This window comes from Amborella trichopoda, chromosome 4, assembly GCF_054954075.1.
Source record: "Amborella trichopoda isolate Santa Cruz 75 chromosome 4, AtrichopodaSantaCruz75HAP2 v2.0, whole genome shotgun sequence".
Lineage (NCBI taxonomy): Eukaryota > Viridiplantae > Streptophyta > Magnoliopsida > Amborellales > Amborellaceae > Amborella > Amborella trichopoda.
The window spans coordinates 48,760,709-48,832,797 of record NC_142339.1 but is presented as its reverse complement, the minus strand read 5'-3'; the positions used below and the strand labels follow the sequence as shown (position 1 = coordinate 48,832,797).

At 34.0% G+C, this 72,089-nt stretch overlaps 1 protein-coding gene across 3 annotated transcripts; it reads left to right on the top strand.

Moving 5' to 3' along the window:
• The first annotated feature begins 16,658 nt into the window (after nt 1-16,658).
• Nucleotides 16,659-51,438, top strand: FKBP12 (FK506-binding protein 12). 3 transcript variants are annotated; one of them, XM_011623864.3, is made up of 5 exons: nt 16,659-17,230; nt 24,005-24,038; nt 24,183-24,244; nt 50,461-50,513; nt 51,122-51,438. In XM_011623864.3, exons 1-5 carry the CDS (start codon nt 17,143-17,145, stop codon nt 51,221-51,223), a joined length of 339 nt encoding a protein of 112 aa, XP_011622166.1. In that variant the 5' UTR covers nt 16,659-17,142; the 3' UTR covers nt 51,224-51,438. The 3 variants fall into 3 exon arrangements, with proteins under 3 accessions (XP_011622166.1, XP_020520976.1, XP_020520977.1); XM_020665317.2 differs by lacking the exon at nt 51,122-51,438 and adding an exon at nt 50,995-51,069; XM_020665318.2 differs by lacking the exon at nt 50,461-50,513 and having other exon boundaries at nt 16,659-17,235.
• Nucleotides 51,439-72,089: the final 20,651 nt, after the last annotated feature.

Genomic DNA, 72,089 nt, shown 5'->3' with positions numbered 1-72,089 from the left:
AAAATCCAAATCCCACCAGAGTTTCTAACAGAATCAATACCACAAAAACAGATATTCCCTGAGCCCCAAACTTCCCTTGACATAGAAAGAGTAGGACAAGGAAATTTGGTCTATTGTAAAACCAAAATTACAGGTTTGTACTTAGAAACAAAAAACTGAACATCTTTCTTATGCCTGGGATCATCCAGGCCCCTAACATTCCATGAAAGAAAATTCATTAAAATTAAGGAGTAGAAGATGAAGAACCTGGTCTGGAAGGACCGACCCCATCACAAGCATCCGGCGGCACCATGGACTCCCATTCATCATCATCAGTCGAAGAGAAAGAGGATGAAGTACTGAGATAAACCAGCTCAAGCTCATGAAAAGTAATTGCAGCATTCATAAAACCACCTTTAGGAATGCCCCGAGCCTCCAATCTAGTCAAAGAACGAACACCTCTCCGATAGGTTTTCTTCCCCTTAGCCTTGGTTACGGTCTTTCCCCTTGGGGTACAATTCACCACGTCTTTAACATGGGTTATTTCCATAAAGTTGAGTGGGTCCTTGTGCTTCACTGTCTCTTTAGCTTTCTTCGATTACGGATCTCAGACATCACCAATGCCAGGGGAACATTTTCCATGCCCATAACGATCAACAACTTTTGGATCAAGGGAGCATCATTCGAAATATCTTCAGGTGGCAAAGTCGGCCCATCATTTGGTGAAGGAAGAACTACCAAAGGTGAAGGCTCAATAACCGTACCCATTGCCAACTCAGAGATCGTGTTAGACACGACATCCATCAAAGCATTAACCACAAGAACCTCCATAGGGGTAGGTAAAGTAGGAACCTCCTCTGACTCTAACAAAGGGGGACGCTCATATGGGTCTGCCATTACAATCGACAAGGGATCAATAAACAGTGGATCGAAGCAGTTGCGACTTTTCTTAGAGTAGCCCTTAACCGCAGCAGATCGATAAGGCAGAACGTGCATCTTACACTTGAGAATAGCACATACAAATACTACACACCACGCTCGACCGAGGGCTTTCCAGTGAAAGAAGAGAATAACTAGAGCAGTAAGAAGAGAATAACTAGAGCAGTAACCAAGGCTGGCTTCTTAGGAAGGAAAAATGTACTTTCTTGTTTGGTCAAATAAGGAATAAAAACTTCCTTAAGCACAACAAACTTGGTGCAATTAGCCACCTGTACAATGGCATGTTTCCCAAAGGAAAACGTGCATGGCACAGAATCAGCAATAGGTGACACCAAAGCTGTAGTTACAATCTCATGAGAATGTTTTGATAGACCCTCAGCTCCCTTTGATTGTGCAAGCGAGATATTGTCAAGTATCCAGTCTTTACGCATGATTTTTGGCAGGATATCTACATTTACCGAAGACTCAGCTAGGAGTACCCTCTTCAAACCTACCAAATCTCCTCGCGTAGGTGTCAAGGGGTTACAGAAATAAAAACCTTGCGTATATTCCGAAAAATGCCCCACTGCCACCCAACATTTTGAAGATTTGGGGGTTACCTTTTTTTAAATTTTAAACTCCCCAGGATTACTTCGGGATCCAGCTAAGCGGTTACCCTTGACTTGTTGTATTACCGGCTTCAGTATTCTCCAACGATTACAATTTTCTGCCACGACAAGTTTCAGAAACTCCACCAGGAATATCAGCCCTCAAGGTCGATTGTTTGGGATCACACCCTGCTCGAATAACAAAGGAATCATCCCCAATGTTAAGACAAATATTGTCAGGGATACTAACACTGTTCACTATGGAAACTTTGGCACGAACCCCACCACATAAAGGATTCAAGAAAGAGTCCCAATCCATATCTTTGTAGCAACCCACAACATTAGCAATCCTTTTAATGATTTCTAAGCTCCACGCATTCAGAGGAATGCCACTAAGAGAAATCCAGATATTCTTTTTATGTATAAAAGAGCTATGATCACTCATCTTCCATAAATCTAAAGATAATAAACATCCTGGGATTCGACATAATCGAAATTTGAGAGCTCTGACAACCTCCTTCTCCGATTTTAGTTTAAAAGCTACCTTGTTGATTCCTATCACTTTGAGATCAGGACAATAGGAATGGTTCCAACACCTTCAAGCCAAATCAGCTAAGCCGAAGAAATCAACAATGGGGGGAGGGGAAAATGAGCCAGTGACGAAAAGTCCCTGCTTAATTTAAGCTTTTCCCATTCGGTTTTTTCCGCACACACCATTGGAAAAGAAGACAAACCATTTAACCTCGGAATACCACCACTGACAATCATCACAAACACTACCTTCTATCACCATCCTACTTCACACGAGAGCACACAGGAGCACTCACCATCTTCCCCTAGCATGCACAAGGACACATCCCTCTTTTCTAAGGTTGCAACCTTAAAATATATAATTACAAATGCACCTTAAAATATAGAATTATAGATGCACCTAAAAAATCCATCAGGAAAGGATCTTTTAATGTTGAAAAAACCTCTAATTGACCATCTCGACATCGATATGTATGAATATGAAGAAAAAAAAGATTCTGAGTGCCAAAAATAACGCATCTTGCAACACATTATCTAGACCATTTATTTTCAAGATTTCCATATGTTTATAGATCTATTTAATTTTAACCATTTTTGGAGTTTAAAATTTTATAATTAGGGATAAAAATAGATTTAATTTTTTACACTAAAATTATATGTTATGATAAAATTTGGAGGTGCGCCTTAATCGGATTGTTTAAAGTTGCAAACTTATAGAAACCACACCCATTATTAAAAGATCATAACTAATATTTTATGGGTTGTTTTTTCATTTTTATTTCACTCAAGCACCTCTTTAAAAAAAACTTAAAATATTTTTCGAATTGCCCTTATTGATAATTGGAAGCCTCAACAACCAAAGGGCATTAAGTAACATGGTCCCCAATGACAAAAATGTAATTGTTGTTTAGGGGTCGTTTAGATACTTGGAAATATATTGTCTGTGAAATATATTACTAACGTAATACATTACTACGTAATACATTACGTAGTAATACATTACATACAAATGAATTGTTACTGTTTGGGTAATATTTAGATGCAACCTGAAAAATACATTGTTACTGTTTGGCTATATATGGAAGAAATATGGGAAATGCATTACCAACATTTTACCAGCACTAGCCTATAAAGTATTATTTCTTTCTTTTTTGTCACAATTCCACTGAAATGTGGAATTAAAATCATCATCACACAATTTCAAAAAGATTTTTTAATAATAACATCATCTCCATTCTAGAGAGAGAGAGAGAGAGAGATATAGAGAGAGAGAGGGAAATAAAAGTATTAATAATCACCATTCCAAAGATAGAGAGGTGCAAAGTTTAATCATCACCATTTTAAAGAGAGAATGAAAATGTGAAATAAAATTGTCATTATTCCAACAAGATTTATTAATGTTATCATTGATATAGAACTGATAGAGAAGTTTATCATCATCCACCAAAAGAGAGAGAGATAATGTATGCGTGTGTATTAGAGAGTAAGTAGAGCAATTCGATAACAAAAATTCCCAAGTCCAAAAATCATCTCGGTCAAATAAAAAGATAAGAGGAACCCCAAATAAAAAAAAATATGGATTTCACTCCACTTTACATATCAGCACTTTCTTGAAAATACTTCGAGTTAATCCGAAACACTTGGTCTTCTTCAGTCATTTCTAAGAATCCCTCACTAATATTTACGTTTGGCATCATTTCATTATATGCTCGCATGAAGACGGGTCGAGTAAGACTATGTACCTGTTTAAGAGCTCTGTAGACCGCTCGTATATGTGGGTTTGCTGCTAGTTTCCTCAACTCTATAATTGCAGCACCAATTTCTTCCACAGCTATACCTATTGACTCCACAATATCAACCATAGTTTTTTTTTGCTTCCTCGATTGCATAACTGATGTTGATTTCTCAAATGGATTGGTAGTCATTCCATTCATCCTTGATTGGACCAGTCTCTTTAGAAAGTCCTCATCATCACATATTTGCTAAATACCATCATCATCATCATCTAAGCCTAAACTCATCTCTTGAACATCCTCAACATCATCATCAATGTCCCTCTCTAGTTGTGCTGCCGTTCTAGCATCAACACCATCGGCAAAATCATTGCCGACAATTATGCTCTGCTCTTTCCAGTATTCAAAGGACTTCCCTTTGAAGTTCTTTGCAAGCGGATTAGACTGCAAGATTAAAATAATTGCATTGACTTAAATAACTAATTTATATTTTTTTAAAATAATAAAAAATTAGATAGATGAGAAACATACACATACCATTACATAGTCATCCCATAAAGATTCATGGATAATTGCCATATGTGATTTTTCATTCTATCTTGAGCCACTTTGATCCTTTATTTGTTTGACAGTCTTGTAGTTCTTTGACCACGTTCTAAGTTTATTCTTAAAAGCATCCATTCTCAAATTCATTCCAAGATTGACATTGAACTTATGCTCAATTGCACTCCATTGCTCATTTTTAAAAGCTGATCCGGGCTTCTTAATGAGCAAGCATGGCTCAACAAGTAGCTCCAACAAAATTGTCTTCATTTTTTAATTCCATGTAAGTTTCCTCCCTGTCTTGGGATTTGACTGAGTCATTGGAATTTCATTCGCCATGTCTAACATGAATTATCAAAATCACCATTACATCAACTATTAAAAAAAAAATTACATGGAATACATTCATCTAATACAACAATGTAAAATACTAGAAATTTTCATAGATTTACAAGGGTCATAATGTCTAACAAAAAAGCATAAAGCAACAGCAGGTTTACATCCCATAAAAGTTTTTTTCATGAGTTCATCTCAATTACAAAAATAAAAATTATAAGCTTCAATTAAGATGACTCCTATAATCTGCCCACATCCGCATCGCAAGGTCATCTATGAACTCAGACCACTCATCTCTTTCTCTTTGACTTCTGCTAAACACTTCCGACTTTGAGACTTCCACTAACGATGGCTGGTTTTGATCAGTTATTATATCTTCATAATCAGGAAGGTCACATTCTTCACTTATAATGAAATTGTGTAAAATACAACATACAACAACTATCTTGACTTGTGTTTTGATTAGATAGGTAGTAGCTACTTTCAAGATAGGGAAACATGCATTCAAAACTTCAAAAGTACGTTCAATGGCATTTCTGAGCGAGGAATGTCGTTTATTAAACAACTCCTTGTAGTTCTATGGTCTTTTTCTATCACGACTGTAGTCATTCAAATCGTAACGAGTCCTACGATACGGGGCGAGAAATCCTTGGATATTAGGGTACCGAATATCTACAAGGTAATATTTTGCTACAAAATGAATATTTTATTGAGACTAAAATCAATTAGTAGTATATTGTTATATGAATAAATATAGTATCAAAGATAGAGTCAAAATACTATTGGGAACTGCAAGAGGATCATCACATGAGAGTGATGATCGCAAAACATGAGAATCAGCAGCAGAGCCCTCCCATTCAGCAATAATGTTTTGTAATTGAAGGTTAAATGAGCAAACACCCATCACATTTTGTGATATAAAACCCTTTCTATTACAATTTTTTTTTAGATACTAGTCCAAACAGTTGTCGGGATATAAGTGCCTTCAATGGCTCGAACACAATCTTATTACTAAGAAGCGATTAAAATATTGCTGAATACCACATTAATCAAGTAAAAAACAATAAGTATGACCAATGTGCATTACCTTAAAATGAGGAAACAACGTCCCCTTCTTACGAGAGATTTCTAGCGGTACGTTCGACTCTGGTGGTTTGAAGAATTCTTTGTGAAGTCCTATGACTGCATTCAACACTCGGCTAAAGTGTCGACTGACAGTTTCTCCTGAGTGACGAGACTCATGGCCAATATTTCGATTCTTCAGGTTGTGGCTTAGAATGTACATGAACATCACAAGTTGTTCATCAAATGAAACCCCATTGTATCAATGATATTTTCTCTCTCTAAAAGAATATTCCTCAAGATAAAGTAAGCTCTTTTACTCATTTTAATATGGTTTCGATCGTCCACCTCAATAGAGTTAATTATTATTTTATGGTACTTTGTACCAATTGAATTACTCTTTGGTGTAGATGGTATATGCACATAGATCGCTAGAATAATACTTAATATAGCTAGAGTACTACCAGCTGCAACAAGTGATCCGACTATTTTCATCTTTACTTCATGCTTGAGGTTTGAATGTTACTCACTATGGTAAAAGATTGATCACTATAAGGCCTAAAGAAAATCCCAATAGCAATCACAAAACAGATACATATATACAAACTGGAACGGTGAAAGCTAATAACAGCCTAGTCAGACTTGTCAAGAATTAATTTTTAAAGATTTTATAATCTCTTTTCTTTATATTTTAAAGCTAGTCCAACAGATTTATAACAAACAAGACCCCTCCTCAGTTCAATCTCCAATAGGTATTATCGCACTAGAGCAAATTGCCATTCTTGCAATACAATAATGCATGATCGTATTACTTCAATAGAGGAGGCCATGTTGGACGGAAAGGAACTTCAAGAAATTAGTGTATTCTTATTACAAACTAAACGTTCAACACATCAATAAAAAAAAAAAAATTTCTAAATAAATAAATATGTTAGTGTTCAACATATAAACGTAAAATGCTATTTCAAAAAACACATATACGATTTTGTTGGTTGATGAGTATTCAGAAGCAGAACCGTAGCAATCATCTCTTTACCACATAGATGATTTCCCGTGAAGAAACTATTTGAATGCTGTAAATTAAGTTTAGACCCGTCGATGATTTGCCCAAAACATCGAGTCACTGAGTCACACACACATAAACATGTGGTAATGTATGATTAAGGTTTGTCATAGCCAAATCGAATTTCAAAATTAGCAATTATGTTCATGTTTCATTATAAGCTCTATTATTGTGTGTCATTTCTCAAAACCACTCTAAGTAAAATAACCAACATCCAGAAACTAAAAGACATCTAACCAACACTTATTTAGACAGAAAACAAAGATACCCATCCAGACTGTGAAACATCAATTTTGCCAAAAAAAAAAAATCCCATCATTGCACTCATGGTATTTATTATAATGCAGTCCCTCAAGGCCAAAACATATTCTCAATAACTAATCCATAAAGAGAAGCAGATAAATCTAATTAAAATATAGAACGAGAAAGAAATCAATTTAAGAAACCCAAATAAACCATGGAGAAGGGTGATGGCCATATCAGAGTGTTGTAATAAAAAACAACACAAGAGAATTGAGTATAAACCAATTCCATCAAATAGGGATTGAAAGTATGCAGCACACTGCATGTTGTGGACATGGCTTAGCACTTCTGTATTGTGAAATTGGAGATCCCAAAGTCTAGAAACACATTCCTAGGAGAAAATTGAGTCGAAGGCACAAAATAAATTAGACCTAATTGTCATCAAATATTAGGAGAACTTGCTTTTATGTGTAAGAATGAACATCCTTGCTAGGCGGGTTTCTAATGTAATAAAAGGTTCAATGAACAACCATCTACAAGGTTACCATACAGTATGAATAGTTGTCTGATAATTTCAATAGCATGTATCATACTCTGTTGAGTGACACATAAATTATGCTGCCAATAAGCTAGCTATATTTGGTAAGATTGCAGCTCACCTTAATTATAAAAAAAACACACCGAAATTCATACCAGAGAGTATTAAAATAATTCACTGTTGCTCATATCAGATATAACCTAAACTCCAAAGAAATTTCTTAAATTGTAGAGAGAGAGAGAGAGAGAGAGAGAGAGAGAGAGAGAGAGAGAGAGAACACATATCATGATTAAAAAAAAGAGCAAAAAAAATTCAAGAAAGAGATTCCCAAATGATGAATCATACAAAAATCTCAGAAGAAATTCCACATAGAGATACTCACACATAAAAAACAATTATCATATAACTAAAAAAAAAAAACAATTGACCTTATGACATAAATATTGGTAACCACTGTGTGATAGCCCCATGATCAAGATTTCTGAAATCTTTCATAATTACTGATTTTAATAAAACAACAAGAACATGCCAAATCAATCTATAACTTTACTGATTTTATGGAAACTAGAGTAACAAGGAATGAGCCATATCAACCTAATCTTACTTGCTCAAATCAACCCCTTTGGCCTATAAAATATTTACTGTTATAAGAATATTGTACCCACCAAACCCTACTTTCATAGGTCATCAAAAAAAATGAAAGCCCTAAAATTTTTAGGGCAGATTTATGTCATAGAAAAATAGGTAAAACCCTAAGTTTTTAACAGAAAGAGAGAAATTGCTCTTATTTGGACACGGTAAGAGAGAGATGCTGACTTCAAATAGGGTCAGAGATGTTGCTCCGAGAGAGAGAGAAATGCAGCAAATTTGCTCAAGGTTGCTTCAAGTTTATTGCTGTGAGAGAGAGAGAGAGAGGTAGCAAATTTGCTCGTAAAGCTTACCTGCACGGCTTGCTTGTAAAGAGAGAGTAGAGAGAAGGGAGACTTGAAGAGGGACATGTGCATAAACGATTACCCGTCATGCTTCGTAATTGATTTCTTAACTTTCCCACGCATGATAGTTTTTACGGTATTTGGGTAAATGATGCGTATTCTATTTCCATTTCCTTACTCTTTAGGTGTACACAAATACTGAAAATGTTAGATTTCCTTGGAATATGTTTTCTTGTAATCAATCTCTAGGTATCCAAAGGACCCCTTAATGTTAGAAATAAAGAACATACTATTAAAATTTCTAATGAAGAATGATTAGGAGTATTTATGTCATTTGACACATGCAAGGTATTTTGGTACCTAATGACAAAAGTACCTCTCGTTGTTTCTCATTATTTATCATGAACAATGTGTTCTTTATTTGTAATCCTAAACAACCAAGAATATGTTTGTTACTCTCTATTAATTATCTTGAGTTATTAAATTATTAAAATGACCCTAATTATTAAAGCTTCCTAATCCTGAAAGGGAAAATTTTGCAAATTTTATGATTTTTTCAGAAGGTATCTAAATGAAATGAAAATGAAGAAAAATCCCCTCAAATGTTGCTTGGAATACTTTGATATTTTCAATGATTTTTGGAAAAATTCAACTTTCAACCCCTTAAATGATATTTTTCCCTTTTTTTTTGCTTTGTATAATGTTTTGTAGCTTTATGGTCTCCTTCCAAAATAAAAAAAAAATTTAGATTTAGCAAAAAAATTTTAGATTTTACCACCACGACCATGAATATATATATAAAAAGAAGTGGATACTTGAAATAAATTGTCTTGAGCTCATTTTTAAGACCGTTAGTCATCATCCATTTTAATCTTTAGCCCATCATCAAATCTGCGTTGCTTTGTAAGTTGCAAAACTATTGATCTAATGTGAAAATACGTCAACTTAAATCTATTTCATATTTTAAAGCCATATTTAAGATTTTTTTTTTTTTTAATGGGATCCGCGTTTAACATAACCCCATTTGAACTTTTTTTTCCTTGTATTGCCCACGTTACATTATGTTTGTTTTTGCTAGGTTGCATTGCTCGCCATCAAAAGCTTATAAACTTTAGTAAAATTTATCCGTAAAAAAGGTATCCAAGAGGCAAGGAATGAACTACATGAGATTTAACTTCTTTTATTTAATTGGAAAATTATCAGATATATCCGTCAAAAATGCCTAAATTTTAAAGTTATTTTCATTTTACGTTAATACACCTATATCCCCGTTTTTAGCTTCTTCTTTTTTTAATTCCCGTTTTAACCCGGTCACGACTATATCAAGTCCGTGGTGACCAAAACCATTACAGCTATGTCAAGTCCGTGGCAACCAAAATCGTCCATGGTGCTTTTTAAACTTGCCCCAATCTTGCTCTCTCCGACTCTCTCCATTTCGTCTATCCCTCTCCCTTCTATTGCCCCAGACCTACTCCTCTCCCTCTCCCTTCTGTTGCCCTAGCCCCTACGCCTCTCCCTCTCCCTTCTGTTGCCCAACTGAAGCCCGACGCCCACACAGACGGCCTCCTCACCAAAGTTCACTCTCTCCTTGTCTATCTCATCATCCAAGATACCAGGTATGCTAGTACTTCTCTCTCGTTGGTTTGGTCTTTTTGTTTCTCTCTCTAAAATTTTTGAGGCTTGCTTTGCTGAGCCACTTTTTGTGTTGGCTTGAGATATTATTGAATCTTCAGAAAGTTTGAGTTTTTCTCTAGAGCCTTGAGATGATTTTGGTCATTCTTGATATTGTGGTTGCAGGTTTCGTCGGTCTCTCTCAAGAACTTTAATAAGTTTTTTCTAGTTGAAGCTGGTTTTTCTACAAGGAATACCCAAATCTAATAGGGTCGTTCTGTTAAAGAGATTATAGGGATTGATTTACTATTTATGTAATTTTCTTATTTATATAATTATACTGAATACCCAAATCATATTTCTTCGCTCTTTCTAGGGTTTTATTTTATGTGTTTATTATTTGATTGCTTTGCTATTTCTGTAATTTTTCACATTAAGAGTCTTCCAGGAATATTGTGTTCACTATATCCATAATTTATTTATCATTAGTGCTCAGTATATATTATGTACTTTTTTGGAAATTTCTGCCATGGATAAATTGATTAGTCAAGTATTTTGTTCCACAATGTTTTTGATAATTATTAATAGTATTATGTTGAATTGCTACCTTTATAACTAAAAGAGGTTCAATTCCTCGATGATGTATCTTATAAAAAAAATAAGCGCAGAAACATAATATAGAGCCACGACAACAACAGGAGCAAATGCTACATGGTTAGGAGATTTGCTTACTTGGACTTCCAAAACTTGTGTTGCACGAAACTAGCCTTGACTGCTCCACTCTCTTCTTTGGCTCGTTCCGTGCTTATGCACTCCACTCGCTAGTGTGCCAAGAAACGGTTTTGACGAGCGGCGGTTTGAGGGCAGGAATACTTATTATTATGTCATCTCGCTACTGCTGATGTTCACCGAGTCAGCATCAACCTCTTCTCCACCCATTCTTTTAATGGCTGCTTCGAGTTAATGGCCTCCAACGCTTGGTGGTAAGGTCTCGCTAAATCGCAGACACCTGAAGTTAACGACCTCCAACGCTTGTCTCGTTGAGTTGCAGACATGGGTGAACTCTTTTCTTATAAGGAGTGATTGGTTTGTAATTTGTTCTTCCTTCGTTCGGTTTACTGGGAGAAATTATTTTGTTGATTTCATTATATGGATTATAGTCTGTGCTTTAGTTGAGTTTATTCTTGGTATTTTGGTGGAGTTTATTCTCAATGACTTATATTGGATCAAGGAATTTTATTGAGAAATTCAGTCAGGTAATTTGTATGTAATTTTTAGTTAATTTATATTTCTATTGTATAGATGAATTTTGACTTGTAATTTTTTTTTTATTTTCTATTGAGCTTCCTGAGTTTATTAGTGCAATATCTGCCTCTCTCTCTCTCACTCACTCTCTCTCTCTCATCAATCCACTGACTATCATTTCATCTCAGAGACAGCTAGAACACGACTTAAGTGGAATTGAATGTAGGATTTGTGCTTCTAGTTATGGATATGCTCTGCTTATATTGCATTCGAGTCATTAATTTTAGTTGTTGCCAACTATAATTTAGTTTTGTCTGGATCTATTATTTTCATTTTGTTTTCTTTTATTGAAGATTATGCCATCAACTATGCTTGGAATGGTCTACTGATATTGTCCATGGATTGCAGCAGTCATGGGCGAACAAGAGGGTTTTCCTGGAGGACCCCAGATTCCGACACTTTTAACCCAGCAAAGGATTCATATCTCTCGGATAATTTGGGAAGGACATGTATGAACTTTGCAAGAATATTCAAACGTATAGTAATAGGATGAAAATGCAGTTATCTTGAAGTTTTTATTATTCACAATTAGTTATTATTGATTTTCAGGAGAGGAACCCACCTCTCAAGACTGATGAGATGATGACTCCTATAAATGGCTGGCATTTGGAGAATGATGAACATATTGACTTGGTGAAAACTATGGGCTTTACCCCATTGTCTATGATTGTTGAAAGGTGGTGCAAGGAGAAAAGTAGTTTTCACTTCAATCCTTCTATTGGCGAGATGATGCCAGCACTAGAACCATTCCCAACTTGAACAAGTCTCTTCCTCAGCCACTACATAATCTATTGGGTACATACCCTTGTTTGCATCTATACCAATTGCGGACAACAAGATTCCATGGTATGGCCCTGTCAAAAAGATTCCATCTAACCTTATCAGTGACCTGCACCAATACATAAAACCATGTTTATAAGGCCTGTAGGCCACAAATATTCGCATGAATTTATCGTGGTCATCTTTCTGAATGTACGTTACAGTTTCAGGGTTAGTGCTTTGGAGCTTATACAAATAGTAGGAGATGTTTGCATATACCTTCTCATGTGAACTATCTATCATCATCTTTGCAGCCTCCTTGCCCCGCCACACCTGTTGATAAGAGAGTATGACGCCATGTTCACACTGAATATCATTTATAATATCATTTAGTGTTAAACTAGGCTGGTCATGCAGCTGATCCTTGATCTTTCGTGCCCATCACTCTCTTTGAGTCGTCGATTGATGAGCCCTACCTATTGCACCACGACATGAGTGAACATTTATAGAACTCCTCACCCTAAAGTATTTCGTCTTATCAACTTGAGAATAATGAACTCACCATGAGCATCCATCTATCGTAGACTTCTCCCATACAAGTCCTTCCTCACTTTTTCTGAATATTAAGACAAAATTCTGAGATGTGGCGTAATCAACACGATGGTTACGATACATGCGTACATTATCAAAATCTTGTCCTTGATGAAGTGGTACTTCATAATGGTCTATTCTTATGGGGCTTTCTATCGGATCAAAGTCGTCGATATCATGCTCCTTCTCTGTCTCAGATTCATCATCTAGACCTATAATAGCACTTTAATTGCCCCTGAGTTCCCCACCCACAAATTCCCCAGACCTGCTGCAAGAAAGGAAGGTTCAATTGTATAGAGCTTTTAGTAAATCAGTGCATATAACACACCTACATTAAAAGTAGAAAATAAAGAAAAATAGTTACTTAACTGTCTGATGATTCATTGCTGACCGTTGAAGGTCTATTTCTAGACAAATCATTTGATTGATGTGATATGTACATATCAATGAGATAAGACCTTTCCAACTTGCACGCAAGATCACTATTGTCCCTCACATCTACCATAGACAAAATGACTCGGTAAATCGGGGTCATGATATTGAATTGTCATAGTTTTAAGGTCATTTTGCATAAAATTCCTCAAATGTGCTTAAGTTGGTCAAAGAAATTGTTTCGCGGAAAGAATATCACCTTCACCATTCCTCCATCATAGAAAAGATGCCCATCATTTTGCTTTAGACATCCATCAAAACACAAAGTCAATTTCACTTTCCCATCACTCATTGTTAATCCCTAGCAAAGATGAATAGGCAGTAAATGAGACAAATATACAATAGAGCGAAGAACAATTAAAGAAAATGAATCTTACAAAGAGAAGTAGTAATTGATTACTTTTACATTACCTACATACATAAATCACAACCATATGCATTACATAATCTACTAAAAATTGCAATATCACAGTTAAAAAACATAGCATTTAAAATTGTGAAAAACATTGAAGATAATCCAAGGTTATTGGTCAACGAAAGAAAAAAAATAAAATTACATGGCAAACCAGCGTAATCAGCATTTAGCCCATAGACAAGTGACCAAGATTAGATCTATTTCGGCAAAATAAAAGTACTGACATTAAGTATATAAACAAACAAACAAAAAAATATTCTACCACCTAAAATTTTTACTAGATTCTTTCAATAGTGAAATTTGAACTAAAATCATATGAAAAAAGTTAAGCAAAGGGAACCAAATTTGAGTAAAATTTGATGAAATGGGCAAATTTTTACCGGCATCCCAAAGGTATTTTACAGATAATTAACATAAAATTGTGAATGCTAAGAAGATAAAGTCGTTGACCTTGATCTTTTCCTGGGGCAGGAGATGTGTGGGCCAACTGATGTGTGCATAGGAGAAAATAAAGTCGCTTACCTTGATCTTTTCCAGAGGCCGGAGATGTGTGGGCCAACTGATGTGTGCATAGGAGAAAATAAAGTTGCTTACCTTGATCTTTTCCAGAGGTAGGAGATGTGTGGGCCAACTGATGTGTGCATAGGAGCAGTAGAAAGAACCGTTCAAAGAGAATGTATATGGTAGAACCGCTCGAAATTGTAGTAAATGGGGGTGAAAGAGTGCCATAGACTTACGATAGCCATGGCGGTTTTTGGTGCCAAAATTTGTTGCCAAGAAAATGGGACGAAAACATGGGAGGAAACCTCGGCTTAGCGCCACAACTATGGCAAATCCGTGATGACCGCCATGGTTTTTGTAGAGTCGTGACGGTTTTGGTCGCCACGGACTTGACATAGCTATGGCGGGGTTAAAATCGGAATAAAAAAAGAAGAAGTTAAAACGGGGATATAGATGTATATAATGTAAAATGGAGATAACTTTGAAATTTAACCATCTTTGAGAGATATATCTGATAATTTCCCTGTTTAATTTGAAAACAATCTTGTAGAATGACATCTTACTTATTTTGTTTAATGCTATGGGAGAGTATTTGATAAGATCATTTGCTTATTGTACAAGGAGGTTACAATCAAGACCAACTAGTGATAGAAAAAAACAGATCGGTAAATAGGATCAGGCATCGCAAAAATCAATTTGGATCGGTGAATTAGCAGTTTGGATCGTCGTTTTACTGTGCAAAAAAAATGTGCAAAGACAGTAAACTAGCCAAAAACCAGTAAGGAATCGACATTTTTACTGTAGCAATCAATATTTTTTTACTATAGCAAATGGTGTTTTACTGTAGCAAATCGCCGGTTCTCTTGTAGACTTGGATGATATTGATAATTGGCATGGGGTGACCGATTTCTGAGTCGGACCGGGCGATTCCCAGCCAACCCAGCGTTTTCTAAATCACTGCTACCAACCATTGGATTTTAAATTGGACTGTCCATTGACTTGGCTCGAATTCCAGAATAATTTTTATTTGATATTTGTAACATAACCAAGCTATGAAAATTGATATCGCATGGGTAGGGTTGATTGTGGCTTCTTTGTATAATAAGTAAATAGTCTTATATACAATCCCTAATTATGTTTAGAAAAAAAATATACAATGAGACTATCTTCCTTTGATATAAGGGGTTACGATTAACCTTGACCATTGGAAGTGAAATTGAGTGGTTGCATTTATTCCATTGACCAAGTTCAATGTTCAAATTTTTTTTCTCGAACATAGTGGCACACCGAAACTATTAAATTTCACATCGGATAGTTGTAAGTAAATGTGACTTCCTTATACCAAAGGTAGATGGTCTCATTGTATACGATTCCATATATTTAAGCGTATCTTCATAATGTTGCAACAAAAAAAAACTTTATACTATTGAAGTAAGGTGTACATCTAAAATCCTCTAAAAGAGAATATTCTGACGTTGGAGAACCCTCTAATTGGCTATCTCAACCTCAAGATGTATGGATATGAAAAACAAAAAGAACTCATGTCATAAAAAAGTGCATCTTATAATGAATTATCTTGACTCTCTATTTTCAAGTATTTATAGATATGCCCAATCTGTACCCTTTTTTCGATTTAAAATTTTTATAACGGTATAAAAATAGATTTTCAAGCCGTTGGAAGATTTTCAACATCAGAACTACCGCTCCAAGTAAATTTTAGATATGCACATTGAGCAGCTTGTACAAACTTCACCACTTTATGAATAAATAAAATGTCAAACAGTGTTGCAAGAAGCAGAGTTAGCAGAGTTTTAAAACCCAACTGGGTACATGATTCGTTTTAGTTGCCACATATGACCCGACGAATCAGACCAGCTGACTTGGGAAAAATATCAAAAAAAAGAAGAGAAATTTATCAAAATAGCCATAAGAGATGAATTATTCAACAATTTATCCTTTTAGAACAATTCAAATTCAAGACAATGCGTTATTTTATGAGTATTTTGAATTAAGTGAAAACATGTGGATAAATTGTTAAATTGTTAATCTCTCATGATTAATTTGATAAATTTTCCGAAAAAGAAAAAAAAATGAAAAACTCTAAAAAACAGAAAAGCAACAAGAAAAGAGAAAAAAAATTCAAAAATTAAATAAAAAATATAATGATAAAATTAAAAACATATTTTCCATTTTATCTTGAGGGAACTGTAAATAAAAATTAAAATCAAGAATTAAAATAAGAATGCTTTTAGAAAGATATGGCATAAAAAAAAAGTGAAAGAAACAAAAAATCAACTGGGCAAATTTGAACTAATTCGATGAAATAACTAGTAAGATATCGAGTAGTTTCGATTTAAGTTAAAAAAAAAAGCCCCAAAATTTCGACTCTAGATCTCTTCCAACAAGGACTTGATCCAACAAATCACAATAGGCATTTGCTAGATGGATCAAATACAAACAAATTGAATCTAATTTCAAGTTGTCTTGGACTTTGAGAGAGAAATTCAAAGAAGGGAGGATAGCTATTTGGGAAGAACCACCTAGCTTTGGTTTTGAGTGATCCCTTTATCTCCTACAGGGATTTAAACAAATACTTCTCATTACCTTGTTCTCTTTTTCTATTTTTAAAAATACTCAAAAGAATATTTTATTTCCATCGGAAACTATGTGCCTGCTTAGAGTTCATAAGATTTTCATTAAAAAATCTATTTGAAATCAAAATTTAATGAGTCTAAACTTGTTTCGGATAAAACTTGATCCAAGTATAATCAAATTGACCAATTTGGGGGCTCAAATAGATATGAATTGAATAATCATCATCATTATTAAAACTTTTTTCCAATTATTTGAAATCCGCATAAATAGATTTGGATCGAATGTTTGTTAGTAAAGTAGAGACACGGCCAGGGCATTTAATAGTACGAGTCGGTCGGCGATTTCAGTATCCAGCGGAGCTTTAAAACCCTAAATATACGTTTTCGCTCTCAAAGTTTGTAACCTGTAACGGAGCAGTGGGTTTGATCAGCGCAAGGAGCAGAGAAAATGGGAGTTGAGAAGGAGGTGGTGCGACCTGGAAGTGGCCCTAAACCCGTTGCCGGCCAGAATGTCACTGTTCACTGTACCGGATATGGTCAGGTTTTATCCTTTTCTTCATTCAACTTTATGATCCTTATAAGTATTGTTCTAAATATTTTTAATTATGTTTATACATCATTTATTGGTATATTCTAGGTTTTGTGGATTACAAAACTTTGTCTGTGTGTGTGTGTGTCTCTCTCTTTTTCGTTTCCTTTGGTTGGATGTAGCTTTCTTCTGTTTATGGTATTTGATCTTTGGAATAACAGAAATAGGGTTATGCAAACATGAATGTACTCCTATGCCTACAATTAATGAAAATTAATCTTATTTGCCTTATTTTGTTTGGGTTTTGAAGAAACTGCCTTGAATTTATAGAGAATCGGTTTTTTTGCTTTTATCTTTTGAGAATTCAACGGCAATAGATGATGCTAAAGAAGAGGAGAAAAACTGATTTAGTTATTAGGGTTTCTGATCGTTGATACTGGGGTTTGGTATGCTGACTTGGTGGTAAGGGCTTTAGGTACAAGGACTAAGTTGCCGATGTTTCTTGTAATGCTACTTCTACAATGGAAATTATAAACGATGTTGGTCCTAAGTCTTGATGATAAGTTTGACATTTCCAAAAAAGAAAAGAAAATCTGAATGATAAGCCCATGATTCCAAACTGCATTTCGTTCATCCCATAGGTGCTTTAGTGAGCTAATAAAGGGCTACAGTTTAATGTTAAAATCTCATCTATCATGATAACCAAGTGATAGATGTGGCCATGGTATCTATGATGGTTTCTAATTGGTCCGATTTTATCCTATTTTGGGTTGATCGTGATATCAATTTATGAGACCTACAAACAAAGGAAAAGAAAAGAAAGAGAAAAGAAGAGGTAGAAAAATCAAATGGCATGCTCATTTTGCTTGCATTGCCAATAGGTAATGTGACATTAACATTATAGTACATAAATCTTAAGGCTCATTTTAATTATACAGTTAATTCTTGATGCTGCACTGCAAGTGGAATGGACACCGATTGGGGTTTTGTGACTCTATGGATCGTGGACATGGAAATGATAATGTCATGATGTGAAATTTGTAATCTCAGAGGAAGAAAGAAAGAAAAAGATTATTTGGACTAAAGTTTAAAACTTTAAATTTTATGGTTGAGAAATTTATATGCTTGACTTACAAAAGCTAGTGATTTGTGGTGTGTTTCGGTTCCTTCAAAATTAAGAAATTGTTTCAGTTATGTCTAATATTGCTCTTGATTTGTTCTTCAAAATTTGGAAATTTTTATGACTGCGGTTTATCTAGCACTTGTTTGTACATTGTCTATAGAAATTCGCGGTATGATTGAAAATAGTAATCTGGTAATCACATGAGACCTGTTTTGAAGAGCATGATATATTTGCAAGTTCAGTGTTAAATATGGAGATATATTTTAGGCTTCTCTCATTGTGAATAAGCAATTTGTCTCTTAGGGGCCGTTTGGGTACATGGAAATCTATTACGTGACAATAGATTACAAGGAAATATGACATTTACACTGTTTGGGTACACTTACAAAGAAATGTGACACATTTACATTGTTTGGGTACACTTTAATAGTAAGGAAATAGAAAGAGATTATGAGATTACCTAAATCTATTACGCGCGGTGAGGGGTGAAAAATCTATTACGAGGTTGATGGGTAATCTTTGGAAAAATCTTTCGCTCTGCCCTATCTTTGCTTAAAAAAACATTTCTCTCTCTCAAGTATATGTTGTATCCTATAATTATTAGGATAAGTAGAAAGTGAAAGTAAGGGATATGAAAAGGGGAATCTAAATTGATTTAAACAGGTGTATGAGGACAATTTTCTACTGCAATCATAATAAAAAATTTCTATATCCCTCCCCTCCCTCCCCAATTTGGTTCTACATCCCTCCCTAGCCCTCATCTGACTCTCATGTAAAAACAAATTTCTAGCCCTCATTTGACTTATATAAAAACAATTTTTTTTAATAATTGGTAGGTGAAAGCAAGGGGAAATCTAAATTGATTTAAACAGTTGTAGAACTTTGTGAGGGACAATTTTCTACTGCAATCATAATAAAAAATTTTCTACATCCCTCTATCACCGATTTGGGTTGTAGCCCGCCATCAGTTCTCATATAAAAGCAAAAATAATAAAAATAATAACTGGTAATCGATGAGAAATTATACAACACAATCATAATAAAAAATTTCACACAGCATAATCCTTGTAAGAGATTAGTAAAAGCTCAATTGAAATAAAGAGGACCTCTTTAGTCTCCTCCAATGCTTCAAAATTTTCTACTGCAATTACCAAACTTTCTAGTTACAAATCAAACTTCTTCCCATTTTTTGACTTGTACTATAAAAATAAATTTGATTTTGGTATCATAAATTTATTGCTTATTTGAAATTATATATAGAGAGACATTTGAAAGGCTTCTATAAAAAATAAATAAAAATAAGGCTTATCACAATAAAATCATGTTATTCAAATCATATTATTCCAATGACTTATCATGTTAAAACCAAAGTCTAATCATGTTAGCCAAACATAGCCATATTTTTCATATTTGGACGGTAATGCATTTCTCATATTTCTTCCATACATAGCCAAACAATAGCAATGTATTTCCCAAGTTGCATCTAAATACTACCCAAACAGTGACAATCCATTTGCATGTAATGTTAATGTATTATGCAATAATGTATTACGCCTGTAATATAGTTCACAAACAATATATTTCCAGGTATCCAAACGGCCCCTTAGCTTTGTCGTCTTTAATTTTCTATCAAGTGTCAGTCCCTTTATGGAACATGCGGTTCCTTTAATTCTTCCATAAATATTATACCAATGGCCTATTTCAATGACAAATAATTTATCTGGAATAGACTATCTAAAATTAATATACACTTTAAATGATATTATTTAGTTAACTGTTTTCTATGTATCTTGTATTATGTAAAAAATTGTTTAATTATTTAACATTTTAAGCAAGTTCCAGCTATTTTAGCTATTTCTGCCCCAAAAAATGTGATTTTCAACAAATTATTGTGAATAAAGTAAACCTTGCTTCTTCAAAATGATAAACCTATATGTATATGCCTATAAGTTATTCTTAGATAACTTTGTGATGGACATGGTCAAACAATAGATAATGCATTGTCAGGATTAGTTTTATTAAGAACAGTGAATTATCAGTGATAATGAGTACGTCCAAGGAGGCCCCAATATCGTTGATATTGTGATGATTATGCAAGGTGATTAGGTTATGTTAGTATTTTTGAATTTGAGAAATACTATTGTGTATTTCAAAATAATATACCTTCATATGTTGCATTTACCAATGTTGTCAGGACCAGATAGGTGCAAAACTGGTGAAGGCACCGGTTCGGTTGGACCAGCTGAACCGGACCGGTTCACAGATCAGTTTGGTCTCAATGTTAAAATATGTAAACAACCAAAAGCAGCCCAAAAAATATTAGGGTTTTTCCTTTTTTCTATATTTTCAGGTAATATTTTGAGAAAAGGTCAAATAGATAATGCCTTCAAACTAGCAACAATGTGAGAGGACATTTTTTCTATATTTTTATGTAATATTTTGAGAGAAGATAAAAAATATGCCTTCAAACTAGCAACAATGAGATAGGAGAAGTGTAGGGATCTATATCATATTAGATGCATTAAGAGTGAGGATCAAATGATCCTTGTGAAAACTGACAGAGTCAATAAAAGGTGGAGAATTTATTTTAAAAAATTGTTAAACAATGAACATAATGGGAGCACAACATTAGGAGGAACCTTTGTCATAAACGAGGGTGGAGATCAATTATATTCATAGGATTAGGGCTTCTAAAATGAAAAAAACTTTGAGAAAGATGAAGATAGAAAAGGTTTTATGACCAGATGGTATCCCGATAGAGGTTTAGAAGTACAAGGGGGAGATTGGCATATAGTAGCTTACCACGCTATTCAACAAGGTGTTGAGAACAAAGAAAAAATGCTCGACAAATAGAGAAAAAGTACTGGGGTACCTATTTACAAGAACAAAGGACACATACAAAATTATATGAGCTATCGGGGATTAAATTTATGAACCACATTATGAAGATATGGGAGAGTGGTTGAGAAATGGCTAAGGCGTGAAACTTGGTGTATTAGAAAATCATTTCGGTTTTATGCCAGGGAGGTCAATTATTGAAGCCATTCTCCTACTTAGGCAATTGATTGAGAAGTTTAGGGCGAAGGAAAAGACCTCCACATGGTCATTATTGATTTAGAGAAAGCATACGATAGGGTACCTAGGGACTTAATTTGCGGGGTGTTGGAAAAAAAAAGAGTCACCGGAGGCTATATTGACATAGTGGGAGATCTGCACGAGGAAGAGCTAACTAGTGGAGAGACAAGTGAGTTCTCAATGACAATGGGCTTACATTAGAGGTCAACGCTGATCCCATATCTCTTTGTTTGGGTTGTAGACGAGTTAACCTAACACATACAAGACGAGTTTCCTTGGTGTATGTTGTTCGTGGATGATAGTTTTGATCGATGAGACTAGAGGCCGCATCAACACAAAGATAGTTGGAGGGATGCTCTAGAATCTAAAGGTTTTTAAAATTGCGTGGATTAAGACATAATATATGGAATGCAAGTTTAGTAATAATAAAAGTTGAAAAAAGAAAGTAGTTAAGCCTGATGGTTAAGAAATACCTAAAAGAGATTGTTTCTGATATCTAGGGCTGATAATCTTGGAGAATAGAGAGATTGAGGAAGATATCACACAGAATTAAAGCTGGGCAGGCGAAGTGGAGATGTGCGTCTGGAGTTTTATGTAATCTCTGTATATCATTGAGACTGAAGGGGACGTTCTATTCGATGGTTGTAAGACTAACCATGCTTTATGGAACATAATGTTTGGCGGTCAAGAAACATCATAACTATAGGATGAACGTAGCTAAGATGAGAATATTGAGATGGATGAGTAGCAAGATAAAAAAAGATAGCTTTCAGAATGAATTCTTGTGAGGGAATTTAGGTGTTGGCTTCAATGGGCGATAAGATGAGGGAAAGTAGATTTAGATGCGTTGGCCATGTGCAGCGTAGACATAAAACAACATCAGTTAGGACGTGTGATTTGGTTCAAGTGGAAGGCTCTAAAAGAGCAAAAGAAAGGCTTACAAGGATATGAATAGAACTAGTGAGAAAAAATATGGCGACTTTTTTTTTTACTAAGGGTATAACCCTTGATAGAGAAGAATGGAGGAACATGATTCATGTAACTGGCTCCAAATAATTGGGATAAAACTTGGATGATTAGATGATTTTGAAAGGCTTTTTTAAATTGTAAAAGCCCTTCAAAATAACTTAAAATTGAAACTGAAAATGAAAAACAGAATACAAAATTGTAAAACCCTAACTCTTAATTTCTTATGGACCTTAATCCAACATGGCAACATAATTTCACATTATTTTCGTATTTTTTAAACTTTAAAATAGTAAAATATTAAATATTACTAAATACCAAATAGCAAATATTAAAATAAACAAAAAATAATTTGATTGTTGAAGCTGACCAAATCTAGCTAAAGGACTACCGCTTGAGGTTTGAAAGTTGAGCGAGCGAGAGAGAGAGAGAGAGAGAGAGAGAGAGAGAGAGTAAACCTCTGCTTTCTCTCTCCTAATTTCTCTTTCTTATAGAAACTTACCCATTATGTTTTAATTTTACCATTTTACCCTTACATATATTTAATAGCACGAACAACCCCCCCCCCCCCCCCCCTTTAGACTCTTTTCTTCTTATAAAGAACAAAAATGATGCCCCAAATTTGGACCAGCGGATTCACTTTTGGACCGGTGGACTAGCCAGTCTAGTTATTGGGCTGGCCGATTCACCAGTCAGCACCAGTTCAAGTCCCTTCCCGGCTCATTGCTTGAACTGGACCCGAACAAGCACCGGTTCACTAGTCGAACCGACCAGTCCGGTCTGGTCCTCACAACATTAGTTTTTCCTAAGTTTTTAATAAATAGAGGGAGTGGCAGATTTTTGTCCCACATTGAAGGAGAGAGTGAGAATCAAGTGGTTTTAATATGGAAACACTCTCACGCAATGGGCACGCGCATGCGCTTCGTGTGAAAGGGTGCAAGAGTGCTTGATGGTGGTTGTTGGGTTTCCAACAGCAACAGTCATATACAGTAGTGAACAAATACTATTGTTCAAATGAACAGTCACCTCCAAAAGCCACTAAAAACTCTTTAAAATGGGATTCTCCCAATTTTTTTCACTTTTCTTTTACTTACTCTCCCATATTCTCTCTCAATCCACATTGATTTTCTCTCTTTAAATTCCAACTCTTTTTCTCTCCATTCTGGAAGATTAGTCTAGTGCATACAATAGCCTTCTCGTTTATGTACACAGAACTCGGAAGCGAATTGAGACCTTTTGTTTTCTATATCCCAGGGACAACTTTACCCATTCTTGTGTTTTCTTGTGCACACTCTTTGCAGTATAAAACGGGCAAACATTGTCTTGAGAAAGCACTATTGCGTGCCCCAGAAAACATGAAGGATTTAGCATATTTTCTGCCCCCATTTCACCTACAGTATTTCTAGCAGGTTATTTATATTTATTTCTTGGTATCGCATAATTAAATATGAAGCATTCTTGCAATTATCACTGTGGTCTATAGATGTTCTGGATATCATATCCTGTCAGGATGATATGAGTATTGTGCTTCCTATTTGTTTTTTTTTTTTTTTTGTTTATTTATTTTAGAAGGGTTAGCTGTTGTTATGTATGTACTAATTATTTTCTTTTTCACAGGTAAAAATCGTGACCTCTCTCAAAAGTTCTGGAGGTAAGGCTTGTATTTCTCATGCTCAAATTTATTTGTCACTAATTTAATTTTTCTTGCAAGATGATGCTAGCAACTTATGTGCCAACTACTTTTCTAACTGAAAAGACAATTTATTTGTTGTATGACCTTTGAAATGTATTGCAGTACAAAAGATCCTGGACAAAAACCTTTTTCATTTAAGATTGGCCAAGGATCTGTCATTAAAGGTTAGTTAATAGTATTTCCTTTTCTTTTTTTGGGTAGAATAGTGTTTCCTTTTCTTGATTTTACGGTAAACCAATAATAGTTCTTTGACATTATGGGTTAAATTTTAACTGCATATATATGGATCCATTTCGAGGGTCTTATTCTTACTAGCGTAACCAAATGTGTCATTTAGTTGATCGTTATTTTCTCTTCCTATTTGAATATACACATTGAGTGCTACTTATGAAAGAGAAGAGCGGGGCCTTCTATAGAAAGAATAGAATCTAAGAGGCTCTGCCGCTCCTAAAGGCAGTGAAAGAAGAAGGTTAGGTTAGATATACGCGATGGGAAGCACTTTCCTGCTGCCTGCCGTCTGGACCTTGATTCAACAACTGGTCTCTTCCTATTTGAATATACACATTGAGACTATGTTCTGACTCGAGGGTACTACAATGGCATCACTACTGGTGTTCTCTTTTTGATTGATAATAATTACACTTCTACTCCATTTGGATGTCCACTTTTTTAACCATGGCAATAAAATTCTCCGTCATCGCACGTTTGATTTCTAGAAGTGGCAACTCCCACAGCCATAATGGCAACTCCCAGAGCCATCTCTTCCACACAATAGTGTTACACAATTTTTGGAAGCTGCAGCTTCCATCAATGTTAAAAATGGTGTTGAAAAGTGGAAGTGGCAGCTTCCATAGCAGACCATGGACACATGGAAGCCACCAGTTCAACTTCCTTGGAAGACATGGCTTCCAAAGCCATGCCTCCCAAAAGTCTAACATGCCATTATAGATTATAGTAGTGCCTAAATGGGTGGGTGTGAGCTTGGCATGCCGCTATTCAAGGGCGTAATTTCAGGAATGTAACTATGCTTACTGGCAAAATGCTGCCAATAACCGGGTTTTGTTGACTCTTTGACATTATCAGCCTAAACTTGGATATTCTTACAAGGCACTACAACCATTTAAGTGTTTCTATTTTCCTAACTGTATAGGCAGATAAAGATGGCTGTAATGATGTCCAAACCATGCGTTAGAGTATCGCTGATTGCATTTTGGATTTCTAATTTTTGCTACATGTAAGATTTGCATTCAACGATTTATTTTGAAGAAAGAGGAGGACTGGAATGAGCTTATAGTCGTTTGAGTGGATTATAGACAGTTATGCAAGGGTGATGAAGGTTGGTGCCTTAAACAATCAAAGTAAGGTGCACTCTGAAAGGATGCCAAAAGATGCGGTTCAAGTGCCTGAAATCCCTAAAATGGTCCGCAAATCTATTTTCATATCTAATTATGAAATTCAAAACTTCAAAAATAGTGTAAAATAGAGCAGATCTACAAACATTTGAAAATCTTGGAAATAAACGGTGTGAATAATACCTTACAAGATGCACTATTACCAAGGCTTCAAATCCTTTTTTTTTACATCTATACATCTCGAGGTCACGATGATCAATTGGAGGGTTTTTCAGCATCAAACAGCCTTTTCTGTTGAGTTTGAGGTGCACATCGTTTCTATATAGTATAAGGTTGACACCTTAACATGGAATGCTCTCTAGAAGTTAGAATTTTGAAATCATACATTTCGCACAAGGAAGCAGGAAAGTGTTTCACAATCGTTCTTGTGGTAGCAATCACTTTGTGGTAGCAATCACTTTGGGTACTTTTTATTGTTTAGGGCCATGTAACCATTGGGCAAGTCTCAAGTTATATAAATGGATTGGGCAAGTCTCAAGTTATATAAATGAATTGGGCAAGTCTCAAGTTATATAAATGAATTGGGCATAAGTTAGTGGAAGTTTTTCCTTTTCCAATTTTGACCCTAGGTTCTCCGATGTTTCTCAAACTGTAGGTATAATCATATATAGATGATAAACATTCTTCCGAAGTTCTGTTGAAATTGTTGAGTGAGCTTGGAAGATTTTGTGGAAGTTTTTCCTTTTCCAATTTTGACCCTAGGTTCTCCGATGTTTCTCAAACTGTAGGTATAATCATATATAGATGATAAACATTCTTCCGAAGTTCTGTTGAAATTGTTGAGTGAGCTTGGAAGATTTTGAATTGGAGTATTCTGCTGCCACTCATCATCATATCAATGATGAAAAAGTATTGGCAATCAAGGTTTAGTAACTATGAATTATTGAATGCAATTTGAAGTAAAAGGCCTCAGGTTTGGGCTGCATTATGGAGGGGCTCATTTTGTCCTTGTTCTTCCAATATTGGTAAGAATCATATGATCATATATGCCCATTGTTTGTTGGAGCCTTTCCCAATGGAGCGGGTAAGCAAAAATGCCACTTATCCCATCTATTTTACAATGATATGGAAATATGCTCAGGGCCTTTTCAGATAGATGTTGACTGTCCAATGCAATGCAGCGTATTACAGAGTCATTCTAAACCATCGGGCTGACAAACACAGCCATAGGGTGTTGAAAGGTAATGATCTCCTTACGAACCTAATGTCTTAGGTAATATGATCCACTAGAAGCAATAAACATAGAGATGCACTCTCCATTGAGATTAAACACCCTAAATGGTAGATTAGTGCATTATGCCAAATCTGTATGAATGGTTCCACTACAAATAAGGATGTTTTCTTCTTCGTGTTGTGTTCCTTGCTCCTAAAGGTTTCATGGAGACACAGATCTTTAGAGTTCTTTCCATCGACCATTCCGTTTGTCAATTCCCTCAATTGGGTAGTTGTGGCTAAATGTGTTGTGCAAGGTATTTATTTGTATTCCCTACAAAAAATTCTGTAAAATGGGTTGTATAGCTAAATGTGTTGTGCAAGGTATTTCTTTGTATTGCCTACAAAAAATTCTGTAAAATGGGTTGTATAGCTAAATGTGTTGTGCAAGGTATTTCTTTGTATTGCCTACAAAAAATTCTGCAAAATGGGTTGTATATAATGCTAAAGAATGCATGGAATCAGAATGAACTTTCACTTACATGGAGCCTTTCTCTTTTTAGCAGTTTTGAGAAGCATAAATTTAATAAATAAATTATAAAACAATGTTTTTAAATTCTCTGGCATAAAACACTTTTTTCTTTTATGTTTTTCTTTTTTATGTTTTTAATATTATCCTTTTATAATCTTTTGAGTTTTCTATATTATTTTTATATCATCATCATCATCATTATCATCCAAGCCTTGTACCAATTATTTGGGGTCGGCTACATGAATCCTATTCCTCCATTCTTCTCTATCAAGGGCCATACCCCCAGTAAGGCTAAACACCACCATATGCTTTCTCACTATTATTTTTACATATTAATTTAGAAAAATACTATTGTTTTTCCAACCTAAAGTACTAAACATCTGTAGCATGTAATTAGACACCGATACCCCATTTTTGTTTTTATTATTATATGTATATGGATATATATATGTATATATACAAAAATAACTATAATTATTAATTAAAAATAGCAAGAATATGGTTGTAATATTTTATTAAATATCATACTTATTACACAAATAATTATAATTATAGATTGTATTATTATAAATGTAACTATATATTATTAATAATATTATTATAAAAATATATTCCACATCAATTTTATTATTTTTGGAGATACTTTTGGTCAGCATTATAAATGTGACCAGTATGTGTATATGAATAATAATAATTATACTTTGATAATTAAAAAATACAATAATTCATTTAGTGTAATGAAATTAAATATAGTTTGATTGGTCATAGATATAACAATTATGTTATACTATTAGAATTTTAACTAAATAATATTAATCCTCATATTAGTCTATTTTAATAATATATGAATAATTATATAATATAATTTTATTTTTATAAATAATAAATATTACTATAATTGAATTAATAACCATAATAATATCCTTTCAATGTTATTTAATTTGATATATTAAAATTTTAATTTATTCATTTCACTAAATTTATGTTTATTCAATCAAATAGTATTTCAATCATAGTTGTTTTTTTTATGACAAGTTTTTCATCCGTCTTTCACTATGAAAAGTATTTCATGGCTCTTTCGCTTTCTCCCTACATGTGTGAGAAACTATTACTTATTAGTTTAATTTTTATTTCATTCTATGTTTTCATTGTAGATTTTGTAATTTTATTTACCTTATGAAATTTTATTAAAGAAATATTACATGCAGAACATTTGAATAATACCTGCAACGCTGGTGCATGCTACTAATATATATGTATATATGGGTTATGTAAGGGTGCTCACACTATGAAACATTGTGCTCAAACAAATTTTGGACACTTATATGTCCTTGTTTTGTACATGGAGCATTTTTTTAATAAGGGTGTTTTTGGTCATTAGGAGGGGTATGACATCATCTACATGGGATGTGACATCACCCACATGGAGCATTAGGGATATCTATGAATTCAGTTATTTTTTGGATTGTTAATATTTCGAAATCAAATTCAGATAGGGTTGGTTCTTCAAGTTCAGTTTGGAAAGAACCGGGAGTGTCAGTCTTATAAATTGGATGTTGGACTTGATTTGGAGCCTTTTTAAGTCCTTCAAGAACTATTCTCTCATTATGGGCCTTTTCAAAATCAGATTGAGGAATGGAGGAGGTTGAGGTTCTAGGTGGATTTTTAGGAAGTGTATTTGAAATACTGAGCCTAGTCCTTCTAGAGGATGGAAATTGTATTTCTATCTCTCCATCTGGATATTCAATTATTTGTTCAGGTTCTCTATTTTTAGAGATCTTGATCTGAGTCTTAGGCTGGGGAGACCATTTTTCTGGTAATTTAACCTGTTTCCAAGATATAGACTTTGGTGTTACTAAATTAGATTTATCCATATTAGTCTGAAAGAAAATAGTCTGTCCCTTAGTATCCATTTGCCTAGTATTAGGGCACAAAGTGTTCATTACTTTATAACAGATCCTATAAACAAAAGCTAAGTTTTGAGATCCGGAGTCCATATCAAAACCTTGAGTTTTAAGGTTTAAAGTTAGAACTTTTTATAGATTAGGATCCGATAAGGCTATAGGAAAATTTGGAAAGCAGTTAAAATATATAGGTCCATTGCAAAGGGTTGCCTCGACATGCAGAGCCAGGCTTTTACCCGGGTTGAGAACTATATCCATCGGATGATTTTGCTCTTGTCCTCCCTGTAAAAATTCTCGGATCAAAAAGTCAGGGAGATGGTTATTTTTACCATTAATGTGTTCAATTGTAAATTCAAACGATGAAAGGATACCTTGCCATCGGGCAAAAATTTGTTTTGAGACGAGATTGTTTACGTCTTTTTTAAGAATATCTTTGGCTGCCTTACAATTAGTACGAATAAGAAAATTTTGGTTTGGTAAGTCACTCTGAAATTTAGTCACACAATGAACGATAGCCAATATTTCTTTTTTAATCGTGGAATAGTTCTATTGGGCAGGATTCCAGTTTTTGGAAGTAAAACGCACCAATTGTTTTTGCTCTTGAAATTTTTGTTTGAGTATGCCACCTAGTCCTTGTTCTGAAGCGTCAGATTCAACAATTTTAAACGCTGTGGGATTAGATAATGCTAAGCAAGGCAATTCTTTAGCTTTTAATTGTAATTTTTTGACTGTCATGGTATGTTCGTTAGTCCAATTAGGAGGGTTCTTTTTTAACCTTTGAGACAAAGGCTTAGCGTCTAAAGCAAGGTTTTTATAAAAATTAGCGATATAATTCAGGCAACCGAGAGATCGTTGAAGTTCGGTTTTTTCTTTAATAATATCTGGGAATTTTGATGCAAATTCAATCGCCCTATCAATAGGAATTATTCTCCCTTGATAAATATTATGTCCAAAAAACCTTATTTTTGTTTTAGAACGATTTATCTTTTTGCTGATACAACTAACCCAGCTTTTTTAACATCTTTAAAACATGTGTTTAGATGTTTCCAGTGTTGATCTATAGTTTCGGAATAAATAAGAATATCATCAATGTATACAATCATAAATTTGGTATAAAGATTAAACATCATTCATGATGTTTTGAAGTTTAGAACGAGCATTTTTTAAATCAAAAGGCATAACATTCCATTCATAATGTCCCAAGGGAACATTGAAGGCGGTTTTATATCTATCCTTTTCTATTATTTGTATTTGCCAATATCCAAATTTTAAATCAAATTTTGAGAATATGCAGGCATTAACCAATCTATCTAAGAGGTCTCTTTTGTTTGGAATGAGATATCGAATCCGTCTTAAAACCTTGTTTAAAGGTTTGTAGTTTATAACGAGTCTAGGGGCTCCTCTTTCTATTTCAAAAGCCTTTTCAACATAAAAAGCTGAACAACTTCAGGGTGAGGAACTTTTTCTGATAAGCCTTTTATCAAGCAAATCTTGTATTTCAGTTTTGCAAATTTCAAGGAGCCTACTATTCATTTGAATGGGCCTAGCTTTTGTAGAAATTTGTTGCTCATCAAACCTTGGTTCATAAGGAAGTTCAACAGTATGTTGTTTCCTATTACAAAAGGTGTTAGGGACATCAGAGCATATTTCTTTTTGGAGAATAGTTTTGAAACTATTAATTTTACTTTGTATTTGAGGAGAGTATTTTTTCCCCAATGATTTTAAATTTGATTTCTTCTTTAAGATGAAAAATGAATTTTTCCTGGGTAGAGATTTTATCTTTTATATTATTTATTTCATGAACTCTGGGTTTATCTATAAAGATAAACTTTACCTCATGTCCCTCTATGTTAGCCTCAATATTACTATTATCAATTTTTATAGGGTAAAGCATATTTAGGAAAGGAGTTCCAAGAATAACCGGTTGACTTAATCCTTTAACCATGATAAAAGGAAATTTGAAGCAAGCGTCGTTATTGCAACTGCCGCATCAGAAAGCTTGTAGTTTACTATCATTTTACTTCCATCAACGTTATTTAGAAACTGTGTAGTTTTACTAAAATATTTTGTTGGGACTAAGCCCTCATTTATACAGTTCAAATCAGCTCCTGAATCAATAAGGGCTGGGGTTTGGAAAGTATATTGTTTATGGACAACGTTTTGACTATAGTAAACCATCTTTGAGTTATGACTTTGTCCAACAGATTAATATATTCACAATTTTGAATTTTCTTTAACATGTTACGTTTGGTTGAGTTTTTCAGGGTCATCATTTTCCAAAACCCTTGGCATAGTGTCTTCAATTTTAGGATTTGGTCGAGTTTTCAGGGTCATCATTTTCCAGAACCCTTGGCATTGTGTCTTCAATTTCAGGAGGTAGAAGATTATGGTTATAATCTTTTATCAAGTTACTGAATTCTTCATCATTATTTTCATCATTGTTACCTTTTTTTGAAAGTAGTATAAATCATTTCTAGGATTTGTACTCTATTTTTTAAATTTATTAATTAATGGCGAACTTCATTTATTTCACCTTTTAGCTCAGGAGTCGAATGTTCCCTATTAGTTTGAGTTTTGTTTTGAACTCTTTTAAGAATGTCATAAAAACTATAATCTTCTCTTGAAAGTATGAGAGAAGGTTTAGGAGTAGTGGGTCTAGAAGGCTCTTTAGCCATGTTGATATATTGCATCAAGGCTTCTCTTTTAGCCTCAGGGTCACTAATTTTATCAATCAGTTCTATGATAAGATTTTCTTCTTTTGTCAAAGTATTTATATTTAAACCATTCATGTCAATGATGGCCTTTAAAAAATTACATTGGCAGTTATCTTCAGGAGCATTCTCGGCATCTGAATCAGAGTCCGAGCTAGTGAAGATCAAATCCTTGTCATTAATTTCTCCAAGTAATATTCGATTATCAGAGTTGGAAGATTCGTTTGAGTCGTCTTTTTTTATTAATAGAATATCAAATAATTGTTTTTTGATATCTAGGTCTATTTCGAGTGCATTAATTTTCTTTTTAACTCTGCATTTATATTTGTAAATATCCACCTTTCCGCAGTTGTAGCAAACTGGTATCTTTCTTTTTCCCTTTTGTTTGAAAGAGTGATCTTGTAAAACTTTTATGGGAATAGTATTTTTCTTTTCATGTGAATGTCTAGATTTTGATTCCGCAATTTTTTGTATTTTTCTTTGTGAGTAGGTTTAGAAGTGGGGTAAAGTATTATACCCAAATTGTTCACAGAAATCTTCTAGCTCTTTTTTTCCTATTTTTCTAGTTGTCTTCGCAGTTTTAGGTCTGTGCATAAGGCAAGTCCTTCAGTGTAGATTTCCGCTGATAGATCGCCAAGGGTATAAAAGGAATAGGGAGTAATTCTACCATGTTTATTTTTGTTTTGACTTTTTCAGCAAAAAGATGGGAGGGTCTAGCTATAAATTTTTCTTTCCAGTGATCAGCCTTACTATCTTCCCTAGATAATAATCTGGAATAAAAAACATCTTTATACCATTTAAAGTGAGAGAGTTGGACAACGTAAATTTGAAAGCAGGTCCTCTGATCTAGCTGATAAGAGAGCCGTACTTCCCACGAAGTGGAGTGTGATTGTATATATTAGTGCATTTACTGCATTTCTTTCATCAACTATATTTTCTTGGACCTGTCCAGGTCCGATTTCAGTTTAATAATCCATTGCTTGGTAGCGTTTAAGATTTGATCTTTTGCAGCTTCATCTATATGAAAGTCCTACCATCCTCTTAGCCATCCTGTAAAACCGCATATGACAGCTTTGATAATTTCTTGATCTTTATTTAATAAATTCGCCTATGTTTTTTATGAAAAGGCCCATAATGAGAGAATAGTCTTCATAAAAAAAATAGACGAATTTATTGTTGATAAAAAATGCATTCGAGAAGAGTTCCTCTCAGACGAAAATAAACAAATAAGAGAATGGTTTTTTCAAGAATTTAAAGAAGAATTAAGAAATGCTTTTCATATAAAATTTAATAAATTTATGATATAGGACAAAAGAAATGTAAAATTCTTTAAATGACTTAAATGCATCCTTCAAAAAGAAGGGATCAAATATCCTTAATTTAAAATAAATATGGCTCAAAATGCTTTCCAAACCTTTCATACAATCAAAGGTGAAAAAATAGAATATATCCATCCCCCTGAATCAGGCTTACAGTTAAAAGGAGAAAAACATGAAATAAAAGCTTCACCTTTTAAGTTGGGACCTAAAGAGCCAGAATACCAAATGGCCAAACTTGATGGAATACCACACATTATAGAACAAAATAATTACACAAATCTCTTCTTACAAACAATAAGAAAACAAACCACTAGAGAAAAAGGAAGAAGGATAAGGAAGTAGTTTTATTCAAACCACCACCAAGTATAGAAACAGGAAAATTCAGCCTACAAGGGATCAAGAAGAAAGAAGATAATAGAGAATTGGTAGATGAGCTAATCAAAAGGCTTGCAAAATTGAATATTGATGATAGAGGAAAATCAAAAGTCGGTGAAATGCAAGTTCTTCAAGAAGATCCAAATTATACAAGTCATGACATATCTGAAATGGAAAAAGCTTTAAAAACCGAGAGCTTAAATATTAGCAGAATAGATTATGGGAGGAAAACCAAGCCTGTTGCTCCAACTAGAATGTATTATCTTAGACCTACTCCTGTAGATCGTCAAATAGAAGAAGACCTTATTGCTAGTTCTGTGTCATATTCAGGAAGATCAATAGTAAATTGGAATATGGATGGCATGTCTGAAAATCAGATTCTTGACCTTATGAAACACATGATAATGTTTGCTACCGCTTGCAAAGCAATTGGAAATAAGGATCATGAAATTGCCAAAGCTATCATATGCGGTTTTACAGGATGACTTAGAGGATGGTGGGACTTTCATATGGATGAAGCTGCAAAAGATCAAATCTTAAACTCTACCAAGCAATGAATTATTAGAACTGAAATCGGACATGGACAGGTTCAAGAAAATATAGTTGATGAAAGAGATGCAGTAAATACACTAATATATACAATCACACTCCACTTCGTGGGAAGTATGGCTCTCTTATCGGCTAGATCTGAGGACCTGCTTTCAAATTTACATTGTCCAACTCTCTCTCACTTTAATTGGTATAAAGATTTTTCTTATTTCAGATTATTATCTAGGGAAGATAGTAAGGCTGATCACTGGAAAGAAAAATTTATGGCTGGACTCCCCATCTTTTTGCTGAAAAAGTCAAAACAAGACTTAAAAATAAACATGGTGGAATTATTCCCTATTTCTTTTATACCCTTGGTGAACTATCTGTGGAAATTTGCGCTGAAGGACTTGCCTTACGCACAGACCTAAAACTGCGAAAACAACTAGAAAAATAGGGAAAAAAGAGCGAGGAGATTTTGTGAACAATTTGAGTATAATACTTTACCCACTTCTAAACCTACTCACAAAGAAAAATACAAAAAATTGCGGAATCAAAATCTAGACATTCACATGAAAAGAAAAATACTTTTCTTAGAAAATTTTTACAAGATCACTCTTTCAAACAAAGGGGAAAAAGGAAGATACCAGTTTGCTACAACTGCGGAAAGGTGGATCATTACAAAAATAAATGTAGAGTTAAAAAGAAAATTAATGCACTCGAAATAGACCTAGATATCAAAAAACAATTATTTGATATTCGATTAAAAAGAGTCGACTCAGACGAATCTTCTAACTCTGATAATGAAATATTAATTGGAGAAATTAATGACGAGGATTTGATCTTCATTAGCTCGGACTTTGACTCAGACTCCGAGAATGCTCCTGAAGATAACTACCAATGTAATTTTTTAAAGGCCATCATTGATATGAATGGTTTAAATATAAATACTTTGACGAAAGAAGAAAATCTTATCATAGAACTGATTGATAAAATTTAGTGATCCTGAGGCTAAAAAAGAAGCCTTGATGCAATATATCAACATGGCTAAAGAGCCTTCTAGACCCACTACTCTTAAACCTTCTCTTATATCTTCAAGAGAAGATTATAGTTTTCACGACATTCTTAAAAGAGTTCAAAACAAAACTCAAACTAATAGGGAGCCTTCGTGTCTTGAGCTAAAAGGTGAAATAAATGAAGTTCGCAATGAACTAATAAATTTAAAAAATAGAGTACAAATCCTAGAAATGGTTGATACTACTTTCAAAAAACGAAGGTAACAATGATGAAAATACTGAAGAAGAATTCAGTAACTTGATAAAAGATTATAGCCATAATCTTCTACCTCCTGAAAACTATGCCAAGGGTTCTGGAAAATGATGACTCTGAAAACTCGACCAAATGTAATATGTTAGAGAAAATTCAAAACTGTGAATATATTAATCTGTTGGACAAAGTCATAACTCAAGATGGTTTACTATCGTCAAATCTTTGTCCAAAAAGAATATACTTTCCAAACCACGGCCCTTATTGATTCAGGAGTTGATTTGAACTGTATAAATGAGGGCTTAGTCCCAACAAAATATTTTAGTAAAACTCAACAGGTTCTAAATATCGCTGATGGAAGTAAATGATAATAAACTACAAGCTTTCTGATGCGGTTGTTTTCAATAACGACGTTTGCTTCAAATTTCCTTTTATCATGGTTATTCTTGGAACTCTTTTCCTAAATATGTTTTACCTTGTAAAAATTGATAATACTGGTATTGAGGCTAACATAGAGGGACATGAGGTAAAGCTTACCTTCATCGATAAACCCAGAGTTCATGAAATAAATAATATCAAAGATAAAATCTCTACCAAGGAAAAATTCAATTTTCATCTTAAAGAAATCAAATTTAAAATCATTGGGGAAAGAATACTATCTCCTCAAATACAAAGTAAAATTAATAGTTTCAAAACTATTCTCGAAAAAGAAATATGCAATTTGCAAATTTCAAGTAGCCTACTTTTCTTACAAAAGCTAGGCCTATTCAAATGAATAGTAGGCTACTTGAAATTTGCAAAACTGAAATACAAGATTTGCTTGATAAAAAGCTCATCAGAAAAAAGTTCCTCACCCTGGAGCTGTTCAGCTTTTTATGTTGAAAAGGCTTCTGAAATAGAAAGAGGAGCCCCTAGACTGGTTATAAACTACAAACCTTTAAATAAGGTTTTAAGATGGATTCGATATCCCATTCCAAACAAAAGAGACCTCTTAGATAGTTTGGTTAATGCCTGCATATTATCAAAATTTGATTTAAAATCTGGATATTGGCGAATTCAAATAATAGAAAAGGACAGATATAAAACCACTTTCAATGTTCCCTTCGGACATAATGAATGGAATGCTATGCCTTTTGGTTTAAAAATGCTCCTTTTGAATATCAAAACATCAGGAATGATATATTTAATCCTTATGCCAAATTTACGATTGTATACATTGATGATATTTTTATTTATTCCGAAACTATAGATCAACACTGGAAACATCTAAACACATTTTTTAAAGTTGTTAAAAATGGTGGGTTAGTTGTATCAGCAAAAAAGATCGAAACACATTTTTTAAAGCTGTTAAAAATGGTGGCTTAGTTGTATCAGCAAAAAAGATAAATCTTTAAAAAAAAAAAATAAGATTCCTTGGATATAATATTTATCAAGGGAGAATAATTCCTATTGATAGGGCGATTGAATTTGCATCAAAATTCTCAGATATTGTTAAAGACAAAATCGAACTTCAACGATTTCTCGGTTGCCTGAATTATATCGCTGATTTTTATAAAAACCTTGCTTTATATGCTAAGCCTTTGTTTCAAAGGTTAAAAAAAATCCCTCCTGATTGGACTAACGAGCATACCATGGCAGTCAAAAAATTAAAATTAGAAGCCAAAGAACTGCCTTGCTTAGCATTATCTAATCGTATGACATTTAAAATTATTTAATCTGGCGTTTTATAACAAGGACTAGGTGGCATACTCAAACAAAAATTTCAGGACCAAGAACAATTGGTGCATTTTACTTCCAAAACCTAGAATCCTGCTCAACAGAACTATTCCACGGTTAAAAAAGAAATATTGGCTATCGTTCATTGTTTGACTAAATTCCAAAGTGACTTACTAAACCAAAATTTTCTTATTCGTATTGATTATAAGGCAGCCAAAGATATTCTAGAAAAGGACGTAAAAAATCTCATCTCAAAACAAATTTTTTCCCGATGGCAAGGTATCCTTTCATCGTTTGAATTTACAGTTGAACACATTAATGGTAAAAATAACCATCGCCCGGTCTTTTTGACATGAAAATTTTTACAGGTAGGACAAGAAAAGGCAAAATCATCTGATGGATATAGTTCTCAGCTCGGGTAAAAGCCTGGCTACGCATAGTCATCCAACGAATATGGTTCTCAGTTCAGGAAGAAGCCTGGCTTCACCATCAACTCCAAGAGTTTTAATAAGAAAGCTAGAGATTGATATATCTCCCCAACAATCCCCTTTAAGCACTAATAACCCGAGTGCTAATAGAACTCGGTTTCTGGAAACAACATATATACCACTCATAATTGTTGAGAATGATCACAGGGGGAAATACCCTATCGAAATTGCAGCAATATATTTACGAAATCACCTTCATCCCCATATGGGAGAAAAATGTAGAGAATGGTATGAAGCTATACTCTTGGAAACAAGATCTGTGATAATAGTACACCACTATAGAAATAATGACACAGAGATTGCATACTCAAAATTCCAAACTCATAAAATCATCTCCTATAGAGATTGGGGATTAGATCCTTTTAAACCAAGGATGTTAAAGAAAAACCAAGGATGTTAAATGCTAGAGGATTTAAAATTAAAATCCTACAATTATTTCGAAAATATCAAGGCTTGGGATGAAGTCTTTGCTTACCAAAATACCAAAACTTTGCATAGTTGGTAGGTATAGTTTAAAATACCTGAACTCATGGAATTCCCTAACTGGTTAAAAAGTTCGTTCCTGTTATGGGGATCGTAGCAGCTAGATACTTCCTCAAAAAATGCAGATATCATAGAGAATATTCTTTGACTACAATAAACATTGTCTAAAAAGAGACTATAATTTATACTTCATGGCCTTATATCAGGTCCCTTGGATACTAAAATGGACATATCAACTCTCTGAAGATGATGGGGACCGGTGGGATTATATCTTGGAATTATGTCGACAAATATCAATAAAATGGTGGGACAGTTAAAATAACTCCCTGGACCCAGAAAAAATTTATATGAAGATTATACTATCCTCCTCGCCAAGTTCAAACATGGATATAACAGAATACGTCATTATAATGCAACAAAAGAATCCCTAATTATCAAAAGCAGAGCTTGAAAGAAAGCTGCTTTTAGCACTAGAAGAAGATGCTGATATACAGACCACACTAACAAAAGAAGAAGAAGAAACCGAAGATTAAAATCCACTTAATGGTGATGGCTATGCAGGGATAAATTTTTCCCTGATGAATTAAAAGAAAATTTAATAGGGACAGTACGATTACAAATTCACCCAGGACATGTGTCCCTAAAGCTAGTAGCGAAAGATAAGAGCATTATTACTACTGACAAATTTTCAGCAAAAAAAGAGCATTATTGCTACCGACAAAACTGTTTACTGTTAAGAATTTTGCTTTTCCCAAAAGATGTTGATGCAGACTTAAAAATTTTTTAAGTCCGACTCCTTCCCCTATATAAGAGAAGTAGAGAAAAAGAGGAAGGCATCCGAAAAAAGGCGAAGCGTTTTCTTGAGTGCTTAGTTTGTTTGTAAGAGTTGGTCTGAGTGCTTGGTTTGAGTTTGTCTGAGTGCTTGGTTTAAGCAGAAGTAAACCATACCCCGTTGGTGCATCAAGCTTACCCTATCTGTATCAAGCTTACCATGTAAGCTTCTTATTTTTTAGTTTAAGATATTTGTTGCTGTTGTTATTTAATTGAAGGTGTTCTTTAAGATATTCGTTGCTTTGAAGGTGTTCTATTATTATTGATATTTAGTCTCATTGTTATATCTGATCATCTTAATTCTGCTATCATTCCGCTGTTATGTGCTTCAGGTGGGTGATGTTACACCCCATATGGATGACATCACACCCCTCCTAATGACTAAAAATACCCTTATTAAAAAAATGCCCCATGTACAAAACAAGGGTACAGAAGTGTCCAAAATTTGTTGAGTACAATGATAAATTACTCCATGGTGTGAGCACCTCAACATAACTTTTTATTTTTAGTACAAGAGGGTCACAATCGCTCTTGCTCATCAAATTTCAAATCAAATGGTTGTAACTGCCTTTGTAACTAAATTCAAAGGCCAACAAACAATTTCTTCAACTTCATGATATATCCCAAGCCAATAGAGGAAAAGTCTTCCCAACGACTATAGGCGAAAATGATATATATATATATATATATCATTTGCAAAACAAAAAACAGATGATGAAGATAACCCAGAAGAAGAGCCAACAAAATAAAAAACAGATGATGGAAATAGTCCCTAGTCCAGGATCATCCCTGACATCTCTATCAACACCAAATGCTTTAATAAGGAGGCAAATACAAGATATTGATATATCTCCCCTCCAAACACTAATAAGCACTCAAACTACTAGTGCAAAGTCTATATATTTAGAAACAACATATATTCCTTTGCTGATTATAGAAAATGAACATCAGTCAAAAAACCCTACTGAAATAGCTGCTTTATACCTCAGCATATTCATCCTAATATGGGAGACAGATGTAGAGAATGGTAAAATGTATCCTCATAGAAACATGATCAGTTTTTATAGTTCATCATTCTAGAAATAACGATAATGAAATAACATATTCAAAATTCCAAATCAAAAAGGTTATTTCTTACAAAGAATGGGGACTAGATCCTTTAAAACCAAGGATCATGAATACGAAAGGATTTAAAATTAAATCTTATCATTACTATGAATACATAAAGGCTTGGGACGAAGTCTTCTCATACCACAATACAAAAAATTCCCATAGCTGGAATATTCAGTTCAAAATAACTGAGCTAAATAAATTTCCAAAGTGGTTTAAAAATTGGTTCTTCATATGGGGATCCACAAACCAAACACTACCAAGAGAACTACAAATTTCACAGAGAAATTTTTTTGAATATAGTAGACAAAGTCTAAAAAGAGACTACTACATATATTTTATGACCTTATATCAGGTCCCATGGATTTTAAAATGGGAGTATCAGGTCTCAGCAGATGATATGGACAGATGGGATTATATCCCCTAATTAAGAAGACAAATCTTGTATAATCTATTGAGACTTGATAATCCCATTTTAAAATCCACGGGACCTGATATAAAGTCATAAAATATATATGGTAGTCTTTTTTAAGACTTTGTCTATTATACTCAGAGATTTCTCTATGAAATTTGTGGTTCTCTTGGTAGAATTCGGTTTGTTGATCCCCATATAGAGAACCAATTTTTAAACCAGTTTGGAAACTTATTTGGTTCAGTTATTTTGAACTGAATATACCAGCTATGGGAAGTTTTTGTATTCTGGCATGAGAAGACTTCATCTCAAGCCTTTATGTATTCATAGTAGTGATAGGATTTAATTTTAAATCCTTTCGTATTGATGATCTTTAGCTTTAAAGGATCCAGACCCCATTCTTTGTAAGAAATAACTTTTTTGATTTGAAATTTTGAATATGCTATTTCAGTATCATTATTTCTATAATGATAAACTATGAAAACTGACCCTGTTTCCATAAGGATACTTTCGTACCATTCTCTACATCTGTCCCCCATATTAAGATGCATATGCTGCCTGAGGTATAAAGCAGCTATTTCAGCCGGATTTTTTTACTGATGATCATTTTCTATAATCAGCAAAAGAATATATGCTATTTCCAAATATATGGATTTAGCACTAGGCGTTTGAGTGCTTATTGGCTTTTAAAGGGGAGATATATCAATATCTTGTATTTGCCTTCTTATTAGAGCATTTGGTGTTGATGGTGATGGTAGGGATGATCCTGGACTAGGGACTATTTTCATCATCTTGTTTTGCTGGCTCCTTCTGCCCTCCGTGCAAAAATTCTCGGGTTAAAAAGTCAGGCAAATAATTGGTGTTACCTTTAATATGTTCGATAGTAAATTCAAAAGTAGAAAGAGTACCTTGCCATTTTGCAAAAATTTGCTTTGACACGAGATTTTTTACATCTTTCTGAAGGATGTCCTTGGCTGCTTTACAGTCAGTTCTTATAAGGAATGATTGATTAAGCAGATCACTCTGAAAGTTTGTAACAACATGCACACTCGCAGGTATCTGCTTTTTTATTGTTGAATAGTTTTGTTGAGCTTGGTTCCAGGTTTTAGAAGTAAACCGGACCAATTGCTCTTGATTATTCATTTTTTATTTTAAAATAACACCAAGTCCTTGTTCTGAGGCGTCTGTCTTTACTATTTTAAACGCTGTAGGACTTGATAGGGCTAGGCATGGTAATTCCTTAGCTTTTGTTTTGATTTTTCTGACTTGCCTTGGTATGTTCTTCGGTCCATTCTAGAGGATTATTTTTCAACCTCTGGTATAAAGGTTTTGCATCTAAAACCAAATCTTTATAGAAGTCCGAAATATAATTTAAACAACCAAGGAATCTTTGTAATTCAGTTCTTCCTGTAATCATATCTTGAAATTTGGATGCAAATTCTATTGCTCTCAATGGGAATAATTCTTCCCTGGAAAATATTATGCCCTAAAAACCTTATTTTTGTCTAGCATAGATTTATTTTTCTCACAGAAACTACTAAGCCAACATTTTTGATTGCTTTTATGAATGTATGCTTCCAATGTTGATCAATTGATTATGAGAAAACAAGTACATCAATGTAAACAATCATGAATTTGGTATAAAGATTAAAAATTTCATTCATGATATTTTGGTATTCGGATGGTGCATTTTTTAATCCAAAAGGCATAACATTCAATTCAAATTGTTCGAATGGAACAGTAAAAGCAGTCTTATATTTATCTTTTTCGGCAATCTGGATTTGCCATTAGCCTGATTTAAGATCAAATTTTGAAAATATACAAGCGTTTACCAGTCTATCCAAGAGATCTCTTTTGTTTGGGATCGGATATCTGATCCATCTCAAAATTTTGTTGAGTGGTTTATAATTTATAACCAGTCTTGGAGCCTCTTTTTCTATTTCAGAGGCCTTTTCCACATAAAAGGCCAAGCAGCTCCAGGGTGATGAGCTTTTTTTTATAAGCTTTTTATCCAACAATTCTTTTATTTCTTTTTTACAGATCTCGAGCAACCTATTCTTCATTTGAATTGGTCTTGCTTTAGTAGGAATTTTTCCTTCTCGAAAATCTGGTTCATAAGGAAGTTCAACTGTATGTTGCTTTCTGTCCCAAAAAGCATTGGGGATCTCAACACATATATTTCTTTCCATAATTATTAGTTTTAATTTTATTTTGAGTATCAGGAAGAGATAATTTTTCTTCCATATTTTCGTATTTTATTTCTTCTTTCAGATAATAAAGAAATTTTTCTTTAGAAGAAATTTTATTTTTAATGTTATTGATTTCATGAATTCTAGGCTTATCAATAAAGTTGAATTTAACCTTATGCCCTTCAATACTAGCTTCTATCCTTGTATCATCAATTTTAATTGGATAAAGCATATTTAAGAAGGGAGTCCCTAGAATAACAGGTTGACTTAAACCTTTTACCATTATGAAGGGGAATTTGAAACAAGCACCATTATTGCATACTGCAGTATCTGGCAGTTTATAATTAAGAAACATTTTACTGCCATCAGCAGTATTAAGGACTTGGGTAGTTTTGCTGAATTATTTAGTAGGTACTAATCCTTCATTAATACAATTTAGATCAGCTCCCGAATCTATCAGAGCGGTGGTTTAGAAACTATATTCGTTTTGAACCACAATTTTGATTTTGGTAAACCATTTTTGTGTTATTATTTTGTCTACTAGGTTTATATATTTACAATTTTGGACCTTTTCTATTATATTCATATCGGCTTTGGAGGTTTCTGGTTTAGGAATGGTATCTTCAACCTCAGGTGGTAAAGGAATATTATATTTAGTTACCCGATTATCAAATTCACTTTCTATGTTTTCTTCTTCAATTCCTTCGTTGATAGGGTTTTGGGTTAGTTCTAAAATTTGAACCCTTACTTTCCTGGCTATCAACTCATTTCTAACCTCATTGATTTCATATTTTAGCTTAGATATTGAAGGTTCTTTTTCTATCTGTGGTTTATTTTGTACCCTTTTCAGAATATCTTGGAAACTATAATATTCTTTTGTTGGGACCAGAGAAGACTTGGGTCTTCCAGATGGGGTTTTAGACATATTGATGTACTGGACTAGCGCTTCTCTTTTAGCCCTTGGATCTGAAATTTTGTCGATAAGGTCTATAATTAGATCTTCTTCTTTTGTAAGGGTATTGATGCTTAACCCATTCATATCCCATTATTGCCTTGTAAAAATCACATTGGCATTTTTCTTCATTTGGGTTTTCTTCATCCCCAGAGTCTGAATCAGAACTGCTGATAATGATGTCTTCATCATTTATTTCTCCAATCAACATTTCATCTTCTGAATCAGAATCAGAGGTTTCATCTTTTATTTAGAGTATTTCAAACAATTGTTTTTTAATATTATCATCTATTTCTAGAGAGTTAATTTTTCTCTTAACTCTACATTTATTTTTGTAATGGCCTATTTTACCACAATTATAACCAACAGGGATTTTCCTTTTTCCCTTATTTTTAAAAGATGGTTTATCTTGTAAGAATTTTTTGGAAAATTTTCTTTTGTCTTTGAAGAATGTCTAAATTTTATTTTTAATTTTTCATGTTTCCCTTTATGAAAAGGCTTCGAAGGGGGTAGGGTATTAAATCCAAATTGGTTGCAGAAGTCTGCTAACTCCTTTCTTCCCGTTATTATCTGTTTTTTTAATTGTCTTCAAAGTTTCAAGTCTGTACATAAAGCCAGACCTTCAGCACAGATTTCAGCTGATAATCACCTAGTGTATACAGAGAATAAGGAATAATTTCACCATGCTTATTTTTAAGCCTTGTTTTTACCTTTTCTGCAAAAAGGTGTGGTAGACCAGCTATATATTTTTCTTTCCAATGGTCTGACTTACTATCTTCTCTTGATAGTAGTCTTGAGAAAAATACTTCTTTGTACCATTTATAATGAGAGAAGATGAATGGTGAATTTGGATGTTTGAAATACTCCAAATAAAAGATGATTTGTGATATACTCATTGATTTCCAGAAGTATCTCTGAGTCTTATTTATATGTGATGTAAGAGAACTATTTCCAACATGATTATTCACCAATTCTCTTACATCTCATATATCAATTCAGAGAACTATTTACTTATAAATTGGTGTTATTTAATAACACCATAACAATAAAAACAATTGTTTGAAATATTCCAGATAGAAGATATTTTGTTTGAAATATTCCAAACTATTTTTAGTGTAGGGACTATTTTTGTTTGGAATATTTCAAACAATTGTTTGGAATATTCTGAACAATTGTTTAAAATATTCCAAACAATTTAAATATTGCAAACAATTGTTTAAAATATTCCAAACAATTGTTTACAGATAAAAGCAATGGTTTGAACTATTTACAAGATAGTTCAAACAATTGCTTTTATCTGTAATTACAATTGTTTGGACTATTTGCAATTGTAAGAGTTTGAAATATTTCAAACAATTGTTTGGACTATTTATGGTGAATATTTCAAACAACTGTTTGAAATATTTATGGTGTAAATAATAGTTCGAACAATTGTTTGAAATTACACCAAATAACACCATTGTCCGGACTATTTATGGTGTAAATAATTGTAAATAGTCCAAACAATTGTAAATATTTACATTTGTTTGAAATATTCCAAACAATTGGTGAATAATCATGGTATCTCCAAATAACACCATAACTCTCTAGAATTAGATGATTCTGGACTAGGGACTATTTACATCATCTTGTTTTGCTGGCTCTGTAATGATTGAAAATATACTATAAATATACTTCTGGAAATGGCGCCATATATATATATATATATATATATATATATAACTAACATCTATCGTGTAAGCCCAATGCCCCTGATTGAATCTGGGCCGATCTCATGGTCCTGATTGCATTTCGAATTTGAATTTTAGTTTTTTTTTTCTTCTACAAATCCAAATCACTTGAAATTTGGTTTTTTAAAAATAGGAGAATCTAATAAAAATATCAAAAATATAATTTACAAAAAATAAATTGACCAAATAGGTGCGCCTTGATGTGATAAATTGACACTTCAAATTTCATGTGATTTGGATTTTTAGAAAAATATTATGAAATGAGGTCGTGACCGTTGGCTTAGATTCAATTTAGGCCGTTGGGCTTACACTGTTCCATCAGCCCATGGGCTAACATGATCTTTTCCCATATGTGTGTGTGTGTGTGTATATAGTAAATGGATAGAATGCCGGCTCGCTTTTAGTGTTGAGGTGCCCTAATGGTGATGTGTGAAAGAAGTTATTTATAGGGCTGAGATGGGTGCGAAAGAGGATTGAGATGTGCGAAAGAAGTTATATATGGAAATTGACACATAGACTTGACACATGGACTTGATGCTTCTCTCTCTCAACCCTTGTTTGGGGACTGAATAATGGGTGCATTTTGGAGAAGTCATCTTTCCAAAGGGGGCAGTGGCTTTGTGGTGAACGATAATGGATTCTGTTGGTAAGAGAGAGAGAGAGAGGTTTTAACCTTTCTATAAGAGTGAGTCTGCTGCGTGTTGGTACAGAGGAAAGAGAGAGCAATGACCGCCACATGAGATCGAGAAAGAGAGCGAAAGAGAACATGGCCGATGGAAAATGGCTTCTAATAAGCTCTGGCTTCTGATAAGCTCGGAATGAGAGATAATCAGCAGATGGGAAATCATATAAACTTAGATAGAGAGAGAGAGAGAGAGAGAGAGAGAGAGGGGGGTGGAGAGGGAGAGGGGCAAGATGGGGCAGTGGAAGTGAGAGGTTTATATAAGAGAATGGGTAGAGAGAGAGAGTGAGAGTTTTGGGGTACTGGTCTGTGGTGGTTTGGGGAAGAGAGTGAGGCATAATGGAGGTAGGGAGAGAGGTTGGGAAAATGGGGAGGTAAAGAGAGAGAAAGGTAGATGGGGGTAGAGAAAGGTGGATGGGGGTAGAGAGAAGTTATTCAGTCCCTTATGGGGGTAGACAGAGAGAGAAGGGGAGAGGGAGAGAGAGAAGCATCAAGTCCATGTGTCAGTTTCGTATTGACAACATTAATAGATTTTAAATTTTAACGTGCCCATCTCAGACCTCTAAAAAACTTCTTTATCAAATCACCGTTGGTACACCTCACCAGTAAACGTGAGCCGGCGTTCTATATCCATTTCCATTTCGGATATATATATATATATATATATATATATAAGAGTGTATATTTAAAAAATCGAACGAACTCGTTTTGACCATATTTAGGGTGCAAATTGAAATTTATTTTTCTTAAGATCGATTATTAAGATGAAGAGTGTGTATGCAACATTTGGGGTCAAATAAATGCCAAAAACATGATTTTTAAGAAGAGTAGTTTCATTATATTATAATTACATGGTGACATGATATCATTCCCTACATATTATTCCAACTATATGGGATCGGCTACATGAATCTTGTCTAACCGTTCTGCGCTGTCAACGGCCATGCCATCAATCAGACCATAAGTCACCATGTCTTTGCTCACCACTTCCATCTGTGCCCTGTGCCCATTTAGGCCTTTCTTTTGCCCTTTTAAAGCCTTCTACATGGACTAAGTCACCCCTCTTAACCGGTGTTGTTTTATGTCGATGTGGCATATGGCCGGACCACATAAATCTGATTTCCCTCATCTTATCAAGTATTGGAGCTACCCCTAAGTTCCCTCAGATTTTTTCATTCCGATTTTTCTCCTTTGTCTTGCTGTTTTTCCATCTCAACATCCTCATCTTAGTTACACTTATCCCATGGATATCTAAAGTTGATAATGCTCAAGATGTGTTTGGGTCAAATGCATTCCATACTATTGTAATTCTCATCAAACTGGCATGGATCTCTGATCCATATACATCAGAAACTCGATTTCAAATATGTTGGAATCACATTTCTAAAGTGCATCAGATCTTTGTTTCATATATGTCAGAAACTCGATTCCATAGATGTCGGAATCTCGATTCCACATATCAATGAATCTTGACTTCTCCAGTGTCGATTTCAGGAGGATGGAAATCTTGATTCCAAGGAGGCCAGAATCTCGATTGGAGATGTGGATGAATTTTGAATCTATTTTGGTCGAGAAATGATTCCAAGAAATTAGGAATCTCATTCCCTACGATTCTCATTGTACGGACGTCGATTCCTACAATAGGAATCTTTTAGGCAGGTACAATTTCATGATTCCGGTTCCTAAAACGATTTAGGTTTCCAAGCATTTCCAACAACTATAGTTGGCTCCTCTACCTATGTGTCAGAGTGTCAGACTAAATTTTGTCCCTCCCCCAAGCTCAATTGCAACCGAGTATCACCCCCTTTCTAAATTTATGGCGCATCTCGGCCATGCCCCTCCACACCCTTGAGACCCTACCACCACCTTGAACAACTGTAATGCCCACCGATTCCTATCTTGTGCACTGATCTTCTCTAATCCTCATGGCTGACATTGTCCCTCTTTATCATGAATCTCCTATACAATTTCCTCAAAAAGTGCCTTATTGGCTAGGCAAGTATTCTTAATGCCCAAGCCTGCATACCTCCAAAGAGAGAGAGAGAGAGAGAGAGTTCCCGTGTTGTTCCCCTGCTAGACAAAATATGTCCTATTCAATTTTATTGCAAACACAGGTTATTTTGAGTAGGGAGGTGTATTGGGTTTCAATGAAAAGGAAACAAATCTTCTCTCTCTTTTGTTTTTGTCATTATTTCTTCTCTAATACTTGATTCAGTGTTAAAAACTCAAGTCAACTTAGACTTGACAGCCTGCTAACTCTGGAAGGCCTGCAACTGGTTGGGAGCTTGCAGTATACAGTACTCTTCAAGTTACTATAGCTATATGGACTTCATCATTAGGGTTCGGATCTCTCTCAAACTTCAACCCTAACCATAATTTTCCATCCTCTATCAATTCCAAGCGTCAAGATTCAGCGAAAAAAAGAAAAAGATCTTGGACTTAATGAGATGTTTTTGTCTAGCTAATGTTTGGCTGAAGTTCTCGTTTGCTATTTTTTGCAACCATAGCTCAATCCACCCAGAAAATTCTTCTATGAGCCTATGTGTTATCTATCGAATCCAAGGCTTATATTCTAGAAGAAAACACTCAAAAGAGGCTTCGGCTGAAAATTTTAAGAACTTGGATCAACTAGATATGCACTTGAATCCAAAATCTAGTTTAGGGTTTCAATTTGGGGTATTTGGCAACCTATTCACAATGATTCGAGGTCTCGATTCGCACTAGGCGCATCTTTGGGAGGATCAGCTTTGAAACTTTGAGTACATGAATGTTTTTTCTCCCTATTTAAATTCATATAACAAAATTTTCTGACCAAATAGTGCTAGATTTAGTGTTATATTACTAGATTTAGTTTATAACTACTTTGTATTTTGTATGTTTCCTTTATTAAGGAAATTTGAGTAACTTGTTTCAACGTTGCCCTCACCATTGTACGAAACAAAGAAAGGAAATAGTAAGAAGAACAATATTTCTTTGTTTCATCATTAGAGCCTTTCTCATCCGTGGTCCATTCCCACCCCAATGTGGGGCTGCATGTTCATGTTCGTTTCAGCCTATTTTATATAAGGCGTCAATCTTAAACAATCGAAGTAAGGAAGACCTCCATGACTTGCCGGAAGATGTAGTTCCAATGCTGAAAACCCCTACGATAGTTTGAAAATCTATTTCTATCCATAATTAAGAAATTTAACGCTAAAAAAATTGTGCAGATTGAGCAGATCTATGAAATGAACACTTGAAAATCTTGATGATGTCCAATGGAATCAATTGTTTTTCCTATTCCATGTTTATGTACGTTTTTTGCAATTATTATTCCTTTTTCGTTTATTTTTGGTCCCTTTGTATGGTTGTTGTAGACATGAGTGAGTCCACTAAGTCACTCGGTTTGCCCGGGAGGCGAGTTCTGAGCCTAAGTCCTGTATCGTTCATTAGGCTTAACAGTGACATAGCTGGTTTATCCTGAGAGAGGGTTTGGTCTTGAACCGCTCTTTGCAAACCAAGCTCACCTAATGAACGCACCCACCAAAAAAAATATAAGAAGAAGAAGAAGAACGAAGAAAAAGTGGTTACACTATGTTATCATGTAATTATGGCTGTGTTAATCGTTTTCTATATGCAGTTGACTTAATAATTTACTATTGCATATGTAGCAACTGTTGAAATGCTGTATAACTTAAATATAAACTAGCTACTGCTTACAATTTTATTCTGTTTCTCTTTCTGGTTTGCAGATTTGCACCTGCATCATTTACTAATTTAGCTTGGGTCTGCTTTTATTGGTCCTGCATATGTTTTAAGGACTTGACTTAGCATGTTTCTTAATTCTAATTCTAAGTGCTCATATCTATGAATGCATATGGATTAACACGGACTTTCCTTCTCTGGCAAGCAAACACTGACTCATACTGTATTTTACCAGTTAATTATTTTGCATTTTTGAATATTATTTCCGTGGCATCATGCTAGTTTACAAGATTGTTTCATCCATTGGTTTCTAAAAGTACCGGAAGTTAGCATCTAATATTTTGGATGCACTTCTTCTAGGACGGGATGGAGGAGTTATGGGTATAGCATCTTTTCATGATTCTAATTTTACATGCTTGCATCTATGAATTAAAACAGACCTGCTTCTCTTAGAAAGGAGACAGTGTCTCATACTGTTTTTTTTTTTTCCCAATTATTGGATATCCTTGAGCATCTTTGAGTGCTATCATACTAGTTTACAAATTGTTTTTTCCATTGCTTTCTGTGAAATCTGTAGAGCCAAGAGCTTGATGGTTTTCTACATAAGAAGTTGCTAATTCCTTATCTTTTAGTAAAAGGAAAAGTATACAATGAGACCATTTACTTTTTGTACAAGGTGAACGCAATTAATCTTGACCTTTGGATCTGAAATTGGGTGGTTACATTTATTTTATTGACCAAGTACAAAGTTCAAAGGAATTCTTTTTCGAACGTTGTGACACTCAAACCATCAAATTTCACATCAGATGGTTATAAGCACTTGTGACCTTGTACAATAGGTACATGGTCTCATTGCATACACTCCCTTGGTACAAACTTTAATATTTTGATGCACTGTTTCTAGGATGGGATGAAGGTGTTATGGGCATGCAAGTAGGAGAAGTTGCTCGCCTTTGGGTAATATAGCCGACACTTCCATGTGATCTATTCCCTCAATGGCTCTTTGTTTATTTGGTTTTCTTTTATTTGTTTTCTTGGATCAAATTTCTAGGTTTCTGTTGTGGATATCAAAGTGGCAGTTTCTCCAAAATATAAAAAGAATAACAGTTTTTCGATTGAAGTTGCATAAAATGAGGTTTGTGTTTGGGATGACACAGCCTGATTGTATGACTTGAATCTCCTTACCATTAGTTTTAAATGCAAGCAGACGGAAATATTATTTGTAGGACAACAGAAAGTTTGGGGGTCTGATTTATGTATCAATTTTCTCTCATATCTTCTGTAATAACTGATAGTATGTCTCAATTTGAACTTGATTTTCTTGAACTTTATATAGGTCAATTGGAAAACAATGTTCAATTATCTTCTTTTGATATATTAGGTGTCGGATGAGATATTCTCTGTTAACCTGTACTCCTGTTTTTTGGTGAATTTGCAGTGCTCACCTGACTATGCTTGTAGGTCAATTGGAAAACAATGTTCAATTATCTTCTTTTAGTTTATTAGGCATCAGACGAGATATTCTATCTGTTAACTTGTACTTCTGTTTTTTGGTGAATTTGCAGTGCTCACCTGACTATGCTTATGGCCGAAATGGATTTCCTGACTGGGGAATACAACCAGAATCTGAATTGATCTTCGAGATTGAAGTTCTGAGTTTACAGTAGTGAGACAATAGCTTATTGATGTCGGCTTATTGAGATCTTCAAGTCCTATTTGCAATAAAAACATAGATATTCTGATATAAGTATTTTGGCTATTAGAACATGAAGATGCTTTGGTTGTAGCGTCTTTAGACTTTGAAAAGAAAGTTACCTGTAGAAGCATTATGTAACTGACTATTTTTAGAGAAAAAGGTGATATTTATGGCCCTGTTTGATAATTGGTGCACCCCTATGAGAAATTGGAAGCTTGAGAAAAAGGAAGAAGTTGAGAACAGTGGCTGGAAGCTGAGACCCTTGTTCGGAAACCTGTCTATAAAATCTAGAGAGAGCTTGGGCTGGGCAAAGAGAGATTGAGAGGGGGAGAGATCGTGAGGTTAGAGAAATAAAAGGTAAATGAGGGGGAACTCACTGTTTCCCTATTTTTTTAAGAAATCGGCAGCGCACCCCTTGGGGTGTGCTGCAGTTCTTGAGGTGTGCTGTAATTTTATCCATGATTGGAGAACATGGAAATGTGGGCCCAAACGGGGAAAATGTGGTACTTGAGAAAACAGGTGGTTTTCTCCTATTTTCTCAGTTAAGAAACGGTGCCTCAATACATTTTGACAAATTCACATGCTGTGAGCAATTAAACCCAAAAGTGTGATCTTGAGAGTCACGCAAGCACGAAAGGAAAGCCACGGAGGAGGCATGATACCTAACCCAATAAGAGAACTGTAGTAAAATCCGGAAGTCTTGAGTTTAATAACTCTGTCGAGAGATGAAAAAAAAGCAATTATCAATGGCTCTCTTACATTGTCTGCTTCGTAGAAAATGATTCCAGTTGCCATTGTTGAAATCCAGCCCAATTATCAAGTGAGAGATCGCAATGGATTGCATTCAATGCTGTTTTAGGTTCAACATACGTAATCTTAAGCCATAATGTGCTGAGTTTACGGAGTTCTATTTATCGTTGGGACTTTGTAAGGGTTTTCGTGGCATAAATTGTGGCAGAAAAATGACAGTCCAGTTGATAAATAGTGTTAGTTCTTTCCCCAACAAACAATCTCATTATAATTTCAAACCTCCCATGGAGGTATCTAGAACAATTCTTTTAGGTTTAGGGCTGGTTGGATTCTAATTTTTGAGGATTATATGCATTTTAGCATTTTACCTAAGGGCATAGGTGCCTGTGTTTTCATGCTATTGTTCTCTTTCCATTTTGGATACATAAACTACGACTAAACCTTTACTTGGTTCTCCTAATGTATATTTTCCCCATCGTTAAATAAAATGGGTTAGTGTCCTTCCTCTTTCATAACTTTAAAAAAAGAAAGAAAAAAGAGAGCTAAAAAACTTTTCCTGAAGTTGAGCTCATGGTTTATATCTACCTTTGAATGGAAGAAGCACCTCAATGCTCATGGTATGATTGAATACCCTGAAACTACGACAGAACAATAACAAATGACATGAGCAGTTATTTTAATCATAACAAACGACAAGAATTAGAAGCTTTTTTTTTTAATTTTTATTAATAAGCATTTTCTGGTGAATAGAATAAATGTATTCCCATATTTATTGTAAACTTGACCTGATCCCATTCTGAAGATCTATAGAAGCATGAACTTCACCAGTTTTATTGCTGAGTGCAATGTAATATAGGAAACCCTGGAGAAACCTGAACTTGCTAATTTTATTGCTGAGTGAAATTTAATGAAGATAACTATGGTGAAATTTTGAAGATCCAAGGCATGCGAATTCATCCTTGCCCGCCGACAGTCAATATCAGTCTCCAGCCTGATCTTGGTTGAGTACAAAGCCCTTAATTTGCCAAAATCTGAGTGGGGGACGTGGGTCTACATCAGGCCTTGAAGGCCAAATTTGCCATGGCCAGCTAATACTAAGTACAATAATTGTGATGGATAAGGGAATGGTTTGATAGGGCTGCAGCCTGTAAAGCCTCAGCTAATAACTCATTGAAAATTGTAGTTCTAGCATAAAAAAAACCTTCAAATCAATTATCTCAGTGTAACCATTATGATTGTGAAAACAAATTAAGATTTCAAGCCCTAAAAGCAATGTATATTATAGCACATTATCTAGTTCATCTATTTCGCCTTAAAAATGAGTATTCTCGGATCCGCAAGATCTATACTAGATAATGTGTTGCAAGATGCACTATTTACGGGACTCAAAAACTACTTTTTTTTTTTCACATTCGTACATTTCAATGTCAAGATGATCGATTAAAAGGTTTTTTCAATATTAAAACAACACTTCTGATAGATTTTTGAGGTGCATATGTGATTCTATATTTTAAGTTGCAACCTTATATAAACTTTTCCCATATATATATATATATATATATATATATATATATATATATATATATATATATATACATTATGTGTTGCTATTGGACAGCTACAATCATCATCCTTTGAGCTGGATGAATTTGTATTTGAATCATTAGTGGAGTCAGAGGAGTCTGTCCATATGAGATCATCATCTTGGATTTGATCGATATGAGAATCAGAAGTAGAAGATGAAGAGTCATAATTGAATATGTTATATAATTTAGATTTTATTGATTCATCTAGATTTAATGATTCTATTTTCTTTTTTAATTTACACTGATGTTTATAGTGTCTTACTTTACCACACTTATAGCATACTGGTAACTTTCTCTTGTGCTTTGTATTGGGAGAAAATTTATTGATTAATTTCCTTTTAGATTTTTTGTAATATTTCCTATCTTTCTCGTTAGTTTTCGATTTGTATTTTTCCTTTTTATATTTTTTCTTTTTCTTATATAAATTGTCAGGCATATTTTTCTTATCAAGTTAATAACCAAATTGTTCACAGAAGTCACCAAGCTCTTTGCGCTTAGTGATTTTTTGTTTATCTAATTGTCTCTTTAATTTCATATCTATGCATAAAGCTAAACGTCCAGCACATATTTCTGCGGAGAGTTCTCCGAGTGTATAGGATGAATAGACAATTATTCCATTATGTTTTTTCCTTAGTCGTTCCTTGACTTTTTCAGCAAATAAATATGGTAGACCAGCTATAAATTTTTCTTTCCAATGGTCTAGCTGACAATCTTCTCTTATTAATAATCTTGAGAAAAATACATCCTTATACCATTTATATAGAAGGAACTGGAATTTTCTGAAGAAGGACTGAGAGATAAAGAAAGCAGGATGATAAAGTAATAGAGGAGGTCGAAGATCTTAAGGGAGAAGAGTAGAAGAAGGAGCAGTGAATGAGTTTCTGAGCAAAGAGAAGAGGAGAAGGTGGGAGACCTTTAGAGCAGAGAGCAGAAGAGTTTATGAGCTGAGAGGGGAAGCGGAAGACCTTGCTTCCAATGAGAGGTCTTTGGCCCTTTTATAGATGATGGAGTTTGCTTCCCTTCGAAGCAAAGGATAAAGCAGAAGGAAAGGGAAAAGACGTAAAGTAAACTGAGGTGACCCAAAGGAGTAGGATAAAAGTAGAAGAAAACAAAAATTTAAAAAGAGGCATCTGGGAACAGTGTTCTCTTTTGTCGTATCTGATGATTGCTACAGTAACAATTTTGGTTTTTATGCAGGTGGCTACAGTGAAGCATCTGGAATAGTACTTCTTATCGGTGATGTGGCCATGTCGTTTGTCGTATATGTCAGTGGGTATAGTGCTTGAAATCTGGAACAGTCTTTCTTGTCCTTTTCTATCGGTAAGCGTTTGTCTTTTATGAAGCTTTGTCGGTGGAGACTATTATCGTCTTGGCTTATTGGTACTGTTGGACTGTTATGGTCTCTGGCTGAACTCTTCTGGATCATCTTCCTCTGGATCCGTTTCTTCTGGATCATCTTCACTCAATTGGAGGTGTCTATTGGTGTGGAGTGGGGAGGATTGTACTGTTTCTTCGGAGGAGACTGGTTTTCTTCCAGCTTCAGCGAAGATTTCCTTCATTTGTTTTTCTAATGCTTCTTTAGATGCATTGGGATTGGTTTGCAACATGTTGCGAAGGTAGGTTAGAAAGTCAATAGAGGTATTTGTTGTATTTGGGTTTGGCTGGTATTTAGGTATTGGTGGGGGTATTCGTTTTGGTGTAGTAGCGGTGAGATCCATTTTGAAATATCCCACCATTTAACAGAGATGGTTTTCCCCAATCGAGGAATATAGGTATAGTCATTTGTATTATTGACTGAGATGGTGTAATCCCATTTCATGATCCATGGGAGCTGATATAAGGCCATGAAGTATAGGTGAGTATCAATTGTATTGTCACTATTATTATATTGCACAAATTGTTCCTACAGGTTTTTGAAAGCAGGAGGTAGTATCAAAGAAGTTGAGCCCCACACTAAGAACTAATTTTGAAACCATGTGGGGAATCTTTTGAAAATAGGTAGCCGGAATTGAAGATACCAGCTATGTGTGTTGTTCGGATTTTGATAATAAAAGAATTTGTGCCAGGCTTCTATACTCGGTATATTTATAATATTTGTATGAGAAATCTGGGTTGTGCAATTTCTTTCCCTGTGTGGGATTGGAACCCCACTCATTATAAGAAAGAAGCTTTTTATTTGAACCTTGGAATAGGCAATTATTCTGGTATTTTGCTGATAGTAATGGACAACAGAGATAGATCCTGTTTCCATGAGTATAGCTTCGTAATATTCTCTGGTCTTTACCCCATTGGTAGGGTTGAGATGGTTTATCAAATATAAAGGTGCAAGTTTAATGGGATCTGTATGGATATGTTGTTCATCTATGGTGATATCCATAAGATAGGCTCTTTCGATGTATGCAGATCTAGATGTATTAGGTATGGAGGTGGTCTTGGATTGAGCTGGTGAATATATAGGAGTAGAAGCATGTGCTTCTGGATAGGTAATTTGGTGAATGGGTGACTGTGAAGGTGACCGTATTGCCAAAGGCGATGGTTCCCCTTCATATGGAACAATATTTTGCATGGGTTGTTTATCTCTGCGAGGAGTACCTCGAGAACTCATTGGATAATAAGGTGTAGGTATAATATTAGTATTATTTTGATTTTCTGCAAACAATTGTAGAGCATGGGATAAGGGTGATTCGTCGTCGTTTGTGTCAGTGTTGCCCCCCCTGCGAAAATTCACGGGTTAAAAAATCAGGAAGAGAATTAGAAGACCCGGGAAGGTGTTCGATGGAAAAATCAAAGGCAGATAAGATAGCCTGCCATCGAGCAAAGATTTGTTTGGAAACCAAATTTTGAACATCTTTTTGCAAGATATCTTTTGCTGCTTTGCAATCAGTTCGTATTAAGAAATGTTGATTTAAATTATCACTTTGAAATTTAGTCACACAATGAACTATTGCTAATAATTCTTTTTTGACCATGGAATATTTGAGTTGAGTATTATTCCAAGCTTTTGAAGTATAACGAAGTAATTGTTCTTTAGAATCAATTTGTTGTTTGAGAATGCCCCCTAAACCTTTATCAGAAGCATCACATTCGATGATTTTGAAAGCAGTGGGATGAGGAAGTGAAAGACATTCTAGTGTTTTTACCTTACTTTTTATTACCTGTACTGCTTGAGTATGAAGATCCGTCCATGGTGGAGGGTTCTTTTTGAGTCTATCATATAAAGGTTTAGAATCTAAAGCAAGGTTAGGATAGAAATCACTAACATAATTTAAACAGCCTAGGAACCTTTGAAGTTCTTTTTTATCAAGTATTTGATCAGCGAATTTATCAGCAAATTGTATTGATCTGTCTATGGGTATTATTGTTCCATGATGGATCATGTGTCCTAAAAATCTTATATTAGTTTTGAATAAGGTTATCTTTTTGGCTGAGACAACTAATCCAGCATTCCGGATAGGATGTATAAAAGTATTGATGTGTTTAATATGCTGTTCTATTGATTCAGAGAATATTAATACATCATCAATATAAACAATCATAAAATGATGGTAGGCATTAAAAACATCATTCATTATTTTCTGGAATTCTGATGGAACATTTTTAAGGCCAAATGGCATAACATTCCATTCATATTGACCAAATGGAACATTAAATGCAGTTTTATATTTATCTTGTTCTTGGATTTGTATTTGCCAGTATCCTGACTTCAGTCAATAATACAAATGACTATACCTATATTCCTCGATTGGGGAAAACCATTTCTGTTAAATGGTGGGACATTTTCAAAATGGATCTCACCGCTACCACACCAAAAAGAATACCCCCACCAATACCTAAATACCAGCCAAACCCAAATACAACAAACACCTCTTTTGACTTTCCAACCTACCTTCGCAACATGTTGCAAACCAATCCCAATGCATCTAAAGAAGAATTAGAAAAACAAATGAAGGAAATCTTCGCTGAAGCAGGAAGAAAACCAGTCTCCTCAGAAGAAACAGTACAATCCTCCCCACTCCACACCAATAGATAGCTCCAATTGAGTGAAGATGATCCAGAAGAGTTCAGCCAGAGACCATAACAGTCCAACAGCACCAATAAGCCAAGACGATAATAGTCTCCATCGACAAAGCTTCATAAAAGACAAACGCTTACCGATAGAAAAGGACAAGAAAGACTGTTCCAGATTCCAAGCACTATACTAACCGACATATACGACAAACGACATGGCCACATCACCGACAAGAAGTACTATTCCAGATGCTTCACTGTAGCCACCTGCATAAAAACCAAAATTGTTACTTTAGCAATCATCAGATACGACAAAAGAGAACACTGTTCCCAGATGCCTCTTTTTAAATTTTTGTTTTCTTCTACTTTTGTCCTACTCCTTTGGGTCACCTCAGTTTACTTTACGTCTTTTCCCTTTCCTTCTGCTTTATCCTTTGCTTCGAAGGGAAGCAAACTCCATCATCTATAAAAGGGCCAAAGACCTCTTGTCACACCCCAAGAATTTACAGTACTGTTATTCCTGAGATGTGACAGACAAAACATATATACATCTATTGATAGGACAAATTTACAGTGGCGAGGTCTTACAAAGTAAATAAAGAAAGCTAGTACAACAACAGTATCTTCCAAGGTTGATCTTGACTATCACTCAAAATGAATCCGCAGTTATCCTGAAAAAATATTTACCATAGTTTGATGAGTTTGGCTACTCAGTAAGTGATCATCATAATCCTAAAAATAATCATGATTGAAAGATATCAATATTTTCCAAAATGAGATCTATTAACAGAAATGCATTAACAGTTTTACTTTCAATAAATGTATAATTAAGTATAATCCGAGTAATTGAAATGCTTATAACACTTTTAACGGCAGTACATAATTCAAAGGATTTCACAAAATACCCTACTGGCGTCCCAAGTAGATCACCTATATACCCTATCAGCGTCCTGATGGGTCCACTTAATCCCTATCGGCGTCCCAGATAGGTCCACTTAATCCCTGCAGGTCCACTTATACCTCACCTGCGTACCGGATGAGTCCACTTAAACCCTATCGGCGTCCCAAATAGGTCCACTTATACCTCACCGGCGAACCGGATGAGTCCACTTACATACTTAAATTATTTCTAAATCTCTTTAAACATTCGAAAGCAGCAATATCATGTACTCAACATATCCCTGAAACCATTAATATGAATTTCACTTAAACCATTAATAACAATCACTCTCTATAACATTTCAAAAATAACCAATCAAATATTTTGGGCTCAAATTTAGAAAGGTAGCAGTTTGTAAAGGCATTCTAGCATAATTGCCAATTTAAAATGTATAGAAAAACTCTTATAAAAATTCAAGAATACGAAATTATCACAATTTATGGAATATCAATTCACAAATAAACATTTTACAACAATACTATAATCAATTGTAAAAATGTCAATTTTTAAATAATACGGTTGTCATTTGCACATGAATTTTACAATGTCTAAATATTCAAAACAGTAGAAAGAAATATCACAATTTTACTAAAAGCAGAAATATCACATTTATTTCTAACAATAGACAAGAAAAATAAAAAAATTCATTTTTCTAATTTACAGCATTCAAAATTTCTAACATAGATAAAATATCACAATTTTTATTAAAAAGATTATTTTTCAAGAAAATGAGGTCACGTGCGCATAAAATTTATCGCGCCTAAAATTCATGATAATAAGCAGAAATAATTATTTCATTTTATTTTTAAAAAGAATGGATTATTTTTCTAGACAATGAGGTCACTTACACACAAAACTGATAAAATAAAGATCCTAGACGGAAATATCACTATTTATTAAAAATAAACTATTTTTCAGAAAGACGATGTCACTTACCCACAATTATTTGAGAGGGAGCTTCCGATAAAAAATTTCGGTTCGAGAGAGAAGTTCACTGTGTTTCGACCAGAGAGAGATATCTCAAAATTTTGTTTTAGGGTGGGAGTGCTCACATCCCCTATTTAAATTCTTTTAACGTATTATTATATTGTTTTTTTACGCTCTACCTCATACCTGAGGTGTCGCGTTAAAAGCAGACTTTTATCGTACGAAAACCACGTCCGCTAAAGGACGCTGCCAGCTGCAAGCAGCAGGAGGCAAAAGCGGGCAAAGGAAAAAAAAAAGTAAAGGCAAAGCAAAAGTTAATCCAAAGCAAATTTTTTTGAAAACAGTGATGGTCCCCAAGGACCATCATACTCAAACAGAACATCACCTATTTATAAGCATATTTTCTCCTTCTTTTTTTTTTTGAAATTTTAGGATTGTTACACCTCTCATTGGAAAGAAGGTCTTCCGCTTCCCCTCTTAGCTCATAAACTCTTCTGCTCTCTGCTCTAAAGGTCTCCCACCTTCTCCTCTTCTCTTTGCTCAGAAACTCCTTCACTACTCCTTCTTCTACTCTTCTCCCTTAAGATCTTCGACCTCCTCTATTACTTTATCATCCTGCTTTCTTTATCTCTCAGTCCTTCTTCAGAAAATTCCAGTTCCTTCTAATCTCTTTTCTTTGAAAAATATCACTGTTCCTCTGAGACCGAAGTACTATACCAACCAGAGCTATCTTGACCTTCATAGCTCTCATAGTTCAAACATCTCATCAGGTTTTATCTTATACTTTCACCTTTTAATTTTATATCCATTATGTGTGACTGCAATCTAAATTCTCTCCCTTCCTACTGTCCACAATACTGGAAACTGTTTTCCAGTTATTGTATTTGCAAACAGTAAGTTTGATTTCAGTATGCCTTCTATCTGTAATTTCTTTTCTATGCTTTCAGTGTACCTTTATCTATAATTTCAGTGTGCCTTTATCTGTAATTTCAGTGTGCCTTTATCTGTGATTTCAGTGTGCCTTTATCTGTAATTTCAGTGTGCCTCTTACCTGTAATACTTTGTTGTTTAATCTGATTATCTGTAATAAAAGTACTTTGTGATGTGAATAGCATGCAGTTTAAGATTTTATTTAGTATAAAAGTTCGTGAGTTCAATTATGCCCAATGGTTTGTAATTGATATTTCTATTATTCCTTTATTGTTCATCATCCTATTTATCCTTAATTATTATAGGATTTTACAAGAACTAGTACAATACAATAGCTTATAGTTTACCTATTTATTATAAAAAGTTTTGCATAACAAAATAACAAAATCAGTTAAATTCAACCTATAAAGACAGTACTGTAGATCCCGGGCCGAAGTGTGAAAATACATCCTTATACCAATTATAATGAGATAGGGTAGGACAACGTAAATTAGATAGCAGATCTTCCGATCTTGCTGCTAGTAAGGCTGTGCTTCCTACAAAATGAAGTGTAATGATATATATTAGAGTGTTGACAGCGTCACTCTCTGTGTATATTATTTCTTGGTTTTGTTCATTTCTGACGGTCCATTGCCTTGTATTATTGAGGATTCTTTGTTTCGTGTCATCATCTACATAGAAATCCCACCATCCTCTTAACCAGCCAGTAAATCCATTTATTATTGCTTTTGCAACCTCTTGATCAGGGTTCCCTGCCATTTTATTTTGCAGAAGCATACATGGTCATATGCCTCATAACATCCAATATTTTTAATTCTGATAATCTATCTATTTGCCAATTTACTATTGATCTTCCTGAATATGATACTGCCTGTTGTATGGCATCTTCTTCCATTTGTATATCAACAGGTGTAGGTCTTTTGTGATATGGTAAAGCTGTTATAGGTTTCCAATATTTTCCATAGGCTATTTTGTTTATGGTTTCAGAAATAGGGGTAGTATCCATAAATGCTTTTTCTCATGCTCAGGTAATTTTGCTGAAGCATCATTGTCTCATGCTCAGGTAATTTTGCTTTGCCTTTATCAGACGATTCAGGTGGTATATTGACAATAGGTGGAGGTGGAATCTGTATTTTTGGAGATGGTATTCCTTTAATATCTAATTGGGATAATTTTGATATTAATTGATCCATGAGGGATTTGTTATTATCTCCAATATGGAATTTATTTTTATTTAATTCTGGAGGTGGTTTGAACAAAACTGATTTAGGAATAGGTGTAACAAAAGGTGTCTCTTTATTTTCACTGACTCGCTACTTGGCATGGTTGAATCCAGCCTCTGTAGTGGTCCTATATATTTTAATTGTTTTCCAAATTTTTCTGTTTTTTTGACTGACCCAAATATTTTAGATATATTAACAATTAATTTAAAAGCACATGGTTTTAATATGATCCAAGGTTCTCAGAATCTGGCAATAGTTTATCGAATATACTATAAAGTCATGAATACTTTATGTCCAAATATTATGCAAATTGATCAAAAAGATCAAACTATATTATTTCAAACGAATATGGAGAAATCAAACATGATTGTTCCCAAAACAATCAAATGGTCAGATATTATACTACCACAGTCATGGGCATTACAACATGCTAATCAATTTCAAGAGGTTCCCCAACACCACATTCCTAATCAAATAATTGAATATCCTGATGGTAATATTGAAATTAAATTTCAACAATTACAAGCTCAAGATGATATTAATATTAATAGGAAAAGGAATATCAAAAATAAAATACCAAGTAGAAAATCTTATTCTACTAATCCAAATGTTATAATACTACCACATCCTAATCACCCTTCTTCTTCAATACCTAGTTCAGATTTACAATTCCAAGGAACACGAAGAACAACAGATCATGTTGTTATTCCCACCTATACTCCTGAATCTAGTACTAAATTTGATATGAAGTCAGGATACTGGCAAATACAAATTCAAGAACAAGATAAATATAAAACTGCATTTAATGTTCCATTTGGTCAATATGAATGGAATGTTATGCCATTTGGCCTTAAAAATGTTCCATCAGAATTTCAGAAAATAATAAATGATGTTTTTAATGCCTACCATCATTTTATGATTGTTTATATTGATGATGTATTAATATTCTCTGAATCAATAGAACAGCATATTAAACACATCAATACTTTTATACATGCTATCCGGAATGCTGGATTAGTTGTCTCAGCCAAAAAGATAACCTTATTCAAAACTAATATAAGATTTTTAGGACACATGATCCATCATGGAACAATGATACCAACTTCGGCCCGAGATCTACAGTACTGTCTTTATAGGTTGAATTTAATTGATTTTGTTATTTTGTTATGCAAAACTTTTTATAATAAATAGGTAAACAATAAGCTATTGTATTTTACTAGTTCTTGTAAAATCATATAATAATTAAGGATAAACAGGATGATGAACAATAAAAGAATAATAGAAATATCAATTACAAACCATTGGGCATAATTGAACTCACGAACTTTTATACTAAATAAAATCTTAAACTGCATTCTATGCACATCACACAGTACTTTTATTACAGATAATCAGATTAAACAACAAAGTATTACAGGTAAGAGGCACACTGAAATTACAGATAAAGGCACACTGAAAGCATAGAAAAGAAATTACAGATAGAAGGCACACTGAAATCAAACTTACTGTTTACAAATACAATAACTGGAAAACAGTTTCCAGTGTTGTGGACAGTAGGAAGGGAGAGAATTTAGATTGCAGTCACACATAATGGATATAAAATTAAAAGGTGAAAGTATAAGATAAAACCTGATGAGATGTTTGAACTATGAGAGCTATGAAGGTCAAGATAGCTCTGGTTGGTATAGTACTTTGGTCTCAGAGGAACAGTGATATCTTTCAGAGAAAAGAGATTAGAAGGAACTAGAATTTTCTGAAGAAGGACTGAGAGATAAAGAAAGCAGGATGATAAAGTAATAGAGGAGGTCGAAGATCTTAAGGGAGAAGAGTAGAAGAAGGAGCAGTGAAGGAGTTTCTGAGCAAAGAGAAGAGGAGAAGGTGGGAGACCTTTAGAGCAGAGAGCAGAAGAGTTTATGAGCTGAGAGGGGAAGCGGAAGACCTTGCTTCCAATGAGAGGTCTTTTGCCCTTTTATAGATGATGGAGTTTGCTTCCCTTCGAAGCAAAGGATAAAGCAGAAGGAAAGGGAAAAGACGTAAAGTAAACTGAGGTGACCCAAAGGAGTAGGACAAAAGTAGAAGAAAGCAAACATTTAAAAAGAGGCATCTGAGAACGGTGTTCTCTTTTGTCGTATCTGATGATTGCTACAGTAACAATTTTGGTTTTTATGCAGGTGGCTACAGTGAAGCATTTGGAATAGTACTTCTTGTTGGTGATGTGGCCATGTCGTTTGTCGTATATGTCGGTGGGTATAGTGCTTGGAATCTGGAATAGTCTTTCTTGTCCTTTTCTATCGGTAAGCGTTTGTCTTTTATGAAGCTTTGTCGGTGGAGACTATTATCGTCTTGGCTTATTGGTGCTGTTAGACTGTTATGGTCTCTGGCTGAACTCTTCTGGATCATCTTCACTCAATTGGAGGTATCTATTGGTGTGGAGTGGGGAGGATTGTACTGTTTCTTCGGAGGAGACTGGTTTTCTTCTGGCTTCAGCGAAGATTTCCTTCATTTGTTTTTTTAATTCTTCTTTAGATGCATTGGGATTGGTTTGCAACATGTTGCGAAGGTAGGTTAGAAAGTCAAAAGAGGTGTTTGTTGTATTTGGGTTTGGCTGGTATTTAGGTATTGGTGGGGGTATTCGTTTTGGTGTAGTAGCGGTGAGATCCATTTTGAAATATCCCACCATTTAACAGAGATGGTTTTCCCCAATCGAGGAATATAGGTATAGTCATTTGTATTATTGACTGAGATGGTGTAATCCCATTTCATGATCCATGGGAGCTGATATAAGGCCATGAAGTATAGGTGAGTATCAATTGTATTGTCACTATTATTATATTGCACAAATTGTTCCTACAGGTTTTTGAAAGCAGGAGGTAGTATCAAAGAAGTTGAGCCCCACACTAAGAACTAATTTTGAAACCATGTGGGGAATCTTTTGAAAATAGGTAGCCGGAATTGAAGATACCAGCTATGTGTGTTGTTCGGATTTTGATTATAAAAGAATTTGTGCCAGGCTTCTATATACTCGGCATATTTATAATATTTGTATGAGAAATCTGGGTTGTGCAATTTCTTTCCCTGTGTGGGATTGGAACCCCACTCATCATAAGAAAGAAGCTTTTTTATTTGAACCTTGGAATAGGCAATTATTCTGGTATTTTGCTGATAGTAATGGACAACAGAGATAGATCCTATTTCCATGAGTATAGCTTCGTAATATTCTCTGGTCTTTACCCCATTGGTAGGGTTGAGATGGTTTATCAAATATAAAGGTGCAAGTTTAATGGGATCTGTATGGATATGTTGTTCATCTATGGTGATATCCATAAGATAGGCTCTTTCGATGTATGCAGATCTAGATGTATTAGGTATGGAGGTGGTCTTGGATTGAGCTGGTGAATATATAGGAGTAGAAACATGTGCTTCTGGATAGGTAATTTGGTGAATGGGTGACTGTGAAGGTGACCGTATTGCCAAAGGCGATGGTTCCCCTTCATATGGAACAACATTTTGCATGGGTTGTTTATCTCTGCGAGGAGTACCTCGAGAACTCATTGGATAATAAGGTGTGTATATATATATATAAATAAAAGGTGCGGTTTCTATAAGGTTCCGACCTTAAACTATCCAATTAAGGCGCACCTTAAAATTTTTTCATAACATGTAATTTTGTTGTAAAAAATTCTTAGTATTATCTTAAAATCTATTTTCGTGCCTAATTAGAAAATTTTAAAATCCAAAAAATGGTTAAAATCAAGTAGATCTATAAATATATGAAAATCTTGAAAATGAACGGTCTAGATAATGTGTTTCATGATGCACTATTTTTGAGACTCAAAAACTTTTATTTTCCATATGCATCTCGATGTCGAGATGATAGATTAGAGGGTTTTTTCAACATTAAAACAACATTTTCGATAGATTTTTGAGGTGTATCTGTGATTCTACATTTTTTAAGGGTGCAACATATATATATATATATATATATATATATATATATATATATATATATATATATATATATATATATATATATATATATATAGGAAAACTCTTCGAACCCCTATAGGCGAAAATGAACAGTGATTTCGCCTTCCATCATCATCATCCAAACTTCATCGCACGGTCACCGTTGTCCGGTAGTGCTTCAATTTTCACTTTTTTTCTACAAATCCAAATTACTTAAAATTTAAAGCACGTATACATCTTAGTGAGGTACACGTAATAAAAATATGAAAAAAAATAATTCATAAAATATAAATTGACCCAAATACTCCTGATATTTTACGGAGGTATTTTGGTCAATTTATTTTTTTCATATTTTTTTTAGGTGCACCTCACTAAGATGTACACACGCTCCTAAGTTTAGATCATTCAGATTGATAAAAAAAATGAAAAATGAAACACCATCAGACAACTGTGACCGTGCGATGAAGTTTGGATATTGATGAAGGTAGGCAAAATTATTGTTGATTTTCGCCTATAGGAATTTGTAGGATCTTCCATATATATATATATATATATATATATATATATATATGAAAAAAGTTTATATCAAGTTACAACCTTCAAATGTAGAATTAACAGATGCACCTCAAAAATCCAACAGAAAGGTTGTTACAATGTTGAAAAACCCTCTAATTGATCATCTAGACATTGTGATGTATGAATATGAAAAAAAAATGCTTTTGAATCCTAGAAATAGTACATCTTGTAACACATTATCTAGACCATCCATTTTCAAGATTTTTATATGTTTATAGATCAACTTGATTTTAACCATTTTTGGAGTTTAAAATTTTCTAATTAGATATAAAAATAGATTTTAATATAATCCTAAGAGTTTTTTTACAACAAAATTACATGTTATGATAAAATTTAGAAATGCGCCTTAATTGGATTGTTTAAGATTGCAACCTAATAAAAACCACACCCGGTGTATATATATATATATATATATTGTCTAGAGTTAATAACCTCTCAAAATACAAAGGTTAAAGTTAGATGGGTGTATATATAAAAAAAATGATTATTTTTTATTTAAAATATTATTTAATAGGTAACTTAACTATTAAGCAAGAGTAAATTTGAAATTTTATAAAAGTACAATGGCATTTTAGAAATTAGCATCTTGACATTTTATTTGTAGAGTGTCATTGTCTTTTAGTAAAAATTTCAACTTTACCCTTTGTGGAGATGACAAAAGTAACACTTTTTTAAAAAGGTGCGGTTTTTATAAGTTTGCAACCTTAAACAATCCAATTAAGGCGCACCTTAAAATTTTATCATAACATGTAATTTTATTGTAAAAATTCTTCGTATTATCTTCAAATCTATTTTCATACCTAATCAAAAAAATTTAAATTCCAAAAATAGTTAAAATTAAGTAGATCTAAAAATATATAAAAATCTGGAAAATAAATAGTCTAGATAATGTGTTGCAAGTTGCACTACTTCTAGAGATATGTGCCAAATTTGATAGTGATCATTTGGGGTCCTATTCATATAGGTGTGGGAGGGTCTCTTAGGATCATTACTATATATATATATATGGAATGAGGGAGACATGAATGTGTATGCCCTATTTGATACCTTATAAGAAATGTGGACTTCCTTCTAGAGAGAGACGTAATGACCTCTTGCATAGAGTAGGACTAACTAGAGTGAGAAGTGAGCTTCGGGTGAGAGAGATAATTTGCCCTTTGCCTCGTGTGTAGAGATGTTTGTTTCTTGTAGATTAATAGTTCTCATCGAAAATTTTGAGTGATATACCTTTTGCATAGCTTTGCATTTTTATTTGGTGTGTTTGGTAATTATTGTCAGAAGTAAAGTGAAAAGAATGACAAGTGATATAGGTCGAAGGAGTGGTTTCAAGAGTTGTTCAACTGGGTATTGTCGATGGTTAGTAAGATACTTTTTATACGGAAATGCTGGTGTAGGCTCATTAGCCTATAGCTATATATGAGTCCAACGGCCTAGATTGAATATTGGTCGATCCAATGATCACGATTACATTTTGTATTTGAATTTTTTTTTTTTTTTATAAATTTAAATAATTTAAAATTTTAGGCATGTGTTCTTTAAAATTATTAGAATCCAATAAAAATATCAAAAAAATATTTGTGAAAAATAAATTGACCACAATACATCGGAAACATTTCAAGGGTATTTTGTTCAATTTATATTTTACGAATTGTTTTTCTAAAATATATTTATTAGGTGTGCGTTGATGAGAAGAATAAACACCTAAAATTTCACATGATTTGGATTTGTATAAAATAAATAAATTTCAAATACGAAATGAGATTGTTTCCGTCAGATCAGCCAAGATTGAAATCTGAGCCGTTGGGCATATATGTAGTGGGCCTACGCTAGCATTTCCCCTTTTTATATCCTAAAATATGTTATGTACTCTTCGGTGTAGTAGATTTCAATTTTCCATGCATGTTGATGTAGCGATTTGGCCACGTAAATTTTTGTGTGGTGTTTGTTTTATGTTTTAGTTTTAATAATGTAGTTTTACTCACATATTTTGTTTCTAGCCGATTAAATACACATATCCTAGTGAGACTCAACTTTCAGGTTGCGGTTTCAGCATCTAAGGGAGCTCTTAAATCCTAAAAGAACTAAGTATTTGTTAAAATGGTGCCCAAGTGACTTGCTAACTAGAAGAACCTACAAAAGCATTTTTCTTTTTTTTTAGTAATGGAAGAATATTATTTTTAGATTACATGTCATAATTCTATTTACCTTAGGTACAACAAAGACAAAACCAATAATATCCATCAGATATGAAATATGATGCCGAGATACGTATCCTTTCTTGAAAGAAAATTAAAAAATTATGTGGCACCTTGAACACAGTCAAATAGCATACTCAAACCTTTCTAAAGGGCGACAGCTACCTTCTTGTACAGAAGTGTTCTTACTGTACACTTTTTCTTTGTTCCTTTCCAAACCCTGGTAGGTTAGCCGCACAATTTAAAATTCACCTTTTCCCTACCAAGACATGAAATTTGTATTTTGGGTATCTTCTGAAAAATTAACCTTTTCCCTACCAGGCATGAAATTTGTATTTTGGGTATCTTCCAAAAAATTAACATTTTCCCTACCAAGACATGCAATTTGTATTTTGGGTATCTTCTAAAAAATTAACCTTTTCCCTACCAAGACATGAAATTTGTATTTTGGGTATCTTCTAAAAAATTAACCTTTTCCCCACCATGACATGAAATTTGTATTTTGGGTATCATTTCAAATGATCCTTTCTAATACAGTTGATGATATTTCGAATTAAGCCTCAATCCAAAAGGAGTGAAGCATCAAAATATAGGGATAATCTCATTTAAGGAAGATTATGAGTGAGAGAGAGGTGTGTAAGTGTACAAAAAGAAAAGCATGGAGCTAAAGACCCATTTGGAAAAAAATGTGAGTGTTTTGAGTTCCATGGGTCGGTGGGAAACCCGTAGGGCCACTGCTGTTAAGTTCTTACGTCCACATTACTCATTTCTTTTATTTTCTCTCTCCTTGGTTAGGTGGATTACCCACTTTCCAATTCAACAATTGGCTCCAATAAATGGGCTTTCCACTTGTGTTATGAGGTCCACCGGTGATTGCAAGACACTTGTCTCTGGGGCACAGTATTTTAAGGCCTGACGATTCTTGATCCAGATTGCCGATTGGATGAAGAATCGGTCAGAATTAAATTGGTTCTTAGATGGTATGGGTCATGGTACGTTCCCTCTGCACATTTTATGAACTTTTTTTTTTTTTTTTTAAGGTTTTTATTTTCTTATTAGGTTTCCTAAATCCCACGCCATAAACTTATATTTATAATTTTTATCTTATTTTATTTATTAATATTTTTTGAATTATCAATTCAAATTGCCGATCCCATAATCCAACACAAATATGTATGGTAAACAATTCACCCTATCTTTCCAATTTTGAAACTCTGCTCTAGGCCAAAAAAAAAAAGGGAGGTCCATTTATATATTTAAGAAGGATACCCCACTGCCCTTCCACTTGCGGCGTTGATAGTTCCACACCACTTGGGAGCTTACATCGCTTTCCTGCCACTTGTTAGTAGTTTTAAGAATTAGGAATGTGCAGGCTTTGGAAAGCCTTGACCCTTATTCTTTAAAGATAGCTATGTGGTCCTGGTTCACAAAACAGGAAGAAGAGGTATTATGATTTCCTCTATCTCTCGCCCTCCACCACAAATTTCGAATTACATAACATGGTTCTTGTTAGTTTTTTTTTCGGTAATTCGACGGGAATCTTTATGGGAATTTTAGGTTAAGGGTGGTTTGGATAAGGTTGCAACCTTAAACAATCAAATTAAGGTGCATCTCATCAGATCATTTTTGGTGTTGAAAATTCAATTTTATCATTAATCATAAAATTTTATACTTCAAAAATGGTTTAAATGAAGCAAATCTATAGACGCATGAAAATCTAAAAAAAGGATGGTCCAGATAATATGTATCAAGTTGTACTATTTTTAGAACTTGAAATCTCTCTCTCTCTCATGCCCTCCAACAAATTTCGTGTTTTTTTTTTTTGGGTAAGACGGTGGGAACTCGCTCTCATGCCCTCCAGCACAAATTTCGAAATGCATAGCATGATTCTTGTTTTTTTTTTTTTCTTTTTCTTTTTTTGGGTAAGTCGGTGGGAATCTTTCTCAGAATTTTAGATTAGGTGTGGTTTGGATAAGGTTGCAACCTTAAACAATCAAATTAAGGTGCATCCAAATATTGTCATGAGATGCATTTTTGGTGTTGAAAATTCTTGTTTTTATCACTAATCATAAAATTTTAAACTCCAAAAATGGTTTAAATGAAGCTAATCTATAGATACATGAAAATCTTAAAAATGGATGGCCCTGATAATATGTCGCAAGTTATATTATTTTTAAGACTTGAAATCTCTCTTCCTCCCTCTCTCTCTCTCATGTCCTCCAGAACAAATTTCGAAACACATAACATGGTTCTTGTTTTTTATTTTTGGGTAGGTCGGTGGGAACCTTTCTCGGGATTTTAGGTTTAGGTGTGGTTTGGACAAGGTTGCAACCTTAAACAATCAAATTAAGGTGTACCCAAACATTGTCATGAGATGCATTTTTGGTGTCGAAAATTCTTAGAGAATCTTTTTTATCAATAATCATAAAATTTTAAACTCCAAAAATGGTTCAAATGAAGCAAATCTATAAACACATGAAAATCTTAAAAAGGGATAGTCTAGGTAATATGTTGCAAGATGTACTATTTTAAAGACTTGAAATATATATATATATATATATATATATATATATATATATATATATATATATATATATATATATATATATATATATATATATATATATATATATCATGCCCCCTAGCACAAATTTCGAATTACATAATATGGTTCTTGTTTTGTTTTTTTTGGGTTGTTTGGCAGAAATCTTTCTGGGGATTTTAGGTTTCAGTGTGGTTCGGATAAGGTTGCAACTTTAAACAATCAAATTAATGCGCACTAAAATATTTTCAAGAGATGCAATTTTGGTGTGAAAATTTTTAGGATGGTGTGATAATCTTTTTTTTATCACTAATTATAAAATTTTAAACTCCAAAAATGGTTAAAATGAAGTAAATCTATAAGTGCATAAAAAATCTTAAAAATGGATGGTCTAGATAATATGTCACAAAATATGTTATTTTTAGGACTTGAAATCGCTTTTTCTCTCTATGTCTATATATAGAGAAATGATCAATTAGATGTTTGTCCAACAACAAAACAACTTTTTTCAAAGAATTTTAGAGGTTCACCTTAATTTTACATTTTAAGGTGTCAACCTTATTAGGTTTTCAGGGCAATAGCAAGTCGAAAAGTCTCTCTCTCTACGTGGCCGTGTATCTATGTTTCAATCTCTTAATAGTGTGGAATTCAATCTGGGCAAGTAAACCTGTTCTTTTCATGGATATCTTTACAATGGTCAAAACATGAAAAAGCACTAATAAATGTGCAAAACAGATTTTACTAATGTGATGAAAGAAGACTATAATCGAGTTTATGTAACTAATCCCCTCGAATGTAAAGCCTCACTCATTTTCAAATTTTCAGCATTTAGAAAGACAATATTATTTTATATGGGCTGTCAATATACCAAAATCCTTGAAATAATGAGAAGAAATCAGCAAAAAAAAAAAAAAAAGAGGAAAATAAACCTTCATAGTGCATGTATCAGATTGAAAGCAAGGGTCATTAAATGATATTTTGGTGGCGGTTTTCTGTCAATTTGTGGCTATTTAATTGTGCCAATGCAAAGTGACTCATGACAAGAAAGAGGGTGGGAACAAGACTTGGTCATCTTTTATAGTTTAGCCTAGATGTATGGACTTTGATTTATGAGATTCTTGACTTTGCATATATATATATATATATATATATATATATATATATATATATATAGAGAGAGAGTATTTCGGATTG

What these genes read in the sequence shown, in the direction of transcription:
- FKBP12 (XM_011623864.3), top strand. Translation starts at nt 17,143, where the DNA reads ATGGGAGTTGAGAAGGAGGTGGTGCGACCTGGAAGTGGCCCTAAACCC. An exon ending in CTCTCTCAAAAGTTCTGGAG is followed by an intron (nt 24,039 to 24,182) that starts GTAAGGCTTGTA and finishes AATGTATTGCAG; the next exon opens with TACAAAAGATCCTGGACAAA. An exon ending in CCAAGGATCTGTCATTAAAG is followed by an intron (nt 24,245 to 50,460) that starts GTTAGTTAATAG and finishes CACTGTTTCTAG; the next exon opens with GATGGGATGAAGGTGTTATG.